Raw genomic sequence first — 72,089 nt, 5'->3', positions numbered from 1 at the left:
GCTCAGATGCTGATTTCAAATTAGCAGACCATCTCCTTTGTCTGGAACCCATGTAACCCAAACGAAATCCAAATTCAAACCCTCCCAACAATTTCTGTTTCACAGCTTCATCATCATAATCCTGAAGTGCAAGGCGCAACTTTTCCAACTTAACCGGCGTATGAGCCCTTGGGCCCAACACCCTGATTACCTCTAGATCCCCTACCCCCTGAAAACTGCTGGGACGTCCCCAAACCACCTGCACCTGACTGTTTCCCCTGTTGCCCTCCTGCAGGCTTGTTATCCCAGCATCTAGCCAAGGGTTGCCGCTTCCCACAACCGGAGCATTCATGTCTGAACTTACAATACTCTCTACTACAGGACCCTTTGTTAAATTCCCAGCATGTGCCAACTCCAGACTGTGTGTTTGAGCTACTCCCCACCCCTCCCCGGGTGGGCTTGCCCTGAAAGGGCCGGTAAATTAAGGGGAGACCACTGGCTGTAAAACTCGTCTTACCCCCCCGATGCAGATCCCATAGTATGCTGCCATAAATCAGTGTCCAACTCCCCCCACTTGGCCTCCGGATCCCAAGCCATCCTGGCCCTGAAATCCTCATCATATTGGGACCAAGCAAACCCCCCCCCCCAGTAAGCTGCGCCTTACGTATAACGTCCATGTATTTAAAAAGAGACACGCTGCGCTCTGGAAATTTTTCACAATAAACACTCGCATAAATAAGGAATGCAGCCGTCCAATTCTCAATGGTTAACGGAACTCTAGGTCGTTTCGCAAGCTCAAACTCTTCTTCTTTTGACCCCTCTTTGGACCGGACTTCCCGGTGTAGCAGTTTAAGAATTTCAACATATTCTCCCTTCCAGATTCTCTCTTTTGTAACCGACATTAAATGGGCACCCAAAGGCTTCGTGACCCCCATATAAGGCAATTTTTTAATTTTCAATTCCTTGCTAGCCAATGGCTCTTGTACCCCACTCGAAGCCTCAGTGCTAGTACTACTCTCCACTTTACCTGTAATCTCTAAAACATCGTCAGTGCCCACAGCAGTGTCTTTAAGGTAACGTCCCTTCAGCAACCGCCCTTCACCCACCCCAACAGCCCCTTCCCCTCCTGTGCCCACAGACACCATAATAGGTTTGGCCTGTGTAGCTAACTGCTCACCTGGTAACAAAGAGACCACTCTCGCAGGCTCTGCCCGTGGTGCCGATACCAATGTATCCTGTCTTCGAGGCGCCCTGACTGACGGGCCGTGTTCTCTTCTCTCCTTCACTTGTCTTTGCACCGCCAGAGCCTGAAAAACACTACTAGACACATGAGAGGGCTCCACCCCTCCATTTCCCGTAACTCTCCTTCTTCGGGACTATCTTCATCATAGTCCAGGACCACTGAATCAAGTTCAGCAGGAAACACCACACTACGGGTCTTACCTAACCCAGCATCAGCAATATTACATTTTAATTGTTGTGAAGGACCTCCAGGAGGGGGAGAAGACTGTACACGCCTGTAACTCCCCTTGCGCTGACTCTGTGGCTCCATAGCCGACGGTAAGGTGGACCACCTAGACCTGCTATTCGTTGGGGCCAGCGGGGTCACGCCGGACCCTCGTGTGCTGACCGCGGCGGGTTCCCTCGGTGGAACAGAGAGGGCCGCGCTAGGCATTCTCCTCACTTCACCTCGGCGAAATTGGACTGGACCACGCCCTGCCAAGTCTGGACCGCCGCACCTATCCCTGTCCTGAAAAGAAAAAGTTTGGACTGGTGTGCTAGGATCCCTAACTACAACACCTGACGCAGACCCTATCCCCTGCAAATTAGAACCAACAACCATCCCTTGAAACCTATCCAAAGAATGCCCTCTAATACTACTCCTCAAAGGCACCTCCCTAACCGGAGAGTCGCCTATCACTTCTTCATCCTCACTGCAATCCAAATTATCAACCGCCACCGCTGAAGAAGAAACCCGAAGAGGAGCCCCTGGACCCCACACGTGACCCTCATCATCCTTCTGTAATCCACGCTGCGCCAAACCTGCAGCACCAAAATGTTCCCACCCAGGAGAACCAAACATCAAATAGGGGCCTCCTGTGCCCCCCGACCAATAGGGAACAGCATCCATAGGCCCCTGTACAGGCCAACCACTTACTTGCCTCAAACCCCTGCCATGCTTGGACGTTGTGCCAGGAAAACCAACACCCCCTACACTCCTTACAACAGGATGCGACACACCTGCAGAATTACCCACTACTGCCCCTTCAAGCCCCAAACTCCCTGTACCAGCCACATGACCTGCAACATTGACATCACAAGAAAAGGCTCCATAACCCCCCTGAGACACACCCCTACCCCCCCTCTGAAAACAGTCATACATATCCGAAGAACCAAAAGACCCAGCAGCCCCAGGCCGAGAAACCCCCAAATCCAAAACAACGCCAGAAACTGAACCCCCTTCCCCATTTGAGCCCACTACCCCTCTCCCCTGGAACCCCCCCCCCCACCGACAATGCAGCACCCACAGATGAACCAGGCGTAGAAAAAAGCAAGGGACTCCCTACATTATCCTCCATCTCATTAACAACCATACCTGTATTAGCACCAGATAAGACCTGACCCACCTGATGTTCCAAACCCCCAAAACCCTCTAGACCACCTGATGAAAACCTGCATGTAGTATTCCTTTCAACAATAGGCATCCTTGGCACCAAATGCCTTGAAGGGGTTAATAATGTCCTATCCTCTCTGCCAACTAAACCTTGTGTCTCTACGACAACATGGCCTGGAGGGGTTAATATCTGCCCCACCGACTCCCTCATAGGCTGCCATGACCCCCGAGATTCAACAAACTGAAGGGAGCCTCTCCTCGCACCACGCACTGCTTGCCCCTTCACAGGCTCCGATTTTTTCTCACCAACCGGGTCAGAGGCGGAGCGCTTCGCACTCGCTCTCCGCCCCCCCCCCCTCTTGCCTGCCACCTTCCCAGCAGCTGGTGCTGCCGAGCCGAAGCCCTGCATTAGAGGAGCCCCGCCCGCCTGCATAACAGGCGCGCTCGTCAATGCGCCTCCCGCCTCACTCCCAAGCCCAGCGGGAGCACCAGACACCGCCGGAGCTCCCCCCACCTCAAACGCCCCTCGCGCTGAATCAGAAGGGGCCGTTCGCGCCTCATTCGCAAACCCAAAAGGAGCGCCAGACGCCGCCGGAGCTCCCCCCGCCCCAACCGCCACTCGTGCCTGAACCGAAGGGGCCGGTTTCCTCGTACGAGACCGGCCCCTCTCACTTACCTGTCCGGAGCGTCTCTTCTTCGGAGAGGAGCACGCCATAACTGCGGCAGAAACACCAGCGGAGGCCTGGCGCTGAGGGCGCGCCGGCCCCCCTCCCACCAACAAATCCATGCGACCTGCTTCTGACAGAAGCCTCATCGCTTCTAAGACTCGATAATCCTCCATTTATGCTATGACACAAAAGGTGGAAAAATTAACACTAAAATGGAGGGCTACCTACAAATCTAATTTAAACACCTCAAAAAACGCTAACTATACTCCTAGCCACCAGGTCACCAAACCTAAAATGGTGGCTAGGAGGAGGGAACACAGGAGTTTATAATTGGGCTGGCAAAAACCTACTAGACCAGCCCAATTCTAGAAACTTCTAACTTTTACTTAACCCCTCGCAGCCCTCCCAAAATGCCCGGGGGAGGAGACCTCCCTTCGGTCAGCTCCCTCCCCCAAGCCCACCCTCTCTTCTTGCGTCTGTGTCTCCGAAGTGCGCCCCTGGTGCCCATGACATCAGCCGGGGGTTTAAGTAGGGGTGGTGGGCCGCAGGATCAAAAAGCTTTAAAGAGAGCTCCCGACAGAGCAGAAAAAGTTAAGGGTTAGAACCCACAAAAGGTCGCCTTCAGGGCTAGCTTTCACCCACCGAGTCACAAAGGTCACCTTCCGGGCTAGCTTTTGCCCACCGAACCAGCAGGCGGGAGAACAAACAGATCCAGGCGGACAGGCACATGGGAAACTGAAGCAGGGGCAAGACCGTTATTCCACATAGGCCAGCCGCTCGGTTAGATTGGTCCCAGAGGCCACCAAAATACATTAGTATTAATTAACTAGTGAACTGAATTTAGGCTATATGTGGCTGCGTTGTTTTCTGCATGCTAAGGTTTGCCACATAATCCGTCATCTCATACAATGTTTTCAGATTTTAACAGAAAAGAAATGTTATTTAAAATCAAACGGGGTCAAAAGTTACTAACAAGCACTGGAAAATTAGTCTGCCTTGAAATAAATGTTGTATGGCAATAAGAAGCATTCCAAGTAAATATCACGGGAATTACTATGTATTTGTGTGGAAGCAAAGGACTGTAGATTTGTATTGGTATAGGGTTAAAGGTCAGTTGACAGCCAGACCTAAACAGCCACACTTAGGTTAATGACTGCCCTCTTCCCATCTGTGCTGCCAGAGAAAAAGAACATAAATTGTCTAGTTATCCAAGACACTTTAAAAGCATTCAAATGTCATTTGTGTGCCCCTGAAAGTTCAAGCTTAGACAATTAGATAAAAAGAATGATTACAGCTGTGTGGAGAGCAAACACTTCTTTTGTGTGGAACCACACAACGTCTTCACAATCAGACATGTACTCCTGGCTCCCAACATGTGGGTGGAATCAAAGCTGCTCTCTAGTAATGCTCACATAACAATACAAATGCAATGATACGTTGCTACTCAATGAAAGTCCCAACGCAAAGTATGAATGGTCATCTTTCATTTTCTTATTGATATTTTGGATGTTAAACTGATACTAATAAGGTGAAACCTTTGCCCAGACAGTGTTAACATCTGTAATAAACGTTGGCAAAGCCAATAGGCCCTACCTTTGGAACTTATTGACTTTGCCAATGGTTTTTAGCCACTCTGCATAGCATCCCAGATGTATTTTCGAATTGCTAAGCTAGTGTAGTTCTCTCCCCTTGCACTTCATGCTGCTCTGTGTCACCTGAGTGCTTCTCACTGCACTGGGGAGGAACACAGTGAGGACAGGAAGCCAAAGTGACACAGGGGAATGTCGCTGGGAGTAGCCAAAGCAACATGGGAGGGTGGGAGGGATTGGAAACAACACAGAGGGCACGGATGGGGGCAGCAATACAGAGGGTGCGGGAGGGGGCAATAGGGAGAAGCACATGGGCGAGTACAACAGGCGGGTGTGCTGAGAAGCACTCGGGCTACACAGAGCAGCAAAGAATGCAATGGGAAAGAAGTACACAAGGTCAACAGTTCATAAACACATGCACTGTCATGAAGTGCTTAACCAATAATAACAAAGTTCTGCTTGAAAAGCAAGCGTGGAAGCAGAGTTGTCAGCCAATCAGAGCAACATTAAAAGGCAATGCTCCGTGGGAGGAACAACCACAAGATTGACGAACTGAAACATAAATATGAAGCTAGCAAATGAGACTGACAGGAAAGCCAACCAATGGTAAGCAATGTATGAGCTCTAAGCCCCCCAATGTATTTGGTAAGTCATAATATGCCTTGCAACAAGCAGCACATGTGCTGTCTAGTAGGCCTGACATAAAAAGCAGTGCTTGAAAAGCAAGCAGTGACAGTAGAGGTGCTAGCCAATCAAAGGGATCGCCAAGAGGCATTGCTTCATGGGATGGACCAAGACAAAAATGACAAACCAGGATACAAATAAAGAAGCAGGCATATGAGAGTGACAAAGAAAACCGACCAGTGGTAATCAGTTGGCAGTCTCCAAGCCCCACTGTCTTCTTGGTAAGCCACAAAAGGCTTATCAACATGAAGTTCACAGGAGGCTTGACCTAAAAAGAATACTTTAAAAAAAGTTTGATGCATTGCATGAGCAGGACAGGGGAAAGCAACGAGAAGTGAGCAGGTGTGGTAAAGCAGCAGGAAGTGGGCTGAAGGGGCAATCAACGGGAAGTGGGTGCGACAGAGAAGCAACAGAGAACAGGTAGTAGAGGGGAAGCAATAGCGAGTGGGAGGGAAAAGTAGCACACATGGGAGAAAAACACATCATAGAGTGAGCAGAATACAAGGGAGAGCACAACATGGACTGTGGGGGAGCAGGTATTTAACAAAGGCAAATCACGGGAGAGAGAAAGATGGAACACACATGCACTCTCGTGAAGTGAATAATGAAAAAGATGTTAGCTAAAAGTGAGAAGTGATGGGATAAAATTCAGCCAGTCAAATGGATGATCAAGAGGCTATGCTGCAGGAAAAGAAAAACACAAGATGAACAAGACAAGCCATCAAATAAGCAAGCAAATTGGAGTGACAATAAAGCTAACAAATAGTAAGCAATGGGTGGAGTCTAAGCCCGTTGTAAGTTCTTGGTAAACCCACAATAGGTATTTCGCAAAGAGACAGCTTGCACTATCAGGCAGTCAAGTTCTAAGAATCCTACCACAGTGAAAATATTTAATACAACTATTTTCCTATACAAGGCTTCCCTGAAAAAAGGATGTGTAATGATCCAGTGTACATTTGATATGTACAATAGTGCAAAGCAAGTAATCCATAGAAAGAAGAAGGGTGCACGAAAACGTGAATAGAATGAGGTAAGAGAGATTTAGTTTTAGTTTAGTCGTGCACTGCGTGGTTTAAATCAAAGCTTATTCCGGTGTCCTGTGCTCCTGGGAATCACTCCCTACTCAAGGGTGTTTACTTAAATCAAAACTGGTTGCAGTGCCAATATTCTTGGTCTGTCTCCCGGGCACTAGGATATATGCTGTGTTTCCAGCTGAATTTCCATAAATAAAGATGCTTTGCTACTTTGCTTGGTAGTTGCTTATAGTTATTTATTCATATAATCATGATGTTATATTCACATCCTTTTTCCAAATTGATTAGTTTCAATATTCTATTACTTTCACAAAACATGCAAATCAATGATTTTTATGTTGACCCAATGCATTTCGGCGAGGCTTCATCAGGGGTTTAAATCTGTGAAAGTAACAATAGAGGTTTTTAGTGCCAAACCGCGTAAAGTTTGCCTTCACCTTCTAAACGCTGTGAAGCGCGTTAAATTAATGCTGTTAGTAAAACTTAAATCGCTGCTACACTGGCTGGTGAACATATTTCAACTAAAATTTTCGTGGTCCGTGCTATTGAAGTGCTATTACGAAACATTGCTTCTCTTATCGTTTGCTGCATTTGGTGGCTGCTTTTACGTGATACTACTCGCAACGATTTTATATTCTCCGTTGCTTCTTTGGAATATGAAAAGTTTAAAAATGTTTAGAAAACGCTTACCAGAGTCGCGTCTATCGCTTGCCTTTCTTCCGCGTCTGTTTCACTTACGCGCTGTGTTCTTCCGCTATATACGTGATTGCGTGCTTGCGCATGTATCCCTATTAAAGAGATAGTCGCTTGTGTTTGTTCTACTTGACTGATGAAGTTCTTCTAGTTAAAAAGTGGTGTTATCATGTAACTACATTGGTAGCTGTCTCTTTTTTATATTTGCACGCTATGTTCTACCGCTATTATGCGTAATTATGTTCTCACGCGTGTATCCCTATTAAAGAGATAGCCGCTTGTGTTATCCTATGTAACTGATAACTGATAAACTTCTTCTATTTAACTACACTGATGGCTGTAATACAGTGTAAAGAAGTATACATACTGTGGTTCTGGTTATCTATCCTTTGTGTGTGGGAAACATCCTTTACAACGCAACTTTTACCACGCAGTGCCTTTACGACGCAACTTTTACAACGCAAACCATTACAACGCATTGCGCTGGGGGGAGCTCTATGATAGGGAATAGATTTAATTTACTATCCAACACCTTCCCTACTATCCACGGGGACTGGAGTTGGAATAGTAAATTAAACTATTCACTATCCAGCGCCCCAAATCACTATGCGTTGTAAAGGTATTCATTGTAAATACCGCGTTGTAAAGGCATGCGATGTAAAAGCATGCGTTGTAATGTCATACATCTTTTTTGTGTTGTGTACTTAGTGTGTTTAATTGTTGAAAGACGAAGGTAAGAGAGATTTACTCAGTTCAGTTCAGTTTGAAAGCTTTATTCGATCGTTCGATAAACAATCATAAAAGCACACATATAGTTACAAACATCAACAATAAAATGGTTAAGAACAATTTATATAAAATACAAGATTTAGTACAATTGCACAAGGTGAAGGGATAAGATCAGCATAACAATAATCAGTATAGGAGGGATACACTCGCAATTAAGACATGAATTCCATGCTTTTCCTAGCTGACATTGATTTTAGAATAAATGTTGCGGTATAAAAACAGACATCCGGATCATCAAGAGCAAATAAAAATCTCATAGCAGTTGTAGCAGTAGACACAGAGTGTTTCAGAAAAAGGGGTTTAAGATAAGCAATACGGAGATGTAAATACAAGGGGCAGATTAACAGAAAGTGCAGGGTGCTCTGTTTAGTGGTGCCGTCACATGGACAGGGTGTTGTCGTATGTTTTTTCATCAGGGGGAAAGCCACCAAGTTATGAACAATGCCCAATCTCAACCGAGTAAGGACATACTGGTGGGATTGCTTAGTGACTACTTTAAGATATTTGGAAAAGCCATAACCTGCCATATTATTAGTATTGTAAAATACATGGGTGGTAAACTGGCAGCTGGCTTCTCTACGTAATTTAGTTTTTTCCCCCAAAAAGACAAGTTTGAGCTCCTGTTAGAAATGTTAGTGGCACTAGCTGGGTCCGCAAAGACATCCAAACCATGCACATCTTTATATGAAGTCAAGACATATTTAAGCCATGGGATCTTGTTAAATTTATCCAGGCCAAGGCAATCTTTTATTATTCTCCTTGTAAAACCAGTTTCATCCTTGGCCCAAATTGACCTCCACGCCATGAGGGGTCTCAATCCCGTTAAGTCAGACAAATATTCCAACCCCACCTCTTTGTGGGCCAGCTCGTTTGAGGCCGACGTTGGAAGGCAAAGGAGTCTCTTAAGAAATACATTTTCAACAACTTGCAGATCCCCTTTTTGGCAATATCCCCAGACGCCCGAGCCATAGAGTGCCATTGAGGCACATCTATGTCGGTAAACATTTAGCATATCTAGTGGGCGCCGACTACCTAGTTTAGATGCGAATCTAAACACCCCTGAGGCCGCCTTGCCCATCTTTGCCTTAATATTGAGGATCTCAGGTATCCAAGTGCCACTGCTAGTAAATGTGATTCCAAGGTAGCAGAATTTATCCACAACTTCTAGTGTGTGGTCCCTAAAGTTGAAAGGTCTCAGCTTTTTCACCTTTCTCCCGCAAGCCATAATGAAGGTTTTGGAGTTATTCATTTTAAGTTTCCTCTCTTAAACAGTTCATTAATCTTTGCAGACCTACAGGTGTTCTAGAAAGTAGAACAGTGTTGTCTGCATATAGCAGTACCAGGATCGCTAGGCCCTCAACTTGGGGAGCATCAGCTTGGACCTTCTTCAGCTCAGAGTCCATGATTTACTCATTTGGGTGGAGCCAGAGCCTACCCAGTGTATATTTTAAAGTATTTATTAAAAATAGGTTTCTTAGGCAGCTCCATTGGCATGTCAAACCTAAAAATTAAACCATCTTTAATTAGTTCTTACGTGCACTTTCCTCCAGTCATGTAGATGCAACACATCCATCTCACACTAGCATCTTTATTTATGAATGTTTTCCATCATGTAGTCACTAAAAATAACGTTCTCCAAACAGCACTGCATTGTAGCCTTTAAAGCACACTTAGGGCTCTGAATAAGGCCTCAATTAAAAAAGTCATCATTAGCTCTCTCTGAAAGCTTCTTTGTGCCCTCAGTGTTCAGTTGAGTATCTGGTAGACCAGAAGTTGAATACCTTTTCACCATCTTCCTACAGTGTGTCCAAGAAGAGAACTAAGGCTCAAACTCCAAATCACCAAATTTAAGGAAGTAACTTCACCACATTTCCTGTCTACCACTGGGCAGCCTGGACAGAAACTTGAAGTGTGGTGGGAAAGGGAAGTGATCAGATTGCCTCCTCTTTCCCCAGATAGCACCACAGAGATAAGATGGGCCATGGCAGATTGGCAAACAGTCCATTGGGGCTTGGTGTAAGGCAGAGGTCTTCAAACTTTTGTAGGTTGAGCCTCCCCCTACCCAGCTGAATTTCTTTAGAGGTTGGGCCCTCCCACCACCTGACAAACATTTCTGGAATCTGGAACACTACACAATCGACCGGCACACGCATATCACTGGCCATATCCGGTAAATAATGTTTAACACAATAAGAGTGTTTAGTAAACTGCAGGTTTGTGAGTGGGTGTGGTGAAATGACAGAGGCTTATTAAACAGCTTAACAGCTCAAAACACAATTTTCCAAGATAAAATGTGCGCAAATTGTTTTGACTAGGATTCTTTGTTTTACACATGACATAGATAAGAATAACACCACCAACATAAATGTGTCAGGTGTGCCAGTTTTCAGCCACAGAGACTGTCAATCTGTGGATGGATGTTTGCTACTGCCATCCGCAGGTTTTGCCCCACATCCAGTCTTGAACAGTACTTAGTCTTAAATACCGCAAATGCTGAGAACCCAATCTCACATAAATAGGACGAGCTGAAAGGCAAGGGAGTTTTGATAGCAGTTTCTCTCAAAGCTGAATACTCTGCAGACATTTTCAGCCAAAACAGTGACTGTAATGGAGACAGTGTTATCAGATTTTTCGAGCACTCCCTAGCTCAGAGTTGGTACACAAGAAACAATTTTTCTCTAGAAACCTTTAACAAATGCTTTAGGCAACATTATAATGGGATAATTGCTCACCAACCAGTTATGGATCGTGGGGGTTTAGAACACTTCGGGCTTACGTTTAAAAAAAAAAATAGAACTGATAATAAATTAATGATGTTGCCTGTTTTACTTCAGAGCAATGTTGTCGGACAGACTTTGTGGTGGCAGGGACATGTTAAGGATTTTGGGTGCTCTGGGCCAATACTATTTTGGGGGCCCCTGTTCAGAACAGCTTCGAGACTAAATGACTCACTTTCAGCTCTGCCATACCCTCTTTAGCCAGGCTACTAACGATGCACAGGCACTATGGTCGAAATTCTAAAAGTGTTTACATCTAATATTCAGAGATAGTGATGTGTGTTTTTACTGTTGTAACAAAGCAGCAGCCCACTAATTTTATAGCAAATAATATCTGTGATATCCTCCAATTTCTCATACGTGGGGACCCGTTTTGATCTAAATTAAACTTTTTTATGGTTGTTGCATGAAACAAAAACATTTCTCTGCAAATAGTGATAGACTCTCTCACATCAATCACATAAAAAAAATGAAACAAAACAGTATTTAGAAGAATCTGTTTAGGAATTATTCCAGGCCATCAGGGCAAAAACTGAGCTGTCTCTATCAAGGGGTCCCCTGAAAGGCTGGATTGCAGTGCATGTAAATGTGTTCTTTTGTAATTTAGGACGAAAACCTTGATGGGGCACGACATTCCCATACTTTTGTACAGGGATGCAACTAGACCTGAACTTCAGGTGGGGGCTAACACTCTCAGCCAGGGCTGGCCCTAGCACTGGTCGCACACAGTGCAACGGTCTGTTTTGGCGCCCCCTCCGTAATTTCCTCCTTCTCCATGAATTTTGTCACTACCACTCACCAACAATGCACCTCATCTCTCTTTAGCACCTTTCTGGCAAACATCTCATTTTTTTATAGCACTACTCATTGTTTACTCACTCAGTTATTTGATCTGCGTGGTGCACGTTTTTTTAAGCAGGCACATTAAACCTCTGTGCTGGGTGGGTGGCAGGAGTACCCATTTGAGTGCAGGGTGAGCCATGCAACAGTGTGAGAGTCGGGTAAAAGGAGTGACTGCAGGGTGAGTGAGGTGACCATATGAATTTGGGTGCGGATGTAAGTGAAGAGTGGGACGAATGAATGTATGGTTAGTGATGGTCCTATTTGAGTGAGATTGCAGATTGAGCAGTAAGAGGGACAGATGAGTGAAGTGTAACACGAGTGCAGGGTGAGTAGTGTGCTTGTGTGACTGCAGGGTGAGGTACAAGGTGAACAGCGCAAGTGCATTGTGAGTGCAGAGTGATCACTGTGAGTACAGGGTAAGCGGGTGAATGGTGTGAGTTCAAAGTGATCAGTGTGAGTGCATCGTTGCGTGCCTGTGTAAATTTAAAAGAAACTTTGTCTCCTTTCTGCTAAGAGCTAATCCTCCCAGGACGGGGTTAAACTCGTAGAGCTGAAATGCTTCAGATGCAGTGGGACTGGAGGCAGGATGTCTCCTCTGCTAAAACTGAAAGAAAGGAATAGGCAGTCATTTCAGCTGCAGTGGGAGGTAAGGAGTCTTGTCTGCTATGAAATCGAACGAAGGAACTGGACTGTACGTTTGCTTTCGGTTTTAGCAGAGGGGACTCTGCCTCCCACTGCAGCTGAAGCTTTTTAGCTCTATGAATTAACCCATTCCTGGGAAGGTTAACTGTTTGCTCTTTACATGACAAAAGCATGGGCACGTCATGCCTTGTCTATTTCCCCTCCCTCCCCCTCCAACCCTCTGTTACCGGAGTTCTCCAATAAAAATTCCCATTTGAAATGGGTGAAGACTTGTGACGCGGGACAGTAAAAGACCAACAAAGGCAAGATCTTAGTGTAGAGTGCGTGCCTCCCCCCCCCCCAAGATGGTGTCCCACAGATTGAAGAACTCTGGTGTAAGGTTTGCAATTAAATGTAGTTAATCTTGCAGAGCTGGCACTGCCGTGTGGGGTTGTAAGAGAAGTTAAACATAGCAGTGAGGGGAAGGAGGCATTTATAATGGGGCACATTGGGCAAGCCTGACTGGGCAATATGGATAACCTCTGCAGGATTGAGTGGGAATGCTTGCAAAGTTATCAGTATTGTCTGCTAAAAGATTGAAAGGTTGTTTGGACACCAGGAGAAGTTTGCAACTTAGGTGGCAGAATGTTTGGTATTTGCAACTTTGTCAGGACAGTCGGGGAGATTACTATATAGATAGGGAAGTATGAGTAAGGGAGTACTAGCGAGCCACTGCAAGAAATGTCATTGCTGACGTGCACTGCTATGAAGGTATGTACTACTGGAGAGCAGTGCAGAGAAGCTTGTAGAGTTCATGACAGAGTATGAAAGCTAGCAAAATTTGATTGAAAGTGAGGTAGTTTTCAGTCTTGGAGATGTGGCCTGGGAAGCATAGAGAAGTGAGGGAGTGCGGGAAAGCTTACAGTAATGGGGGCTCTAGGGATAACCTTGAAGTAAGGGCCATTGTGGGAGAAACATTAACTATCCTGGGTAGAAGTGGTCCTATGACAATTTTTAGAGGGGTGTATTGACCATCCCCATCGCCTGGCTTAAGTGCTTTGATTGTACTTTAAAAGCTGGTGATACATATTTTGAGGTATCTGTATTTTTGTAAAGTAAGCACTTGCTTATATAAATGTATTCACTAAAAAAACAAAGGTTACAGGGACGTTATAGTTAGGCACAGAATCCACTTGTACAAAACCAGTGAAATTCAACAGTTATAGTTACCTGGGATAACTATAACTTACACCCTCCGCAATGCACTGCTTATGACCTCACATATTACATCACTCATGACATGGTCAGTGATTCACTGATGACATCAATAATAATATCTTAAATTACATCACTGATGATTTCACTGATGACATCATCCACAAAACCATTCACACACCCACTCATACTCCCAACCAACCTCACATACACAGACATACAAACCTACACAGTCACATACCTATTCACAGACCCATAGTACCACCCACACACCCTCTCACTCACCATACAGCCATTCAAGTGGCAGTCAATAGGAATTAGTCATGATTTAAAAAGGGTCTAGATCAGTACTTTAAATACCATGAGGGTTTATGAAAATATTAAAGTGTAGTACAGAAGGCAAAAATATATCTCAGTGCATAATATTTCAGTCCCAACCATGTAGCCAAGACATCACTCAAAATAGATACAGAATGAGCAATATAGTCTAAGTTCCAGAATATGCAGCAAATCATTAGAAAATTGGGCAGCATCCCTAGCTCAAGAAAGAGACCGAACAATCTTCTTGTTAACATCTAAAAACATGTTCTTTTATAGACACATTCACCATACAAAGCAAGGGAGTTCACACAGGTGAGCATATGTAACAATCCAACCTTGAATCACAATACAGCATTGTAAAAATGTCATATAATACCCCCATCCTAGCACTCTCCCCAAACTGAATAATAAGTCCACTTCTGACCTAATGTCATCGGATGTGTTACCACAAATCTAGTTACATAACCAGTTGTAGCATCATCAGTAAATAAAACTACAGTGAGTGAACAGGAAGAGGCCTTGGACAGCAAATATCTAACTGAGGGGCTTCCTTTGAGGCTCTGAAGGATCAGCAAGTACCGGTGCACAGTATGCTGAGTGCATTGTCTGTGAGAAGTGAAAACATGAAGTAATCATGGCTCCTGAATCTAAGATGGAGTCAAGGCCTAGTACGGCCAATGTCAAGGAAATTTTGATGCCAATTTGCAAATCAGTGGAGATTTTTGCTGCAAGAAAAAAATGCTTCTTGGACCTGGTGGGGGACCCCAGCACCAGGGCTAGGTGGTTAGGGTATTCCTATGCTGCCCCCTTCACTTTATTTTTACATTTTGTTTGGGATACAGTTGAGGCCGAAAATGGCTGCCAACGCTTCCTGGTTGAAGTGTTGGCCTCCAATCAAATCTCTGCACAAGGAGGAGTTGCCCCCTTTTTCTCAGCCCCTGCATGATGGATCGACCCGAAATTTTCCATGACCCACCAACACACTTTTTTTTAACATTTGGAGAAGATTCATTAACTGACACCAAAGATACAGTCACGTAAAAAAATGCTATTTCTATGTAAACTAGGTCCTATCTACAACTACCTTCTGGCGACCGCCAGTAGGTAATATATATATATATTTAAGTTGGATTTTTGATTTGCTAATAACTTTTGCGCCGTTTGACGAATCTTCAAAAAAAATCAAAAATAGTTTGCCACTCACTTCAGTTGCTGTGTGAAAAGTTTTAGGGTGATTCGTCAAGCGAGGGCAGGGAAAAATGGGGGTCCAAAACATGTTTCCTCTTGCAATTTCCCATAGGGATTTTAGACATGACGAAAGCATGAATGGCTGGATGGATTTACAACACATTTGTCAGAAAGCTAGATCTTGGCCCAGAAAGAGTGCATTTTGATTTGGTGTAAATCTGTTCAATGGTTTTGGAGTTATTAAATACAAAACAGATGTATGTATAGCTAGGGACGCGGATCCAATACAGATCCACAGCGGTGGATTGATGCGCCATGGCAATCCCGTGACTGGCTGGCCACAACCTGAAAGGAAAGTTTCGGCTCCATTTTGTATTTGGTCCCAGGGGGACACAAATAAATGATGAAATTCAATGAAGGGGTCGGGTCTGAGGTAACCTGATCCCATGGGTCTGATAGAGGAGTCTGTAAATTGCCCAAAATATTTTTGGGGGGCCCACATAGATCCGCAGATCCACTGCGGTGCTCAGCGCAGCTCCTGTGTAAATCAATGATGTGCAGAGCCCTATCACCTTCTTCCTGCGTTGTCTGGTTTGCTGTCGTGCCCCTGCCCCCCTCCTGCCCTTTATGGTCTATTATGCTGCAACTGTCCCTCCTGTCTGTCCGGTATGGTCAGCTTGCTGCCCTTGCCTCGTTCCCCTCTGCTCTCTGTTTTCCATGTGCATGACACTGTCCCCTCCCTATTGCTTTCCATGCTCAATTGTGCTGCACTGCCATCCCGCTTGTTCTGTGTGGTGTATTGTGCTGCTTCAACCCCTGACGCCTGCCCTGTAAGGTCAGTTTGATGTCCCTGCCCATCTCCCTTCTACCCTCTCTTCTCCAAGCCCATGTCCTTACCCCATTCCTCCTGCCCTCTGTGACCCAATGTACCTTACTTGTCAACATTATGAACTTGGTAAGAGGGAGATTTTGAAAAAAAAACGGGGAATTGATTTTCCCCATTGATTTATGTTGAAAAAGGTGATTTTAGGCAGGAGATATATAAAATGAAGCTCTTTAGGGCATAACAACATCGGGAGTCTCCTGCCTGAATTGGGTCTGTTGTCATGTATGATTGTACTGCCATTGCTTTTTCCTTTTTGCCTTCAATGGTCTTTTATATTGCCACAGCCACTCTTGCCTGTACTGTAAGAGGACTTTATTCCCAACCAGCAGTCTGCCAGGAGGCGCGTTTGAAGAATGATGGAGAAAGGAGGCGTGTCCTCCAAATACCTCTCAGCAATCCCGCTTTGTGGGACTTACTGGAGGTAACAGGACTGCTTGTGGAGCCCCATCGACCTTTTGGAGCCAAGGGACTTTAATCATCATCCAACCGGTAGTGCACCAGGAGGCATGTTTGCAGAGTGGTGGGAAAGGGGGTATGGCCTCTGTCGACTTGCCGGAAGTTTCTGTTGTCTTTTTTTCATTTTTATAAGCGAGGAGGGGCTATTTTCGGCCCAGGGGACCCCATCCTCCGGGGCCCGGCCCTTTCTTGTTTTTTTGTAGTAAATAATGTATAGGGAGTGGGGCGAGGCCCCCCCCCGGCCGTTTTTAGCCGAGGGGACCCCAGCCCCCGGGGCTCGTTATTTTTATATATATATTTTTAAATTATGGGGGGATGCGCTGGCCCCCCTCCTGGGCTGTTTACAGCCCAGGGGACCCCATCCCCTGAGGCCTGCCACTTTTTTAGGTCTCGGACTAGCGTCCCACGCAGTGGGCGGAGTCCGAGAGTTTATGTCTTCTACAGTGGGTCTTTAACCCGCCTCTCTATTCCATTGGCTAGCTCCGTAAATGGAGGCTAGCCATTGGAAGAGAGATGTGGCAATCATTCTGGGAGCAGATTCGTGGGCGTTTCTGTGTTTTTTGTAAGCCCCGCCCTTTTTGTTTCGTCATTCAGAGGTGGGCCATTGTGGGTGTTTCCTTTTTTTTTTTTTTACACGGATGTTTTTTCGTCAGTCTGTGCCAGCTCGGTCCCGGGCCTGGTCCAATCCGAAGCCTTTCCTTTACATGTCATTTTTTTGTGACTCGGCTCTTTGACTGTTGAACCCTGCAGGCCCCTGACCCTTGTTGTTTAATTCCGCCCCCTCCCGTTGTCTGTGTTTATTTTCTTCCCATGTATGGGGACTGTAATGACCTCGGAGAGGCCTCACTCGTTCGCAGCATAATTGCGGTGCCATCGCCTGCACGTGGAGAGATGGCGCCGGGCAGCCTTCCCAGCGCTTTCCAAGCTGTGTGTGAGCAAATGCTCGAAGAACAATACACGTTCAGGTTTGGGTGGGGGCCTGTGCGCAGAGACTGCCAGTTACGCTCCCTTATTTCTCTCTCGTTCTGCGGAGTCTGAGCCGCAGTGTATTATCCCCCCCCCTCTTTCTCTCTCCTTCCCCCCGGCGCACTCCAGGTCTCTCCCGTGGTCTGCGCCTGCCTCTCCCTGCACCCCTATTGTTTGGTGCCGTTCGTGGGTGTATAACAATACAGGAAAAGCCGACCACCCCTCTGCCTGTGGCTATGTAGTGAGTGGCAGGAATGAGGGGTGCATTGCATGCTTGCGACCCTGCCGAACCCCCTCCCCGCACCCCCACTCGTGCGTTCGGTTGCACCTGGGGTCCGCGGGTGCCTTGAAGTGTCTGGTGTGGGCTTAGGACGACGGAACGATTGGCGCAGGATGGCAGTACCAGTAAATGCCCCACTCTGTCACTGCGTGCAGAGGCCTCTGGGGCTGGGGAAGGGAACGAGGGCGTCGGTGCCTCAGTCTATCCCTCTGGCTGTGTTTAGCTACAGTGTGTAGGCGGTGCCCGAGAGCTCCCTAAGTGTCCCCCGTATTGCTGTGTGCAGGGTCCTCTCGGAGCGGCTGACATGAATTCCCAGCAGCAGCGGATGGCTGTTATCGGGACGGACAAGGAGTTGAGTGGCCTGCTGGATTCAGTGCTCAGCTCCCAGCATTCTTAGTCCTCTGAAATTGTCGCCGTCGCAGGGTTATTAACTGTAACTCCCTTTTCTAGCATTTCATAAATCCGACACAGATGTGTGCCACATTTCCCAGAGTCCATTGGATTTGTAGGGTAATTTATTTGTTTTTCATGTACAAAGTGCCTGATTTATTGTCCAGCGATCAGTCAGCAGCAGTTACAGCAGATTAACAGCGAGGGGTGGGGCTGTAACAGCAGGGAGATGGCTGACAGGGCTGGAGGAAGTGACGGCCTTCCTTAATGGAAAGAGAAAGAGCCGCGGGGAGGGCAGAGCAGCACCGTCCCGGTATCTCACAGCAGAGCCGAGTCCCCGGGACAGAACAGCAGTCAGTCCTGGGACATGAGAATCACCATCCCCCGGAGTGCTACCCTCCCGCGCCAGACTCTGGGGAAACTTTCTGCAAACTTTAGAAGGTTTCATAACCCGGAGAGCAGGCGCAGAGTTTTTCCACTCCGCAATTCAGCAAGAACTCTGCCAACTGCAGTGGAGTGGAGTTTACCAGCGCCCATGCCTAGTAGTAACGCTGAGTCTCACCACACGTGTTTTCCATGCACTGGAAATGAACCCTCCATTACCCCATCACAAATGTTAGTCGCTCACATTGGCAGTGCTGTTTCACGAGCTCCAGACATTTTCAGCGTCACCTCAATTAGAATACACATGCCATGAGCACAGATCGAAAGAAACCATTCCAGGCAGCAAGCGACTGTGACATACAAACAGCTGTCTATATATGCTATGCCTCAGTCTCTGGCGAAAACAAGGCTGCAATCTTGAAACCTACATTATGGATTCGTTAGTATTTATTATAACTGTGAAAGTATTGCAAACATGTACCAAGAATTGGGAGAGGCACCTGTAATGTCTTGTAAACTTTGCCAGATGGCCTGGCGTCGAGATCGTCTGGATCAAACATTGCCCACGAGGGGTTAAACGGCAAACCTTGCTGCCCTTTGTGTCTTATTATATAAAAGTTTTTATAGTGGCCCAGTCACTGCTGTTATTTCACTATGTCGACGGACACATTGAATGCCCAGGGCTGCGTTCAATATCTTTTATTGTAAGGAGCAGGAACCCATCATTAGGGCGCTTCAAAGCCTGGTACGAGCAAACACTGAAGCTGTGGTAGAGGGTGCCCAACATAGATCCAGGAGAGCCTATCTCTTGCAGATATTCGACATAAGCTCGTGATAAATTTGCATATATCTGTGATCTGCAAAAAAAGCTTGGAGTTTACCACCGGTAAGGGTCCTGGGTGCTTAGACATCCGCTTGGTCGCAGCATCCTTTTATGCTAATGACATAAGTACCATTTGGCCCTGTAATGAAAGAACCCGGATGCAAGCCTACTTTGCCCTGTGTGCAGTGTGTATTTTAAATGTTACTAATGTAATGGACTTTACTTTTGTGCTGGCCTTCCTTTCACATGGTGTTGTGGGAACCTGCACACTAGTGACCGCTAGCCTCCAGGATTTTTACACTGCTTGGGAGGAAGCTCCCGTCAGCAACGCATCCGAGCAAAGAAATGCCTCAGTGGGATGCCTCTTCTGTGGACTGAGCACACTTTGTGAGCAATCCTTTCACTTTCGCGCAGCACTGTACGTTGCTTGCTCGAGTGTAGTCAATTTATATATTTTTTCAATATTTATTTGCATTTGGTCAACTCGCACCTTAGTGTGAACTTTAAATGATAATCTGAGTACCTAAAATAGACCAGCAGAATGTAGCCGAAAGCTTGTGGGTCTGGAGGGAGAGAACTTTAGATGAACGATAGATTTCACTGGGAAAAAAGGGCATTAAAGTGAAGGGGCAAGAATGCAAGAAAGGAAAAACTTACAATTTGCCCCAAAATGCGTGTGTGTGGACTCTTGGTTGCTAATGATGGGCTCAGATGTTAGCTAATATTGTGCTTGACACGTGACTGACTTGTCTTAGACTCTGCTGCCTTTTTGAGGCACTTTGTGTAATAGTCTCCCAATGGTCTTGCAGACCATACACATCTGATAATCCCTGTTCACAATGGGTTTAAATACTGACAGGGTCGCTCTGCCTTTCATCCTTAAAATGTTGATGAAATAAGTGTCTGATTTTGGGTATTAATAACATATTTCATCAGCAGCAAGAGCGATCTCCTCGTGTGAACACATCCTCTCTCCAAAGACTCTCGTTATGCTACAGAGCAGCCCTCCTCGGCTCTACATAAACAATCTTACATATTCCGGTCTAGCTTCATTTACCTCCGGCTCCTCCTTTCATTTTACCCATGAAGAAGAAGGAACTCTAGGAACGGATGAAGGGCTCTTTCTCTCGGTAATCCCACAAAATGCCTCCCCCACTGTAACCCGCGCTATACCTCCCCTCAGAGTGTGGGACATTTAAGGGTTACACATCAGGTTCTTAAAACACCTAAAAACACTAGGAGACCTCATCGGATTAATGATCCTGCTGCAGAGATTTCAGTGTACCCTGAGGTCACACGTTGAGTCTGCTGGGGCCTCCTGCGTGTGTTTGCGTTTGTTCAGGTGAATCCGTCGATTCGTGTATAATAACATCTGTTATTATGTGCACAATCTCGGAGCACTTTGTGGTATCGGCTTCATAAGAGGTCCTCACTCCGACTTGGCTCTGTTCTTTCACTGTTTATTACCAAGAATTACTGTGTTTTGGTTCATCAAAGATGCAGCAGCTTCTGTTTATAATCGCATCCCCGGTCCATAATATGCGCATTGTCTTTCCAAAATAGATTTGCCGTCTAACGAGGTTCTTTTATTCACTATTTTCTTTTGTTTTCGCAGTTCAACGCACGGACTCACTTCCTCTCACTTCTTTATTGTCCCGTCTCTGTCCTTCACTTTCCCCATTTCGCTTTTCATTTCTTTCTTCACAAACTCCTCCTTTCTGTTCCCAATGATAGCTCTCCCGTTTGTTCGTTGTGCTATTCCGCTCTGCTCTCTGCTGGTCTTCACTGTGCTTTCCTGTTCTGCTCTGCTCCCTTCTGCCGTGCTCTGTTGTGTACTATTCTGTTCTGCCCTGTTCTATTTTCCAATGTTCTGTTCAGTTATATGCTGCCCTGTTCTATTATGCACTGTTCTGTGCTGCCCTGCTCTATTTTGCATTGTTCTGTGCTGCCCTGTTCTGCCCACTTCTCTGCTGGCTTTTTCTTTTGGGCGCTGTTCCGTTCTGTTCTATCCAGTTTTGCGCTGCCCTGTTCTGGCCACTTCTGTGCTGCGTTTTTGTGTTCGGCACTGTTCCTTCCTACTCAGATGTTCTGCCCACTTCTAACTAGTAAGATGAAGAAACTGGGGGGAGGTCTCTCAAATGGCCATAGCCAATCTAATAAAGGGCTAAACATATTTACTTAGCATAGTGTGCCACACTACTGGTATGTTGTTGCTTCTATCATAGCATCCACATATATGATACAACAAGTAACATCATACCTACAACAAGCCAGGACTGTTGGCTTTGTCAATGGCTGTTAGTTGCATATTATTACTGAGGACAATTAAAGTTGTGCTGCTTCTCTGTTCTTGTTTTATTTTAATAGCATCATAGTCTTTCAGGCCACGTAATATCTAATACTAGATTGGCATCTAGTCTCCTTGGGACTCACAAACTTATTCTCAACCATTTCCCTATACCATCCTGGATAACTTAATAAGATCACATACCCACACGCATTGAGGGACCAGCTCCTCTGTAGCTCGACCTGTGCCTGCACGCCTTGTCCGACCCTTCAGCCAATCACGGGTGCGGAAGGCGGGGCAGAGCCAGGAACATCCAGGGAGGCGAGCGGTTAGCGCTCTAGCTCTCCCCTACTCGAGGGCTATAAAGCAACTCGTCGGTATAAACGCGCAGTGTTGACGCGCAGTGTGGCGCCTACTCCTGCGCCTAAGACGAGCCAAAGACCAGCCCGTCTGCGCCCGTCCGCGACAGGACGGGACCAGGGGCAGGGGGCTATGGCGGATTGTATCCTTCCCATAGAGAGAGTCCACGGCACTATTCTTACTTATACAAGCCAGACCCTAATGGATATGGGTAGGTACTTAACCACACTGTGTACCCATAGGGTAGAGAATGGTCTGGAGGGGCCTTTTTCTTGTTTGGGCTGTCAAATGCAATTTACCACCAGCGCTGGAACTGCACCTTGTCACTTAAGGCGTACATTGTCAGTCCCTACTGCTGATACGGCAATGTTGACTGCCAGCTCTCTTAACGACCCGTTTTTAAACTGTAAGAGCCTTTTGTGCAATGTCCGCTCCTTAGTTTCCCATGCAACTCAGGTCTGGGATCTCATAACAACTGAGAGCCCACATCTTTGTTTTTTAACTGAGACTTGGCTCAAGCCCCATACAGTTCCGGCCATAACAATGGGAGTACCGATAGGGTACAAAATAGTAAGGATGGACCGTCCTATTAAAACTGGAGGAGGGTTAGCTATTGTTTTTAAACAGGAGATGGAGATTGTAGTTACTGAGACAGTGTGCACTCCTGAGATGGAGCTCCTGATCTTCACTATTAACCCTACTTCCAGGGAAACCAGGAAAGGAGCATTAGTTTATCGACCCCCTGGCCCATGTGGGACTTTTTCCATTAAACTAGTTGAAACTTTGGCACCCCATGTGCAGGTCAACTCAGAGTTCATCCTGGTAGGAGATTTTAATGTCCACAGCGAAGTTGCTACTTGTGTAGAGGCACAGACGCTTCTGACGGATCTGGCCACACTTGGACTCAATAAAATGAACCAGGGGCCCACACACTTAGCAGGCCACACATTAGATCTAGTGCTCTGCAACTCCACAGCTATAAATTGTTTGACTCCCATTCAAGTGGATTGGACTGACCACTCCATTATTGAGTTTTACACCCGGTCCAATTATAAAGCTAAGGGCATCCAGAGGACTATGGCAGATGTCAGGAGACCGTGGAATAAATTAACCCCAGAGGGTTTTAGGGGCAATTATATTGAACCCAATTGGGAAGAATGTGGGGATAATGCAACCATCGCATTATGTAAACTTAATGAAGCTGTGACAGCAACCATAAATAATGTCGTTCCCTTTAGAACATATAAACCTCGGCCTGCCTCAAAACAAGAAGTTTGGTTCACTGATGATCTTAGACAACTAAAACTAACTACGAGGAAGCTAGAAAAACGATGGAGGGTCACACGCAAGGCAGAGGACAGAGAGAACTATAGGATGTTCTTAAAAAGGTACCATAAAGCAATTCGGTCTGCTCGGAAACAGCACATAGCAGCCCAATTATCAGCAGCTGGTACTAATGTGAAAGTCCTCTATCAAATCCTACAAACTTTTATCAAGCCTATTGCCTGTGAAACCGAGGGGATTGAATCCCAGGAACTCTGTGACAATATCTCACAGTTTTTCGTTAGAAAAATAGAAGGCATTTACGCTAAAATACTAACCTCCAAATCCATTCCTAACAATATAGGGTCAGCTGACTATATGGTTCAGCCACACATTAGGACAGCAGAAAACAAGACTAGTAAGCTTGTCGAATTCCCACCTATCTCAATGGAGGAGATAACTGCTCTTATCCTTCAAACAAAGAGCGGGTGCCCTACAGATACCATCCCGGCACGTATTATGCCACTACTGATTGACGATCTGGGTGCTGGAATTCGGCAGGTAGTTAATCTATCCTTGGGTACAGGAGAAGTGCCCCTGGACTGGAAGCATGCCCTGGTGAGGCCTCTGCGGAAAAATAATTCTATCCCCTGGACTGATTTGTCAAACTTGAGACCGATCTCTCTCCTCCCTTTTTTAGGGAAGCTCACTGAGAAGTTTGTGAACCGGCACTTGTCAAGACACATCGAAAGTGCGGGGGGGCTAGATCCATCTCAGTCTGGGTTTAGGCCTAGGCATAGCACTGAGACCGCCTTGCTGTCCGTCGCTGACGATCTTCATATGCTACAGGATAGGGGTTATTCCGCTATCCTGGTGCTTTTAGATCTGTCAGCGGTGTTTGACACAGTCTCACACGACATCATGACCTCCAGACTAGTTGACATCGGTCTGGGAGGCAAGGCGCTGGCCTGGCTAAGGAGCTTTTTCACCAAACGCACTCAGAGAGTCATTTTGGGCCCATATCAGTCAGAGGAGGTGGAGATCTCTAAGGGGGTGCCACAGGGCTCTTGTTTGAGCCCTACGTTATTTAACATCTACGTGGCGCCCCTAGCTAACATCATGAGATCCCACGGGTTTATTCCCGTATCGTATGCGGACGATACCCAACTCCTCTTTCCCTTTAAAACCATGACTCCTGAAGTGCGTGACTCCTTTGCCCGGGGGATGAAAGAAGTGGCTTATTGGATGGCAGCAAACTTCCTACAGTGTAACGTCTCTAAGACTGAGGTGATGCTCTTTGGGGAAGCCAAACGCTTGTGGACTCCTGACTGGTGGCCTCAAGATCTACGCCCAGTCCCTGAGCCCAAAGTGGTGGTGAAAGATCTGGGAGTAAAACTGGATCAGGAGCTTGCCCTGAAACAACATGCCAATCAAGTGGTCAGCTCCTGTTTCCATACCATCGGGCTTCTCCGGAAGGTATTCCCCCTGTTACCTGATACCACCAGGAAAACACTAGTACAGTCGCTCGTGTTGAGCAGGCTGGACTATTGTAATGGTTTGCTGCTAGCTGCCAATGAGGGGATCATTGTTAGACTACAAGTTGTGCAAAATACTGCTGCACGCTTAGTTCTCAATGTCCCGGCACGTACTCCCTCAAAGCCATTACTAGCTAAACTTCATTGGCTCTCAGTGAAACAGAGGGTGTTGTTTAAAACTTGTTGCATCATTCACAAGTGCCTGATTGGTAAAGGTCCAGATTACTTAACCAAAAAATTCATCCCTTACGTTCCCTCTAGATCCCTGAGATCTGAGGATCAAGAATTGTTATGTGTCCCCAGGTTCAGGAAGACAAGACAAGGGGGAAGGGCTTTATCAGTAGCTGGCCCAAAGTTATGGAATGAATTCCTAAGGAAATTAGACTATGCAGGGAACATTTTCCCTTTAGAAAAAAAGCTAAAAACATTCCTCTTTAATTACTAGATGTCTGGTTAGGTAATGAAGATATATGACTGGGCCTTTTTTGCTCTCAGATGCTGCCAATGGCGCGGAGATACTCCTCCGGGAGTCGATTCCTAGCGCGGTACAAGTTTGCAAATAAATAAATAATAAATAAATAAACTTAGCACCGGACCATTCTTCTCATACGCCAGTTTGAGCTATTGACATTGCAAATAACAATGCCTTTTATTTTTGTTTTGGATTTTAAAACATAAATAAAAGGCATTGCAGTTTACAATGCCAATAGCTTAAACTCGCGTAAATCCGAGACCTATGCATTGCAAATGCTTGTTTTTTAAAGGGGAGAAGGGTACGCGGTCCGCATCCCTGGGTCCCGGCCTCTAGTCAATTTTGCTTGTACGAAGAGGAGCAGCTTTTACTATGGCTTGGCGGGAGCTGTGCTCCTGCCTAGCCATAGCAAAATGCAATGTCCTGGATGTTGGCACTCTGGGACATTGCAGGAGCCGGCCCTGGGGGGTGGCGGTCCCCAGGCCCATCTATGGCTCCAGGAGGGAGGCCTCTCAGCCCCCCTTCTTTGTTTCTGTTTGCCCCGGGAGGTGGTGGGACCCGGGGTAGCGGGGGCGGGCCACTAACCCGTGTACTCAATGTAAAAAAAGCCACGGGAGGTGGCGGTCCCCGGGGCTACAGGGGGTCCGCTTGGTCCCCCTATCTTTTTAATTTAAATCCCTTGGGGAGGTGATGGCCACCAGGGCTGCTTGTGGGGGTCCGAGCGGCACCCGCATTAGTTACACTAAAGCCCTGGAGAGGTGGTGGTGCCCGGGGCTGGGGGTCCGAGAGGTCTTGGGGTGTTTCGACCTTGCCCCCTTTCTTTTTTTGTACTGGTTGAAGGGTTGGCAGTCAATCAAATTTCGGTAGAGTTTTAGTAGGATTTTGGGTGCCCAGATATCTATATTTTTTAAACTTAAATATCTCTGAAACTACTGAACGTACTTACACCAAATCACAAAAAGTGCGCTTTCTGGGCCAACATCTAGCTTTCTGCCAAATTTGGTATAATTCCATTCAGCGGTTCGGGCTGTAGACATAATCCCAATAGACGGATCACCCCAAACCTTTAACACAGCAGCTGAACCCCAAAGGGGAAGTTTTTTTTTTATGTCATGAAGATTCGTCAAGTGGTGCCAAAGTTATTGGCAAAGCAAAAAACGCTTTTCCTATGGAAACTTTGAATCTAACTATAACTACTTACTGGCGACCAGTAGGTAATATATATATATATATATATATATATATATATATATATATATATATATATATATATTTATATATATATACGTTAGAAGTGCTCTCTGGAATACTGTGGCATTCTCCTTTCACTCTCCTGTGAAATATAGTGAAATACTGTGGCATTCTCCTTTCATTCATGGACACACAAGAAAGGGCCTCTGGCTGTTAAAAGTATTAAACACCTTAAAATAAACAGTGAGAGTAAGGAACAGTCAACAGAGCTCTAGGGGCCATATGTATTAACAACCTGATTTGCGATTCTCAAATAGCGATTTTTTAGAAATCGCTATTTGAGAATTGCAAATAGAGATGTATGTACAAAATCGCAATTTTTTTGCGATTTCTTAGTATTCCTTAACTGCGATTAGCAAATTGCGAATTGCAATTAAGGAATACTTTCCCATTCATTTCTATGGGCCAAGAGGCCCTTACTAATGAATGGGAAGTTATTCTCAATTTGTGATTCGCAATTTGAGAATCGCAAATTGAGAATAATTTCAAGGGTCCAGGGGTGTCCAAAGGACACCCTGTTGCACCCCTGAAATAAGCATGGGTGCACATGTGGCGCACATACATGCCCTAAGGGCATGTATGTGCTTCACATTGAACTTTGAAAAATGCAAAAAAGTGCATTTTTCAAGGAATTCGCCAATTACCACCAACTTGAAGTTGGTGGTAATTTGCGATTCCTTAAGGCCAATTTGCATTTTTTTTATGCTTCTTACATTGCATTTAAGGAATCGCAAAATTTGTGATTCCCTAAATGCAATCGCAAAATAAGGAACCGCAAATTTTGCGATTCCTTATTTTGCATGCAGATTTCTTTGATACTTAACATTTAGCACTAATGCGTTCGCAAACGCCGAAATTCTGCGAATTTTGGCGTTTGCGAACGCATTAGTGTTTGATACATATGGCCCTAAATGTTAATAAAATTAGCATCATTTTATGAAACAATGTTGACTGTTATAAGACAGTTTGTGCTTGAACACAGTAAATGATGCATGGCTAAATAAATAAAGTCTTCATTGCTAATTCTGCATGGAGGCTAAGTGGAGGGCGGTGCTGCTGCACCCTTCCCTGCACCCCTGCTTCCAACGCTGCTATTAATTGCAGAGAATGTTATAGCGTTGGGGCAGTGCTTAATTTGAGCATGGGGTGGCACTCTGCTTTTGGGGACTGGCCACTGGCGGACTTCGAGAGCAACAGCTGCAGCATGTGCATCACTTGTTCATCAAAGAGGGCGGCAAACTCTAAGTCCAGGATGTGCGAGGGAAGAGGGGTGGACAGGACGTTATTTTTTTGTCTCTAAACACATTTAACTTCTGCTCTTTGCTTGTACGGGTAAAGGGTGCATTTTGCATTGTGCCAAGGAGTATTAATTTTAGTCCAAGAGCAGTGAGGTGCTCCCATTAGCACCTAAAAATCTTTCTTTGCCCTCTCACCCACCTTGTTGTGTACCCTTGTTTGCTCACAAGACAATAAGGCAGAAAGACAGGAACAACATTTTATTTTGCATTCCACAACTGTGAACTTTGACACTACGACATAGGACACAAAAACTTTTTTTGTTTGTCTTTTTTCAACCAGCAGCATGTCGCATTGTAGTTTCGCTTTTAAAAGCTTAATTATGAGCTCTAAACCCCAACATGCAAAGTGCTGTTGGCTAAAATGGCAGAACTGGCTTAAGGTATTACACACGACATAGAGCCACTTGTCACCTATATTAAACAAGCATTTACAATGCAATGGTCTCGGCATTGTTAAAGTTAGAGCTATTGGCATTGCTCATGACATTATTTTTATTTATGTTTTTGTTTTTAAAACATATTGATCCTATGCATGAACTGTGTATCAGCAGAGGTAGACCACGAGGAAGCCATGCACAACATGGCCTCATCTTCTTCATCCTTCTTAGTACCCCTCCCATATAATTCACAAAATATACCAGCGTCCTACTACTCTCCCACACTAGCACTGAAAATACGTTCGTTTCGTTTCATAAACTTTATTCGATTCACACAAGAATCATAAAAGTCACAAAAATACATTTCAAAACATACTTTAAAATTCATTTAGAAGCAGTTTTTAAATTTGTACAATAAATTACTAAGATACATTGATTATTAGACAAAGTTATAACCCATAGCTATTCGATCAGATTTAATTAATCATGAATACTTCATATCAGTGTTGTATTAAAAGTAAAAACAACAGTATACCTGGGCAACAAAACTAGTTCTGGGAGCCAAAATTAACTATACCGTTTTCTGATCATGAGTGACACACGTATAAAACTTAGCATTGCACAACAAACATCAGATGTAGACAAAGCTAACAAATGGTCATAACCCTCTTTATAATGGCAAGGTTGTTTTTCCTTAAGGATCGGCTTGATAAACCTCATTCTCGGATCCTTATATAAAGAACAGAAAAGAACAACATGCATCGTGCTTTGGCTATCTTTGTTGTTACAGGGACAGGGGGGCAGTCTCTCACACCAGCTCCCCTGTCTAGGAAACGCAAAAAGAAAATGCAAAATTTGTAACCTAAACCTTGTCAAATAGAATCGCCATTGCACATGATTTATAAAGGTTAAATAAAACTGATGATGTAAAGTAACCTTAAATTCGTGAGGGCTAACCAAAGAGTGCACAAATGAGGATTTCCAATAACTTGATTTGATAACGGATTTGATATCTCCCTGAATGTTTTCGGGGCTATCAAAAATGTCACCCAGGCCTATTTTATGAAGTGTTTCATTTACATAAGATAACCATGGGATCTTATTCATGTGTGTCAATTTTAGACAATCCCGAAGGATGTCTCTAGACAATTGTAGATCCTCTGATAGCCATATTTTGCCCCATAATAGTAGGGGGGAGAGGCGAATAGTGTCACTCACATAACTCAAACCTATCTCATCATGGGCAAATCTATTTGAGGAACTTAGTGGAATGGCCAATACACGTTTTAAAAATTTATTCTCCATAATTTGTATTGTATCTGGGCTTTCGGTTCCCCAGACCCCTGCCCCATAGATAGCTACTGACAAGCATTTTGCTTTATACAGGGTTTTTAAATGATTGACAGGTTTTTGACCTAACTTCCCACAGAAACGAAACAGTCCTTCAATAGAGCGACTAGCACTCTGAACTCGAGTCTTAATTAGCGGGGCCCAACTTAATTTGTTATTAAAAAGGTTTCCCAGATAGTTAAAGTTTTCAACCTTTTCAATAGTACAGTTGTTAACTACAAACTTTCTGGTTTTGGTGCCCTTTGGGCCACAGACCATAGCAAAAGATTTGGTAAAATTTACCTTCAGGTCTAGGTCCAACATAAAAGTATGGAAGGCATCAAGACAATGCTGCATACTATTTCCTGTGAGAGTCATTAATACCGTGTCATCGGCATAAGAAAGCATCGGTATGCTCCTGCCATTAACCTTTGGGAAATCGTGGCAGTGGTCCAACAAGTATTTTTCCAGCCCATTAGTGTAAACTAGGAACAGGAAGGGGGCTAATATACATCCTTGACGGACGCCCTCAGTCGAGGGGATAGACTTTGTTTTCTCTCCCCCTGGCCCGAACCTTATGGCTACAGTGGTTGCTTCATGGAGTCTACGGAGCAGGTGAACCAGAGGTTCCTCAAAACCCATATCCTCCATCATCTTCCACAGCTTGCTTCGGCAGACAGTATCGAATGCACTTGAGAGATCCATGAAGGCAAGATGAATGGAAGAATTCATTGCCTTCATGTGTTTCCCTATAATCAATGCCAGGTTCAGGCACTGTTCGACAGTACCTTTGCCTTTCCTGAACCCATATTGGGAGTTTACAATAAGGCCCACCGAATCTGCCCATGTTTCCAATCTGGCTAAGATAACCCTACCCAATATCTTACAAGATGCATCAATTAATGAGATTGGGCGATAGCATCGGGGATCAGATCTATTGCCTTTCTTAAAAATTGGCACCACTACTGCCTCCTTCCATGATGATGGAATACGACTAATGACAACTGCTCTAAATACATTTAATAAAAGAGGGGCCCAAATCTTAACATTGTGCTTAAAAAAGTCCAATGGCACTAAATCAGGGCCGGGAGCTTTTAATGATATACCTTTCGACAAAGCATCTTCCACTTCTTGCAAGGTGAGTGATAAGCTCAGGGACAAAGATGATTGCGAAACCACTAGTTCCCTAGAGTCTCCCAATGACAGTTCATTAAGTGAAGTTCCATGCGGATTAAAAATAGCCCCAAAATGTGATTCCCATGTTTCACAAGCAATCTGCATCACAATATTATCCTTACCATTACTTATGAAAAGAGGGCGATTAATTACTTCCCAAAATAGCCTACTGTCCTTCAAATCAGAGGCCTTTTCTAAGTCTTCCCAAGCCAGATTTTTTAGGTCCAGCTTCCTTATTCTCATTGCTTCTTTATAGGCCATTCTAGATGCCCTAACCAATTCTATATCCCTGGGTTTTTGGTTTAATGCCACTTTAAGGGATCTATGTGTTGCTGAGCATGCAGCATCAAACCATCTGGGCCCTGGCCTTTTATTTTTCCCAATTGGTTTTGTAAGGCGTACGGCTACATGCCCACATAATAATTCAAAATTCCCTATAACCTTTTCAGGGTTAGCTGTCGGTGATAGACATGCATCATATTCTGAGCTATGTTTGGTCATAATCTCTGCCTCAAGACCTGCTGCGTCTATTTTACCCCATTTAAGAGTGATACCTTGATTCCTGTTACATTTTATGGGTTGATCCCAAACAGGATGTTTGAGTTTAACAGGACAGAGGAGGGATAGGGTCAATGGGTTGTGGTCACTGGCAGCATTAGCAATTACTTCCAGTTTATCGACATAGTGGAAATACCCACTGGAGATAATCACAAAATCAATAAAACTCATCGTGCCTCTACTTCCCTGAAATGTCGGTATCGGGGCCAAGTCTGGACCAACCCAGGGTTCCACTATAGATAAGTCATTCAAAATGATGATATTATTTAAAGCGTCCCCCTGGGGTGTGTGTTTAAAGTGTGTCAAAGGAAGGTCGTGAGAATCTCTCAAACCACACACCTTCGAGTCCCCACGGGTGCATAATGAGCAGTTAAAATCTCCCACCCAGATGACAAAAAGTAGGGGTTGCTCGTGACGTGCCCTGGTCATGGCCTCCTCCAACTTCAACATTACAGTTGTCTCGTTATGATCAAAGATGTTATAGTACCAATTAATCAATAACAACGGTTCAGGAAACAGATTGACCAACATCAGCACTTGGAACCATGGGGTGTCAACTATCTTGGTAATTACAAGTTTACACTGAAAATACATATAGTTAAGAGGAGTTAATTCATTGGGTCATTGGGTCATAATATGCTACAAGACTATGCTGCCACAAAATATATATACATTTTAGTAAGAGTAGTTCATCTTTTAAAATGTGAGATTTGTGATAAAACAAGAGCAATGTGCATACAGCAGAGACATGCCATCATGATACAACAACATCCTGTGGTGTTAGCATTTCAGTTTGCCTGAAGCATTATTTCTGAGAGGATGGAGTTTTCAGAACTCCCAAGGGAATCTAAGAAACATGAATAGGCATCTGGAGGAAAAACACACATAGAAGCATGAAAGTACATAAAAGAATAGGGACATTGATCTTTAAGATTTTTTCACTCCGTAAGGTTGGGGTTTCAACATCTTGGGTTTTATCATGGACTTCCAAAATAACTCTGAATAGTTCCTTAGAAGGATCCGCACAAATGATAATATGCTACTGGGAAACACAGCAGAAAAGATGATGGGAAGAACGCTTGCAATTTGTCTAACCACTGGCAATCACTCAGGATAGCATCCCAACCCATTGTGCTCTTCCTCACCATGCTACCTCAGTTTGGATCCAGTCATATGCAAATCTGTCTTGACCCAGCTCCTCATGGGAACAGTCCACTGGAAGGGGCAGCAGAGACGGGAGTGAGGTGGTGGGAGGGATAGGCAAGCAACGAACAGAATGTAGACACTGCAAAACGATGCACTCTTATGGAGTGCTACCCTAGAAAGTAAAAAAACACAAGTGTGCAGCCTTTAGAAGGACATTGGCAGAAGGAAGCATTACTTGGTCCAAGCGCCACAGCAAAGACGAAGACATAAAGCTGAGCAGGTAGCTGGAGGCAGGAGGAGGCGCTGACCAACAGGAAGAAATGAATCAAGAGGAAGGTGGGAGCCAAACAATAGTAATCAAGGTACGTAATCGGTGGGCTCTAAGCCCCTCTTAAGATTTTTCTTTTAGTTAAAAGAAATTTTGCAAGCACAGCGCAAACTAAACCTAAAAACACAAGCCATGCTGGTGGGGGGAAAAAAGTGGCAAGTTGACATTCCTACCCAGGCAGCAGCTGTTATGCACAGCTTCTTTTACAAATGAATGCCAGCCCTCTAATCCAAAATGTATTATCTCCTGACAAAACCGGTACTCACATGCCTGTACTCAACACAGGAGGCAAATACAAACTGCACAGACCCGTTTATTCAGATCCCAATCATATGCAGGTGAAAAACATGCAGAACCCTTTACAAAGTGAAGGCCAGTTAGCACCTCCGCCTGAATGAGACTAAAAACAATGCCTATTTACTAGGAATCACTTTGAAACTACCACATGTCCTCACATAGCCCAGTTTGAGAGGACAGTAGTCAGTTACTCTCTTAAAGAAGAGTATAATTGAGGGCGTGGGGGGAGGGAAGGCAGGGGTGAGTCAACATCAGAATACCACTCTCCTGATATAGGGAGAGTAAATCAAAAAGCCATAAAGACCAAACAGGGAAACCAAACCGAACAAAGAATCGCGATCTCTAGAATAACGCAGGTCTTTCCCTCTCAGCAACTACTCTCACACTCATTAATCCTGTGAAATGTAATAGTGCCGACGTTACCAACGCACTCGACTTGAGAGTTATGCTAACAGTCGGATTCAGGGGTTATGTCTGTTTACTCTCACTTGTGAGGTCCATGGCCAAAAAACTCTCACTGCTTCGTGCTACTTTGCTCCAATAATAAGAAGCAGAGAGTAAAATACTGGTAAAATCGTACCTCGCACTAAGAAGTACCACAAATATTTTCTTCATATTAGGGCTGGTCCACTGAAGTCTGTTTTAGACCCGCAAAATTTACTTTCTTAGAATGATCTAATATTAACACCCACCTTTTGACTCTAAATTGGCAATGCCGGATTAGGCAAATACTTCATGTACTTTCAAACATAACGTTTGATAGGCTCTATTTGTTCCATTCTAAAAACTTCCTGAAACACAAAATTATCAAACACCTACAAATGATCGGACAAACGTGTGGCAAATTTCTGACGGTCTGTATGTTCAACCACGCGATAAAGTTTGCAAAGAGGTTTCATCAGCTGGGGATTTCCACTAGAAATCGGCTTCTAATCAGAAAGCTCCACGCACACCAGCACAGAGAAAACAAAACAGTAGTTAGTACACAGTTGAGAAGGAAGCAGTAATGCTACTTAAAAAGTGTTTTATTATTTGCCCTCAGAACTGCTTAAGAACACAAAAAACAAACAAACTGAAGCCCCCGAAGCACGCTTACCGCTGGTGCTGCTCTGGGGGCTGAGGATCTTCATGGCGGCGGGGAAAGTGAAAGCGCGGTGGGAGCGAAGACGCCGTCGCCGTGAGCAAGCACATCTCACGCGCGCGACCAGCTCTTGTCGCTCCCTCTCCCATTCAAGATGCTGGGCGCGTGGCCAGCTCTTGTCTCCCTTTGTCGGCTGAAACGGTTGCAATAGTTCTCTGCCGAGAACGCGCTTCGTGCGTCTCTAGGCCGAGACCTAAAAAGTTAACAAAGTCATCTAATCCATTTGAAAAACTGTTCATTTCATGCCTAAACTCAAAATAAAGTTTGCATATGTTGTGTTCACGCACACACATCATCCATTAAAAGAAGCATTGGCAATTTGGATAGATTTTTATTCTGTGTAGTGCCAGGTTTTATACCAAGTGTCACAACACAATAAAAGTACAACATGGACAGCAGTGCAACCTTCCCCAACACAAAGAATAAGGAAAGTGCAAGTGGCAGTTATAGAAGAAATATCACACAATCTGTCAAACATGCAGGACAAGTACAATTCAGGTATCTTAACATACTAAAGAGGGAGCAGGAGAAGGTAAAGGACTGCTGTACGTTCTCCGTAAACAGATATAAACATACAAGAAATTCAAAACTCGAACCTTCTTTGAAATTTCCATACATTCATGTAGTATATTGAAGTTGTATGTGGGTAAGCTAAAAATGTTTTTACCGGTGACTCCCTAACACATAATTGACAAGCATTGGCAAAGTCAATAGATCTCGCCTTTGGGACCTCTTGCCTTTGCCAGTGGTTCAAGCTGTGTTGTACAGAATCACCAATACTGTGTAGCATGGTTTTTAAAAAAGAAATAAAAACTTCAGCCATCTGCATGTCATTTTGTAGGTGCACACACCAAGAATACCTGCGCCTAAAAAATTACATGAGTGCCTTTTTTAGGTCTCGGCCTGACGTGAGGTCCTACGAGGGGTTTTTCATCTCGCGGCTCCGCCTCCAATTTTCATTGGTGCGTGTCGTTTTGCGTCATGGCTGATGCAAACACAGTGTAATGCTTGCACCGGAGGCAATCATTACACTGAGGGTTGCCACCCTGTCTCCTTTTGGCCCCTCCCACCAGGATTGGATTGTTTACTTGCGGAGGGACACGGCCTCCTTCAATTAGTCTGTAAGCACTATTTACATGTTAGCATGTCGGGAAAAACACAAGCGAGTCAAACTTCTTTCCATGTCAGCTTTTGGCTTGTGGAAAAGCGAGTGCGCCTAGCTCGGAAGTACCTATGTGTCAACTTCTCTGATGCGGATATGAAAATAAAAATTTGGATTTATTAATTCGGGGAAGAGGTTTGACCTGCGACGTAACCCAGAGCAGAAAATGAGCTTGCGAAATGCATTGACGTCTGTGAGTTGGCTTACCCATCCCATGGTGGGTGGGCCCTTTACTGGCAAACGGGACATTCCTGCGAGGCTGAGCTACCGCCATGGCGACTTGACGAAAGAGGTAAGTGATTGAGGAGGGCTCTACGAGGAGCGTGCAGCCTGGAAGCTCTAAGCAGGGTCTGTGAAACGTTCACAGAAAGGTTTGCGAGGAGAGACCCCGCACGGATCTGAGCTGTTCGGAGGAAGGAAAGCAGTACACAACCACAACAATTTTATTGTATGATTAATTAAAATCCTCTACAAAAGCGGAAGAAAATGCAAGTTAGAAAAGGTTAAAATACAATACACAACATCTAAAAAAGGGGTTAGAATGCAAAGCTACTATAAAGTAACTGTACATAAGTAACTTTGTACAAAAAAGGTCCGTTTAGAAACAACACAAAAAGAATTTGACATGTGGGAGTATGCAAAACTACGGAGGGCATCCTGTTGCCAGTAAAAGTTAGTATAGACAGTAATAGTATTAAAAGTGCGATGCTAAGCAGTTGTAAGTGCCAGTGGTCTTTGAAACATAATTTATTTAACTATCACTTCTCTGGCCGATCATAAGAACATTCCAGCAGCTGCATAAAACTTCCTAATTAGTGCCAGCTCCATCGGGACTATGGTAGTGTAAATGTGCATTAAGGCCTCCTTACATGCTCTTACGCCGTAATGTACGGACACGGTTCTTAAATACAAGCACCTTGGGGACAGCAAAGATGGGCAACAGCAAATGACATGTTCCGCGGATTCTGTGTGGTGTTGGCACAGACTACAACCGGACCCACTTAACTACCAGTTTTTCCAGTGGGCTCTCTAGTCTTGTATTGGCAAAGTTAAGAGCCTTACCCTCATGACATTTTGTAGGGCTTGCCTTCCAAGACCTGCTTTTAAATAGGGTTGGCATACAGTAGTTTCATGTGAATTTATAAGTCCTTCTGCACCCAGAACAGGTCTAATCCATTCAAGGTCTTGTTGCCTTGAGATGTTCTTGCCACACTTTTTTAGCAGGTTCTTTAGACTACACTTTGTTAATGATATGCCTGTTGAGAGTTCGATTTATAGTCCCAGTGTTTTTTTGGCCATCAAGAAATACCTTGCCCAGCGACTATTGTTATCTGTAAAGACCACCTGTAGCCCTGCCCTGATTGTGCCCGGACATGCATTAATCACGTTATGTTGAAATTTGACTGTCTTTTTTGCATTCAATGTCCATTGCTGTGATGTTGAACTCTAGTCGGATCAGTGAGTGTCTAGTCGTGTATGGGACCTTGAAGACTTTTCTATATGCCATTGTGTATAGGCCCTCCAATTTTTTGGTCAACAAACTAGGGAAGACAATGTGGCCATAGCTGAGTGTAGACATTAGCTTGACTTGCATTACTCGTCGGATCCCTTCCGTTGAGTTGCTTACAAGCTTGTGGTGTAATTTGCAGTGCTTTAACCTGCAGTATTGGTCTGCAGGTATCTTTGTACTCCCAGGTAGGTGTACTTATTGGTCATGGTTATCCTTAGAGGGCCCAGTTGCCATACCAGTGTTAGTTTTTTTAACTTGTGGCCAAAGATCAACACTTATGTCTTAGATGCATTAGCTATAAGTTTGTTTTCCATGTTGTAATTATGTAGCGTCTCTAATGCCCTTTTCATGCCTATTCTTGTGTGATCCAATAAGACAAGATCGTCCCCATACTGCATAATTGGCAGTCTGAGGTGGCCCAATTTTGGAGGAAAGATGTTAAATTTTAACAGTGCTACGCCCAGGTCTACGGTGTATTGGTTAAACAGGGTGGGGGCGATCACGCAACCCTGTTTTAGCCCCCTGTTCATGAAGATCTTGGCAGTTGCACATGAGCTAGTGAGCTTAACTCGCACCCAGGTGCCAGTGTAGAGTGATAAGATGGCCGCAAGGAGTTTCCTCGGTATACCCCACTTAGTCAATTTTTTCCACAGTATATTTCGATCAACCCTATCAAAGGCGACACTGTAGTCCACAAAACATGCATCTAATGGAAGGCAGGGGGCCCCAGTTGCCTTGGTTGCCAGATATGATAGTGCGATGGCATTGTCCATGGTCGACGAGTTCGGCCGAAAGCCAGTCTATTGCGGGATTACATGATTTTTCGTGATCTATGACTCTAGCTCTTTCAAGAGCATTTTAGCAAATGCCTTTCCTTCCACGTCCAGTTGTGTAATCAATCTATAATTTCCCGGTCAGAGGCATCCCCCTGTTTGTGAATGGGTTGTAGGATGGAGCCTTTCCATGAATCCAGAACTGCAGAAATGTTATGGCAATGATTGAATAAGCCCTGAATGTGGGGAGCCCAGTGTTCACGATCTTCCCTGAAAATATATCCAGGCAGCCCATTGGGCCCTGGTGCCCCATCCTTCCTGATACCCTGAAGGATAGTTAGTATTTCCCTTTCTGTTTGGTAAGGATCCGCCATATTGCTTTCTTCATATTGGTTGTCTTCTACTTTGACAATGCTTGACATGGATGTTTTCTGATCAACGTATAGGCTGGTAGCATGAGCAGCCCATTTGTTAGCAGGTACAGCATTATGGGTATGGTGGCCGCCATTTAGACCATTGGCATGTCTCCAGAATTCATTACTTTTGTTGGGTGCTAGTAATGCATAGATATTTCTCAATTTTTCCTCTGTGCTAGTTTGTTTCAATTGCCAGGCAATTTTTTTATGCGTTTTTGTTGCTGTTTTCAATAGTCTTTCCATCCGAGTGGACTTTTCCCTCCTGTGCTTTGACTCTGCCAAGCGGCATCTCTTTTTTGCTTCCAATGAAGATTTTGTTGTCAGTGCAGTTAAATTGCCCCTGTGAAGTATATTTGTTATTATAAATAGGCTGCTTTCCTAAAGCCAAGGCATCAGATAACAAAGTCATAATTTCAGCCAAGCTGCTCTGTGGCCCAGTTATGCATATATTCTGCTTCCATTTATTATACTTTGCCCGGCTTATGGGGCCCCATTTGATACATTTAATTGGAGCTGTTTCATTATGTAGAATGAGCATATTGCCTGCAGTTAGATGTTCCTCATGCATCATGCTGCTAGTGTTGACAAGAACAGAGATTGGTTGGTGATCACTTCCGGGAGTGTGCAGTACCTTATACTCTTCACATCTCCTTAACATGTTCTTACTCAGGAAGATGTAATCAAGCATGGAGATGTTTTTAAATGTAGGTTGTGGAGTCGTTTTCAGCTGCCCTACGTTATTCGCAGACCCCAGATTAAATTCATTAATACAGGCTTCCATAAGATTACGACTGCGGTCCTCTTGATTTTGTTCAGGGCCATATAGGTATCTTATGTTAAAATCCCCAGTGATGATGCATTCATGTCCTGGGTTCTCGTGGAGATATTCTCTAATTAGCCTAATGATCCTTCTGATGTTTATATTTGTATCCTTTTTATTTGGATTGACATAAAGGTTAATTACTCCAAGTATAAACGGAGTGCCCTCTACTCCGAACCCATTTATAGTTATAATCTGGACATCTGGTGCGTACATGGGCCATTCCTCGATTTGTAGTTGCAGATTTAATTTTGCGAATATCGAGACCCCGCCACTTGGTCTTCCGAAGATGTTTTTTTTGTTGGCCATTGTTTGGATCGCCTGATAGCCTTTGATGCAATTGGCTGTTTCCATCCAAGTTTCCTGCAAACATAAAATGTCTCCTGTCTTCAGTGATTCCATAGCTTCTTTATTGGTCAGGATCGACTTAAACCCTGCCACGTTCCAGCTTATTAGCCTGAACTTGATGTTTATTGTTGCCATTTTAGTACCTCTATGTTTGTTTGTTTTAAGCCTCCCTAATAGACCACGTTGTTGCAGTCTGTGTGAATTTGGTGATTTCCTTATACTAGGAATTTCCCCAATCCTTGGAGTGCAATGCGGAAGTAAGCCATGCCCAATCTTCTTGTTTGTCGACCTGGGGAATGCTCACCTCCTTGCAGTGTCTGATAGTGGTGCCCTTATGTAGCTCAATTTTGATATCGTTGTTAAATATTTGGCTTGAATTTGACTTGGTGCCCTTTAATGTACTACGCTGTGGGAGAGGCACCTCTTGGTTTTGTAGCTCGTGAAGTAACACTTGTGGGTACTTTTCAATTGAACAATTGTCTATCCGGATACCCCTATCCTTAAGTGTGTCTGTTTCTGCTGTAATGTTTTGGATGTCTGACTTATTGATCCACTTTGTAAGGGTCGATTCCTTGTTCCCTGTCCAAGCGTATTTTTTTTAAGTGCACCGCTACGAGTTGGGCAGATGTTAGATAGGCCAGTGAGTGTATACTTGTCAGAAGATACAGAATGTTTGAACAATTTAGAATATCACCTGGGCCCCTTGTCTCAAATTCAGGGGTAAAAATCAACATGTACTCCACGTCTGCCAGAAGATCTAGAGCTGCGACATTTTCCATACCCTCGTAACTCGGTGGTGGTACCTACATCATTTCACAGGATCACCCCCTGTTGGGTCTATCTAAGGCTATAGTACAGCATCGGTGCTATATTGGACCATCATTAACACCAGAAACTGTCACATTGGTAACAGTAAAGCTTTCATTTATTTTGCCCGGGTTTGGGGCGGGCAATGTCATAGTACTTGGCGGCCAGAAACGGAATAGGCAAAGACATAGGTTTGGTCTACACGCAAATAGGCACTTTCTGTCAGCTGTGGCGGGAGTTGCCTTTCCCAAGAGAGTGCAGTTTGCCCAATAGTGCTGAATGGGAGGGGATGGAGCACTATACGGACAACTACCAGCCTACATTTTGAAGTCATAGTTAAGAGGGTGCAGGTACATTACTAATAAGTTTTCTCCATGTCCCCTGAGCATAGGGTTTGCATGCTACCAGTTGCATCAGTTATGCACATTTTCCTTGGGAGTTGTCAGTTACCATTGGGACTGCATTTTATGGTCAGGCGGTTGGCAGGCCTTTTAGATATGGGTTTGTAGCACAGGCATGTCCAAGTCAGGGGAGAGGTCAGAAGTCAGCCCTGGGTTTCATGTTCACAGGCCTGTTGAGCGGCAGAACTGATAGGACTTGTGTTTGACCTCCTGGTCACAGGTTGAGATCCTGGTAGGTCTACTCAGCATTTCATCCTTCTGAAGTCGATAAATCGAGTAGCATGGAGTTGAGTAACAATAAACATATGTGAATTCGCCCAAAACACAGCCGGCAGCCATGCAGGTTGTGGGAGTTGTCATCCAACAAGTGCTATGGTCCAAAGATTGAGGAAACTCTGGGTTAAAGCACAAAGGCGATACAAAGTATTATAAAACATTTCCCAAGAATACTAGCAGAAGTTGGGGGGGCAAGGCGTCACCTAGGGTGGTGACTGGCTAGTTTCGATGGACATGCTCCAACAAGCGCTATACACAGAGGTGTGAGTTGAGCATCAAACTGGGGACCGGTGAAATATGGTGGTCTGAAGTAACCCCCCGGCAGCTGTAGCAGGGGGCGCGTTCAGGGGAAGTCATGGAGACATCGCGCAGGAGGGTGGACAGCGCCATGCATATATTCACTGAGAACAGGGGTTTGGTTTGATCTGTATGGGTTACTGCACGCCAAGTCCACATGGTGTTTAGATGCAGAAGGGATACACCTGTTCAAAGGGGGAATGGACCTATCCTTGCTTGATCTGGGGGAGGCTTTGCAATCAGCAGGGGGTAGGTAACTAGGTCTATCGTGGTGGGGGGCCCTGGGGTGACGGTGGCCACACCCAGTGCAGTGGCGGAGTTACAGGGCGATCCAGAGGCTGTAAGGGTCAGTAAGGGTACCCTCTGCAGGAGCACAGTAAGGGTACGAAAACCAAAAATCCCCAGGGAGGTCCTCAAGTTGGACCCTGGAGGAGCGACGGTGCCCCGCTAGTTCTTCGGGCGATTGTGGACCTGAGCAACCGGGGGTTGCCTGCAACTCTCCGCCCCCCTGAGCTGGGAGGGGCGTGAGTAAGGGGTGGACTGGCGGTCCGCCGGTGGGAGGGGCTATACCCTCCCCCAAATCAACAAACACCGGTTGGCCAGGGCCATCGGGTAGGTTGGCTCATCAGGTGGGCAGGTGGCGAGAGACTGCCTGCCCTGGGATCGCCCGTAAGATAACCCACCATGTTGGCATATTTGTTATGCAAATAAACCTGCAGCAATTTTCTCCCCTAAAAATGTGTTGTGTCTGATTATTTCTCTGAAGTATTGCTGTGGGAGGGATGGGGAGTGTTGCCGATATTGGCACTATGCAGGGCTGCCCCGGGCCCACGCAGGGGGCCCTCCTAAGAGGGCGGCCCCACTGTGTGCCACAGGATGGCACACGACGAGTCAGCCTCCCAGTGTTTGGGATCCTCGAGGGTCCCCTAGGCCGACGTCACTTCCGGACAGGAGAGGGCGGGGGGAGAGGTACTTATACCTCTCCTGCCCACTGTGCACTCTCTTTCTCTTGCTGCCCTGACGCTGTTTCCCTCTCCACCGCGTACCCGGCGTACAGGCAGGGGGGGTGTGTTTCACTAACTTATTATTTTGTGTTGCAGGCGGAGTTACAGGGCGATCTAGAGGCTGTAAGGTACAGTAAGGGTACCCTCTGCAGGAGCACAGTAAGGCTGCGAAAGCCAAAAATCCCCAGGCAGGTCCTCACGTTGGACCCTGGAGGAGCAACGGCGCCCCGTTAGTCCTTCGGGCTGTTGTGGACCCAGCAACCGGTGGTTGCATGCAACTCTCCACCCCCCCTGAGCTGGGAAGGGCATGAGTAAGGGGTTACCTGCTGTCCGCCGGTGGGAGGGGCTATACTCTCCCCCAAATCGACAAACACCGGTTGGAGAGGGCCACCGGGTAGGTTGGCTCATCAAGTGGGCAGGTGGCATGGGGCTGCTTTCCCTGGGATCGCCCGTAAGATAACCCACCATTTTGGCATATTTGTTATGCAAATAAACCTGCAGCAATTTTCTCCACTAAAAATGTGTTGTGTCTAATTATTTCTCTTAAGTATTGCTGTGGGAGGGATGGGGAGTGTTGCCGATATTGGCACTACGACTGAGAGCCATGTTGCCTGCAGCTCCCTGGGGGCTGCCCTCTCTTACAGAGTTGCTAGAATCCAGCCCTACGGGTTAAAACTTTTCCAGACCCAGCCCTGCAAGAGCGACAGGAAAATATTTTCGTTCAATTAACAACTCTTCCGGAAAGGTATGTGGTTGGTCGGGGCCCGGTTTTCAATATTTTGCCTCTGACCTATGGAAAATACCGGCTGGAAAGAAAGCAGGGGAGAGGAGGGTTGGTGAAGGGGTGTTCCTACCAAATACGCTGTCTATTCTGTACATGTTTTATAGTTTTCAAGGTCATCAGGTCAATTATTAAACAAGCATTTACAATGCAATGGTCTCGGCATTATTAAAGGTAGAGCTATTGGCATTGCTCATGACTTTTTTTTTTAAATCATAAATAAATGGCTTAATCGTTAAATAAATGGCATTGTCATTTACAATGCCAATAGTGTAATTGCTCGCAAATGCAGGACCTATTGCATTTACACCCACACAGAGCCACACTGTGTGTGGCGCTCGACTTGTATTTTGCTGTTTCCGTCATTGCATCCAAATATGTGATACACATCATAAATACAAAGTGTGCCGCCCGACTTGTATTTTGCTGTTTCCGTCATTGCATCCAAATATGTGATACAAGTCACATCATAAGTACAAAGTGTGGCGCCCGACTTGTATTTTGCTGTTTCCGTCATTGCATCCAAATATGTGATACAAGTCACATCATAAGTACAAAGTGTGGCGCCCGATTTGTATTTTGCTGTTTCCGTCATTGCATCCAAATATGTGATACAAGTCACATCATAAGTAAAAGTCAGGACTATTGGCTTTGTCAGTGGTTCTTAGTTGCACAAGATAAATAAACAGCAACTATGGCTTGTATATAATATTGAAAAAGCTTTGTGCTCGGAGGAGTCAGAATGCCACCTAGGACCATGAGCCAAAACTGTTACATCGCCGACCATCATAGATTAGAATTGGGCCTTACAAGCCATCACATTTGGCGGATTTATTAGACTCTGGCAAACAAAAAGCATAGTAACGGAAGGCGATATCATCTACTGCGATGTAATGCCACTAACCATCTGGGACACAGCAATCGCGTGGTAACGGCATGCGATGTAATTGCGTGCTATGTAATTGTTTTTCCGATGTTAAAACTACGTTGTAATACCATGCGTTGTTACGGTTTGTGATGTATCGTCACACATCCGTGTGCCGCTCGACTTGTATTTTGCTGTTTCCGTCATTGCATCCAAATATATGATACAAGTCACATCATAAATACAAAGTGCGCCGCCCGACTTGTATTTTGCTGTTTCCGTCATTGCATCCAAATATATGATACAAGTCACATCATAAATAAAAAGTGTGCCGCCCGACTTGTATTTTGCTGTTTCCGTCATTGCATCCAAATATGTGATACAAGTCACATCATAAGTACAAAGTGTGTCGCCCGACTTGTATTTTGCTGTTTCCGTCATTGCATCCAAATATGTGATACAAGTCACATCATAAGTACAAAGTGTGGCGCCCGACTTGTATTTTGCTGTTTCCGTCATTGCATCCAAATATGTGATACAAAGAGAAAGCAAAGAGTAAGCCAGCCTCTGGGGATCAGAGTTTAAGCAAGGTGGGGAGGAAAAAGATAAATAAACGAGAGAAAGAAATTGGGAAGGTAGAAAGAAAGGAAGAAGGAGCACGTATGAGAAATGGAGAGAGACGAAGGAAGAGACAGTAAAATAGAAAGAGACAGTAAAATAGAAAGAGTAAAAGGGATGGGGAAGAGTGTACATGTTTTTTGCCAGTCATGAGCCGATGTTTGTCGTTTGCTCTTCTTTCGTTACGAACGTGGTGGAAACGGTCTGCAGTGATTTTGTTTTAGACGTTTGAGCGTGTTTTACTTCAGAATGAACATTGTCATGTGACCTCAGAGTGCTGATTTTGAAGCATGTGCAATCCGGAGATAAGAGTGGAAGACGGAGCGAGGAGACACGGAACGGGTAAGAGACAGAAAGGGAAACAAAAACAGAAACAATTGGGGATAAAGTTTGAGAAATAGCGAGAAAATGAGAGAAAGGGCATAATTTTTTAAACCAGGATGAGAAGTGCAAGGCAAGCGTGTCCAAGGCTTCTGTAGGAGGGGGTCCACATGGCTGGAGGGTTCCTGTGCTTGTTATGAGCGGGCCCAAGAGCGCTAGTTCGTGCCCCAGTTTGCATTGTGGGCCAGGGACTGATGTGTACGAAGGAGGGGTCAGCTCAGTCACCGGTTAGTCAGGCATGCGTCGGTCAAAGGAAGGGTCTCCCGTCCGGATGATGCGAAGCGTCCCTCCCTCCCTGTGTGTCACGCCCCTCCAGATCCCTGTGCAAACACCCTTTGCTTCCTGTCCCTGCCTGCTCACGCCACCAGTGACTGGGGACTCCTGACGCCACGGAGCCTTCATCCTCCAACCAGCGATGAAGAAACACTGACTAAGCTTCAGCGGCCGGCCTTCAATGCAAGGACAACTAGACTAACTAAAACATTGCTGTTGCATGGGGCGGGGGTGGCAGTTGTGGGCGGGCGGAATACATGAGGTAGGAGACGGTGCAATACAGGAGGACAAAATGACGGGCGTTTCTCCGAGCCATTTGTGAATGACCTCGGAGACACATGGTGGTGTGGAGCGCTCCTCTCTTGCCTTATGATCTCGAAAGGCAAGAGAGGAGCGCTCCACACCACCATGTTTCTCCGAGATCATTCACAAATGGCTCGGAGAAACGCCCATAATTTTTGGGATTGAGGGGCGTGTTTAGGTCAGACTGGGACCTCGGCGAGAGGGAGGGTGTAACACCCACCACTAGAAAAGGGGCAGGGCTTAAAAAAAAGAGAGAAACGCCCCCGAATCTGCTCAAGTCGGGCTAGAACCGAGTGACGCCCCTCTCCTCCAATGGCTGGCCAGCATTTACGAGGCCAGCCAATGGAGAAGAGGGGCGGGTTCAAGCCCCCATACTACACAACATAAAATCTTCGGCTCCGCCCACTGCTTATGCAGTGCGACGGTAGCCTCGACCTAAAAAACAGTATTCCCAAACTGCATTTTAATAATCTACCCCTATAGTCTAGTTTTAAATGAGATCTCGTTTCCGCGCAGGCACTGTGTGCAGTTGAAACGACCTATCTGCGCTGTACTCTCTGATAACTCTTTCATGAAATCTGACAACAAATGTAAAGAGAGCAACACTCCGCATACTGTCATCAATATAGTCTGAATGTGGCGCATTCTTTGCACAACTTGCAAGGGGACTCATGTCCTAAATGACGCAATGAGCGAGTCGTGACTTTCCAAACACTAACACTAAATTGCCCCAAGTGAGGTTTTGTCAACAAAGCACTTGCCCGAAGGCATGATTGGCAAAAAAAACACACTGACTCATTGTATTGTTATGAGCGGGGCCATTAACATATTGACTCTGACAGGGGTTGCGCAATGGAGCGATAATACGATCTGTTTGGTCGGGACCACATGCCTCATTTCCGTGTTTCCTTTTATTGAGGTTATGGCGCATGTGTTTGCTGAATTAAACCGAGACTCTCCACAGCCCTTCTTGAACAATAAACAGCGCTGCCACTACAATTATTACATCCCTTGCCAATCGGCCAAACAAAAGCAAAAAACACAATTCAACAGTGTCCCAGATAGGCATCTTTGTGCCAGGGGTCACAGCACACAGCCTGCAGGAGGCAGTAAAGGGTGGTCTTTAGTGGTATTAGGACTCCTTTCCAGGCTGCGTTTGCCCATTTCCGAGCTGTTTCACTGGTCATCTTATTGACTTGGTAGGGATTGACGTCCACATTTGGAGCTGTCTCCGCGTCTTCTATTACTCTCATGCTCACACTTTGATCATTCGCATTGGTAACAAACAACTCTGGAGTTGACTGAAAGCGTGTTTACCTGTGTCTCGAAATTCCTGATGACTGGCACATTACAGTTAAGGCTGATGAATGATGTAATTTCCTATAACAGTTTTCAGTGCCTTTTTGCAGTCATCATAGCCATGGACTGGGGGTCAAAAGCTATGCTAAACTTCTAGCTTGGATGACTGCCTTTGACCAACACTGAGTACTTTTCTATAAGGCTCATCGTCTTGACACCCTTTGATGCCTGTTGCTGACATAATTCTTCCGATTGCCTGACTTCGGTCTGTCTGGATTTGGTGCCAACTAGGACAGCCTGGTTAGAGCCAACAGAGATGGTGCCAGTCACATGTTATATCATAATGACTGTCTCAGAGATACCGTAAGTCGATTGGTGAAGAGTGGATCAGTACTCCTTCATGACTTGGAAAAGCATGTGCCTTGTAGGTGAACCTCTTCTTTGGTTGCAGAAACCATTGCCTTCTTTGCGGTATTCATGAACCTCTTGAATTTGCTGCTGACTAGGTATGTAAGTTGATCAGGCAATATTAAATGCCAAAGGTTGCAAGGTATAGCTTTAGTGTGTGTGACTGATCCATCCATTTATTGTGTCCCTAATCAGACACCTCTGTCGATTCCTCTGAAGTGTAATCAAAAACGGTGAACAGTCGACTCTGTCTCTAATCACAGTCTGTCCTCCATCAGACACCTTCACCTGTCTATTCTTTTTCTAAGACTCCTTACTCTGTCCCTAACCAGGTGCGCCCACTCATTTACTTTAACCTAACCAGACACCTTTGTCCATCTCTTTCTGCTCTACAATCAGAGAGTCACCTTCTATTTTATCTCTAATCAGACACTTTCACCATCGGTTTGGTCTCTAATTAGACACTCCCACCACCTAACCTGTCTCTAATCAGACACCGTCACTCATTTATTCTTCCTCTAATAAAACATCTTCATATGCAATCAAACAACGTCAAATCAAAATCAAACTTTATTTCGCATTAAAAATGCATAAAAGTGCATACAATTTCATTTCTTGTGTTTTTACAATAGTTGAGTAGCCACGCAATTTCTAAAACAATAAAAATATATAAAGCCAAATTTACAACAATGAATTCCGATTCAAATATACAAAGGTTCTTTAAAACCTTCTTAAAAATCCTATACAGTATGACGCACCCAGATATCATTGACATTTGAAATAAATTCCAATATACACCCTTTTACATAAAAGGAGAGTGCGCTATATAGATGGGTTAGCTGGTGAGCCAAACACAGCCATCAATTCACAAAGCGTTAAATACATAAAAAGTAATCTATACATTTATCCATGGGCTATAAGTTAACTGCGTCTCACTAAGCTACCATTGTAGTGGCAGCCCTTCTAGTCTTTACAGCAGCCTGTAACAAGCATTAACAAGCATTGGAAATGCAATAGGTCTCGCAATAGAAAAGTTTGAGCTTTTGGTGTGATAAATGTAAATATTTTTTAATTTTTGTTTATGTTTTGCAAATTATAAAAGTATTAATTTTGTTATTTGAAATACCAATAGTTATAAATTTAGCAAATGTTACATCTATAGCATTAGTAAAGGTACTTGTTTAGTTTTCCCCTGTCTTACATGTCTTGATCTGACAAATCACAATGTTTTAAAAATGAAATGTTATAAATAATAAATAGTGACCTAATGTTCGTTGTAATTTTTAATGGTACTAGATCAAACGTTTGTAAAAAAATGTTGTAGTATTTTTATTTTATTTTTGTTGTTTACTAATTTGTAATAAAAGTTTAATATTATTTTTTTTATTTGATTTTTGTATTAAAGTGGTATAGTAGTTGTTGATTGTTGCTGTGGTGGTGTGTAGTGACGCTGGCGTTGCGCTGAGTGATGCTATTATTGTGCTTTTTGCTGCTGTGCTGTTGCTGAGTGGTGCTGTGGTGGTGTAGAGTGATGCTGGTGTGTCCCTTCTTGATGCTGGTGTGGTGCTGAGTGGTGCTGTGGTGTAGCTGAGTGGTGCTTTTGTTGTGTGAGTTTTTGCTGCGGTGGTGCTGAGTAATGCAGTGGTGGTGTTGAGTGGTGCTGTGGTGGTGCATAGTGTTGCTTTGTTTCTTTTTATTGGTGCTGTTTTTTTTGTGGTGCAGAGTGATGCTGTGGGTTTGCTGAGTGGTGTTGTGGTGGTGATGAGTGGTGGTGTGGTGATGCTGTTGTTGTGCTGAGTGTTAATTTTGTGCTGCTGAGTGATAATGTTGTGTTGCTGAGCGTTCCTCGTGTGTTGCTGATTGATGCTGGAGTTTTTTTTTGTGTGGTGCTGAGTGATGTTGTGGTGGTGCTGAGTGTTGCTGGTGTTGCGCTAAGTAATGCTGGTGTGTTGCTGAGTGATGCAGGGCTGGTGCTGAGTGTTGCTGTGGTGTTATACAGTGATACTGTTGTGGTGTTTATTGATGCAGGTGTTTTGCTGAGTGTTGCTGTGTTGGAGCTGAGTGTTACTGTTGTTGTGTTGATTTATGCTGTGTTGATGCTGAGTAATGCTTTGTTGGTTGTGAGTGGTCCTGTGGTGGTGCTGAGTGCTGATGTGGTGGTGCTGAGTGTTACTTTGGTGTTGCAGAGTTGAGCTGGTGTGTTGCTGTGATGGTGTGTATTACTGCTGTAGTGTTGATGAGTGTTATTAATGTATTGTATGTTGTGGCGTTATGCTTAGTGTGTGATGTTTTTTTGGGTTTTTTCAGATGTGATGTTGTGTGAGTGTGAGTGTGTTGCATGTTTGTTTTTTATTTGAACATGTGTGTGTATTTCTTGTTATTTTGATGTTTTTGTTATGTGTGTTAATGTATTGTGTTGTAACTTTGTTCATAAAGTTTATTTATTTTTTTAAATGGCGGACGCTATTTTTTCCTTTACGTTAGTTACGTTGTTGTGTTTAGCGTTCTAGTGTTTGGCAACTTTCAATTTGTTTTAGCTATGACGTAATTTGTAGCCAATCGCAGCGCTACGTCTTGTGACGTAGCGTTGCGTTTGACGTGCGTCAACTGGGAATTTCCCAGATCTTCGTGAACCTTCCCGTGGGAAAGCCGTGTTGTTCTTCCGGTCTTGTTCCTGCGTCGTTTGACAGGTAAGTTTAAAATGTATTACTATATACTCTATTATGTGAATGTATTATCGATTTGTTTGATATTGTTGTTGATTTTTATCACTGTTTAATAATAATTTTCGACTTTTGTGTTTCGCGACTTTTTTTGGTTTAGCGTATGTACTTAGTATATAGTTATATAGTTATGGAACTTTATAAATTGTGGATGTGCAATGTTTTAATGTATTGTAATTTAATTTATAGCAATGTATTTATTTAATGTGACTGTTATTGTGTAAATTTCAGACATTTTTTGCTTTTGCTTATGTACTTTGTGATTATAAATTGTATTTCCCTTTTTTTATGACGTGTTATGTATTATTCATTTAATGTATTAATGTATTGCCACGCTTATATTGTTCGTTATGTATTTTTCACTTTTTGGGTTATTATTTTAGTTAGCGTATGTACAGTATTGGTCTTCTATTTTTAATCACATGAGTGTTTTACTTCCGTTGTCTTTTTATTTCATTTTTCTTGGGTAAGTTGAGTATTTTATTTTGCGTATGTACAGTATTGGACTTATATTTATTATTCCATGAGTTGTTTATTAAGTAGTAAGTTCTTATTGATTCGGTGTTATTTTTTGCTTGTTATTTGGTCCTTCTTTCCATAAATTCAGTAAGTTGTTTATTAGGTAGTAAGTTCTGTCCCATTCGGAGTTATTTTTTGCTTGTTATTTGGTCCTTCTTTAGCTTTTTGTTTTCTTGTTGGTAATATTATTTAATGGAGATACTTTTATTTTTCGGATTGTTTTTTATTTGTAATGTCCTCTACTTATTGCAATGTAATTTTTTATAGAAATATTGTTTTTCTTGCTGAGCGATGGTGTGTGTGGTGTGTTGAGTGATAATGTGGTGGTGTGTAGTGATAATGTGGTGTTGCATAGTAATGGTGTAGTGGTAATTTGTGTTGCTGAGTGATGTTGTGGTGGTGCTAAGTGGCGCTGTGTTGGCTATGAGTGATGTTTGAATGGCGCATAGTGATGTTGGTGTGGCGCTGACTGATGCTGTGGTGGTGCTGAGTGGTGCTGTGTTGGTGTACAGTGGAATAGTAATTATGCTATGTAATACATAACTCCTTATTAATATATTGCAATGTTTTTATTATTGATTGTGATGTACTTCTGACCTATTGTGTCACCCTTTGAGTTTGCTTATGTAGTTATTTTATTGCTATTGCACCTTCCTTATTTTTTGTTGTACTATGTATTAAAGTGTTTTTTGACGTAATAGATTGCAATGTACTTATTTAATGTAATGTACTTTCTAGATTTGATGTATCAAAGTTGCTTTGCATTAATATATTGCAATGTAGTTATTTTATGTAATGTAGTCCCTAAATTTTTTGATACTTTTTCCATTACTGTAAATGAAATAATGTTTATTGTACTGTAGTATTTTATTCAGTGTTTTTCTTTATGTGTATTCTTGTTAATGTCTTTAAAAAAAATGTTTTTCAGTAACAGTATATTTTTTGTAGTTATTATATGTTGGTGTTTGTTTTTTCAGTGGTGTTGCAGAGTGATGTTTTTTTGGGGGAGTTCTGTGGGCGTGCAGAGTGATAATGTGTTGGTGCTGAGTGATAATGTGGTGGTGCTGATTAATGCTGTTGTAGTGTGTAGTGGTGCTTAGTGATGCTGGCGTTGTGTTGAGTGATGCTGGTGTGTCGATTGGTGATTCTGTGGTAGTGCTGTGGTGGCACTGAGTGTTGCTGTAGTGGTGCTGAGTGTTGTTTGTGGTGGTGCAGAGTGATGTTGTGTTGTTGCTGAGTGATACTGCGATGTTGCTGAGTGATGGTGTGTTGTTGCCTAGTGATAATGTGGTGTTGCTGAGTGATAATGTGTTGCCGATGAGTGGTGTTGTGTTGGGGATGAGTGCTGCTGTTGTGGTGCTGAGTGTTGCTATGGTGATGCTGAGTGATGCTGTGCTGTTGTAGAGTGGTACTGTGGTGGTGCACTTAGCCCCACCACAACACTCAGTGCAACACCAGCATCACTCAGCGCAACACTAGCATTACTCAGCAACACATTCAGCATCACTCACCGCCACCAGAGCAACACTCATCAACACACCAGCATCACTCAGTACCACTATATGATCACCTAGCATCACCACAGCATCACTCAGCACTACAACAGGAACATTCAGCACCACAACAGCATCACTGAACACCACTACAGCATCATTTGGCACCAGAACTGCATCACTCTGCACCACAACAGCACCACTTAGCATTTTTGTGTTGCGCATAGTTTTGTAGTGGTGCTGAGTGACACTGTTGTGCTGTTTGTTACTGTGATTGTTCAAAGTTGTGTTGTGTTGGTGCATAGTGTTAATGTGTTGGTGCTGAGTGATAATGTAGTGGTGCTGAGAAATGCTGTTGTGGTGTGTTGTGGTTGCTTGGTGAAGCTGGCGTTGTGTTGAGTGATGCTGGTGTGTCGATAAGTGATGCTGTGGTAGTGCTGTGGTGGTACTGAGTGGTGCTGTAGTGGTGCTGAGTGTTGTTTGTGGTGGTGCTGAGTGATGTTGTGTTGTTGCTGAGCGATACTGCGATGGTGGTGAGTGATGGTGTGTTGTTGCCTAGTGATAATGTGGTGTTGCTGAGTGATAATGTGTTGTCAGTGAGTGGTTTTGTGTTGGTGTTGAGTGCTGCTGTTGTGGTGCTGAGTGTTGCTATGGTGATGCTGAGTGATGCTGTGCTGTAGAGTGGTACTGTGGTGGTGCACTTAGCCCCACCACAACACTCAGTGCAACACCAGCATCACTCAGCGCAACACTAGCATTACTCAGCAACACATCCAGCATCACTCACCGCCACCAGAGCAACACTCATCAACACACCAGCATCACTCAGTACCACCATAGGACCGCCTAGCATCACCACAACATCACTCAGCACCACAACAGGAACACTCAACACCACAACAGCATCACTGAACACCACTGCAGCATCATTTAGCACCAGAACAGCATCACTCTGCAGCACAACAGCACAACTTAGCATTCTTGTGTTGCGCATAGTTTTGTAATGGTGCTGAGTGACGCTGTTGTGGTGTTGAGTGGTGCTGTGGCGATGCATATTGATGATGTGGTGCTGCTGGTGTGTTACTGAGTGTTGCTGGGGTGGCGCTAAGTGATGCTGGTGTGTTGCTGAGTGATGCTGGTGTGTTGCTGAGTGATGCTGGTGTTTTCCTGAGTTATGCTGGTGTGTTGCTGAGTGATGCTGATGTGGTGCTGAGTGTTGCTGATGTGGTGCTCAGTGATTTTGATGTGCTGAGTGATGCTGATGTGGTGCTGAGTGATGCTGGTGTTGCGCTTAGCGATGTTGGTGTAGGGCTGAGTGATGTTGTTGTTATTCTTAGTGGTGCTGTGTTGGCAGTGAGTGATGCTGTGGTGCTGCTGAGTGATGATGTGTTGCTGTTCAGTGTTTTTGTGTTTGTGCTGCGTAGTGTTGTTGTGGCAGTGAGTGATGCTGTGGTGCTGCTGAGTGATAATGTGGTGGTGCTGAGTAATGCTGTTGTGGTGTGGTTGTGCTTAGTGATGCTGGCGTTGTGTTGAGTGATGCTGGTGTGTTGATAAGTGATGCTGTGGTAGTGCTGTGGTGGTACTGAGTGTTGCTGTAGTGGTGCTGAGTGTTGTTTGTGGTGGTGCAAAGTGATGTTGTGTTGTTGCTGAGTGATACTGCGATGGTGCTGAGTGATGGTGTGTTGTTGCCTAGTGATAATGTGGTGTTGCTGAGTGATAATGTGTTGTCGATGAGTGGTGTTGTGTTGGTGCTGAGTGCTGCTGTTGTGGTGCTGAGTGTTGCTATGGTGCTTTTTATTACCAAAAAACAAGTTATAAAATTTAAACTGCAACCTGGCTTATTTGTAACCAAAAACATATTTATAACATTTAACGTCCAAGTCTGGGTCTGAGTAGCCAGCAAAATGGGGAAATGGCTGCGGCCTTCGTGTTGTAGCCGTTTCTTTGTAAGTCTGGGTTAGAGTAGTCAGCAAAAATGGAGCGCAGATGCGGATCCGTCCAATAAAGTCCTAGTAGTGTGTATGCCTACTGTTAAAGCAGGCACTGGGTGTTGGTGCTCTGTTTGTACGTGTTGGAAGCATGCAGTAACGGCTGTTGGTATGTGCCTTCTAGAAGCATGTACTAACAGCTGGTGTTGTGTGTGCCTGGTGGGTAAATGTGCACGAACAGCATGTATTAAGTGTGGCTGTTGTAAATGTATGCACTGATGGTTTTGCTGTGTGTTCCTGGTGCAAAATCATGCACTGTCGACTGATGTTGTTTGGTGGTAGAAGTATTCCCTTTACGCCATTATTGTGTGCATGCCTAATGTAAATGAGATCCTTCATTTTTTTATTTTAAACAATTATAACATAAGTAATTGTATGCACTGGCTGTTGGTGCTGTGTGTGTACATTGTTGAAGTTACGGGTGTTGTTGTGTGTGCCTGGAGGAACCATGTTCTAAATGCCTGTGTGTGTGTGTGTGTGCATGGTGTAAAAGCATGCAGGGTCTGTAGGTGATGTTTGTGCCTGGTGGAAGAATGTACTGACGGCTGGTGTTGTGAAGCATGTGTATGTCTGATGCTTGTGAAAATCCAATGCTTCTGGCTGTATAATGTTTATGGACGTGTGATGGATGCATGACTCTTGTTGCCTGTTGCTGAGAGTATTGTGTGGTTATTCAGTGTAATGTTTATGGGCGTGTGATGGATGCATGACTCTTGTGGATGTTTTACGTTTGTGGATGGTTGAAGGTTGTGGATGTTTGGATGTTTGGAATGGTATGGATGTATGGATTGATGTTGTGGGATGGATGGATGTATGGATAGAGTGGGATGGATGAATGGATGGATGGATTGTTGTGGGTGGATGGATGGTTGTAGTGGGGGGATGGATGGATGAAGTGGAGGGATGGATGGATGGAGTGGGGGATTAATGTATGGATGGATGGATTGATGACTGGATTGGGGGTGATGGATGGATGGAGTGGGGGTGATGGATGGATGGAGTGGATGGATGGATGGATGGATGGAGTGGTAGGATGGATGTAGTGGGTGGATGGATGTACGTATCTAGTGGGGGAATGGATGAATGGAGTGGTGGGGATGGAGTGCTGTGTGTTTATGTTATGAAATGGCCGTGCGAGTTGCGCGCTATAGAGTGAGGAAGAGAGGCTGTTTGGAAAAAAACGTATGTTTATTAACCAATTTTTTTATATAACACTTAACGTCCAAGTCTGGGTTTCAGTATATGTACGCAGACAAAGTACGTGTATGTTATGAAATGGCCGAGCGAGTTGCACGCTAGAGAGTGAGGGAGAAAGGCTGTTTGGAAACAAAACGTACGTTTATTAACAAAAAAATGTTTATAACACTTAACGTCCAAGTCTGGGTTTCAGTATATGTACGCAGAAAAGTACGTATTTGGAGAGCGAGTTGCACGCTGGAGAGGGAGGGGGTGGTCGGAGTAGCCAGCAAAATGGGAGAATGGGACTTTGGAGGAATGGCGCGCGATGGAGAGAAAGTCTGAGTGCTGTGTGTTTATGTTATGAAATGGCCGAGCGATTTGCGCGCTAGAGAGTGAGGGAGAGAGGCTGTTTGAAAAAAAAAAAGTAAACATTTTTTTATAACACTTAACGTCCAAGTCTGGGTTTCAGTATATGTACGCAGACAAAGTACGTATTTGGAGAGCGAGTTGCACGCTGGAGAGGGAGGGGGTGGTCGGAGTAGCCAGCAAAATGGGAGAATGGGACTTTGGAGGAATGGCGCGCGATGGAGAGAAAGTCTGAGTGCTGTGTGTTTATGTTATGAAATGGCCGAGCGATTTGCGAGCTAGAGAGTGAGGGAGAGAGGCTGTTTGGAGAAAAAAAACGTACGTTTATTAACAATTTTTTTTTTATAACACTTAACATCCAAGTCTGGGTTTCAGTATATGTACGCAGACAAAGTATGTATTTGGAGAGCGAGTTGCACGCTGGAGAGGGAGGGGGTGGTCGGAGTAGCCAGCAAAATGGGAGAATGGCTGAGGGCTTCGTGTTGTCGCCGTGCACAAAGTAAAGAGCCAATGAAAGGAGAGCCTGTGGGAGGGAGGGGCTGGTATGAGCGAGAGGCGCACGCAGGACAGGGAGAGGCTGTGAAGAGTGGTCTGAAAAGTGGTCAGCTGAATGCAGCGTGCAGAAAGTGAAGAGCCAATGGGAGAAAGGCTGTAGGATGCGTGTTAGCGTGCTGAAGAGAAAGGGGGGGTGATAAGCGTGAGGCGCACGCTGCATAGGGAGAGGGTGGGAGGACCTAAAGTGAAGAGCCAATGAAAATTGTTTAAAAAAGTGCATGTGGCGAGAATGCGCGTCCTTGTGTTCACGTGAACTGTATGAATTCCGTCGATGGTTAAGCTCTGGTTAAGCCCCAATATCTCTCGCCAGCAATGCGCAAGCGCATTAGCAGGCGAGACCTAAAAATGCAATAGGTCTCGCCTTTTATTAAGTTAAAGTCATTTGCTTAGCTATACAATACCATTAGCAAAGCAAATGGCTTTAACTTAATCAAAGGCGAGACCTATTGAATTTTCAATGCTTGTTCTATTTATGGATCCAAGTTGAATGGGTATACTAAAAATAAAAAAAAGTTAGCACAAAAAGAGTGTGGCCTTCTCTATCAATCTGTGCATTTTAATTATGTTATGCGTGGCAACAACTGCAAATATGCATTTTATCTTTGTTAATTAACACTGTTTTACTGTTACTAAGTGGTGGCAGAGACAGGCTGCTTCCCCATGAAGAACTGGGGCTGTAACGTGACCGTTTAAACGGAGGTTACGCTCCGTTTTATATCCTGAGTGTACACAGGCATATTGATTTTGACAGCTGCCTTATAGGGTAAAAGGTTGGGGGAAAGAAAAACGGTTGGGGCCAAGAAACCAGAGCATGGTAGGTTAAAGCAAGTGAGGGGCAACGCCGAGAGAAGGCAGCAACAGGGTCCCGTGGGTGGGGAGAACAAACATTGAGGTGAGCGTACATGCCCACTTTCCCTTTGAAAGCGCAGACCGGAATTCCTACGAGGTAATACATGTCTGGCATGTGACTGGTCTGCACATGCCCCTGGCCTGCCCATCTGATCGCACATCAGGGGGGGGGGGGGGGGAGTAATGTACACGGCTTGGAAATCTATGTGTAATCAGGCTGCGCGCGCTGACTCAGGTTTCATACTCCTGGGGTCGCTACAAATGAGTAGCGTTTGAGGCGGACGATACAGACACGCCTGTTTTAAATGGAGGCAGGTGGATTTTCGGTCGAATTGGGAAAAACTGTATATTGACTATGTTTGTAAGTTCAGGATTCTTCACCTGAGGAAATAAAAGCGTATGTACGTACGCACGTGTGCGTGTCAGAAGAATCTCTAATATACTGACAAACACATAGCTATCTCCAAACCTTATGTAGTGGTACTGGATGAATAGTTAGTTTACTGTCAGTTGTGGCTCCAAAACAAGCGAACTATGATCCCGGCTAACCCGCTTGACCAAACTGTGTGATCCTTGGAAAATCGCGGTCGCAGTAGCTTGCAATTGTAATAAAATAACTCTGCAACTTTTTTGAGTAACTGTAAGACAATTCATTGTAAGACCAACAGAGCTCAGTGGTTCGCATTTAATGTAATCACGTTTTAGTAGGACGGAAGTCTAGCACACAGAATGCCCGATTACTCACCGGTAATATCCATTACTCCGAGTCCTGGTCTCCCCGTCCCATTCCTTACAAGTGAGCAGCTAGTCTGCTCCACAGAAACCTAGTACCTGGCAGAGCTTTTTGCCCCTACCCCAGTATGGCGTCACCATCATGTGACAATAAAGGGGGAGGAGCGGCAGAGAAACTTCCTGAGAATACCAAAGAAAAAAACCCAGAAACGAAACAATCACCCCAAAACCAAAAAGAGGGAGGGGGATGGGCTCAGGAATGGGACGGGGAGACCAGGACTCGGAGTAATTGATATTACCGATGAGTAACCGGGCATTACCTCCCTGTCCCATTCCTTACACGTGAGCCCATACCCAAGCACACGGTGATTGTAAGAAAAAAACAGACCAGAAAGTTCGAGAAAAAACAGGTCCATTGTAATCAACAGAAAACAGTACATTCCACAAAACATGTACCGCAGACAGGGCACGAGCCCCAAAGGCAGCAGAGGCCGCCATCCCCAACTGAAGACGATAATGTGTAACAAAAGTATGGGGAGAAGCCCACGTGGCAGCATTGCAAATGTTCCCCAATGAGGCCCCCTTGAACAGGGCCCAGGAGGACGACACGCACCGAGTCGACCGACCCTGAACAGAAGAAGGCAGAGGACAGTGGGCATAATCGTAAGCAGAAACCACAGTGCCCCGGACCACACGAGACAAGGAGGACAAAGAAGGCCGAAGCCCCAGACCCGAGAGGCCATAGGCGACGAACAAGGAATCAACCTTACAGAAACAGCCGTACGCCCCAAGTAGATGCGGAGAGCCCTCAGCACATCCAACGAATGGAAGAGCACCTCCTCAGGAGAGGCAGGAGCCGGAAAAAACACCGGGAGAACAAAATCCTCCTGACAGCGAAAAGAAGACACCACCATAGGAAGAAAGAACTGACTCGGACTGAGAATGACCATGGCAGCGCAAAAGCGCAAGAAGGGGGGAGAAGCCATCAGCGCCCCAATCTCACCAACCCTCCGCCCAGAAGTAATGGTCACCAGTAAAATAACCTTAGTAGAATGGAATTTCAGGGCCTCGGAGTCCAAAGGCCCGAAAGGAGGACCTGTCAAAGCCCGCAGAACCAAGGGAAGATCCCAAGGAGGCACAGGAGTACGAGAGACAGGACGTCGAAGCAAGAAACTCCTCAGAAAGCGAGCCACCAACGGGGAGACAGAGGAAACAGAGGAACCCCGAAAAGCAAGAATGGCAGCCCATCGCGCCCGCAGGGAAGAAACCGCAAGCCCCAAGACAAAACCATCCCGCAAGAAGTCCAACACCCTCACGGCCTCACAGGAGGCAGAAGAGAGACCCCTCCCAAGACACCAGGTGGAGAAACTCATCCAGTGACGGGCATACGACTTCAAGGCGGAAGGACGCCGGGAAAGCTGGAGACACTGGGCAACCTCTACCGAGCACCCCAGACCCAGCAAACTCACCCTCCCAAGCGCCAAACCCCCAGCCGGAGGCATCGCAGGGAGGCAAGACCGAGAAGAGGAGCCCGCAGGGGGTAAGGAGACAGAGGAAACCTCCAACTAGGGCAAACAGAAAAGGTCAGCAGAAGGGGGAACCAAGACTGCCGAGACCACTCCGGACCCACCAGGAGAACCCCTGCCCGATCCAACTGAATCCTCCGGAGGACCCGCGGAATTAAGGCAAACGGAGGGAAGGCAAAGAGCAGACCCATCGACCACGGAATCGAGAAAGCATCGGTGGCCCACGCCAACGTAGAGGGAACGATGCTGCAAAACTGAGGAAGAAGGGCGGAATCCTCCGAGGCAAAAAGATCCAGCCAAGGAAGGCGGAACCTGAGGACAATCAGATCGAACAGATCTGGGGACAGACAGAGGGACACCGAGATGATACACATAAGAACGAACCACCTGATTGTCGGCCTGCACAGAGACTGACTGACCCCGAAGGAGAGGGGCGAACCAAAGAAGAGCCAACGAAACCACCCACAACTCCTTCCAAGCCGAGGACTCTAGGGACTCGAAACGGGACCACCGACCCGAGCCCAGGAGGCACCCAATACGGCACCCCACCCCAAAGCACAGGCATCCGTGGACAACACGACCACAGGAGGAAGGAGGACGAACCCCCGGGAAAAACACTGAGGGGACAACCACCACTGGAGATCCGCCCGAATCCCTGGAGAGACAGGGAACAGAGTCTCGTAGCGGGAAAGAAAACCAACTGGCGCCCCTGGGAGAGGAATACCATGCCCAGGTCCAAGAGGAAGAGAGCCCCCAGGAACCACAGGGACCGGGAGGGCACCAGGGAGGACTTCCTGGGGCTGAAGAAGCCAGTCAACCAGAAAGGGAGACACATGCAGCCCCCTGGAATGAAGAAAACCCACCAGAGGGGCCAAGAGCTCGGCGAAAACCCCAAAACATACCACCTGGGTGTTAGACGGGGACCTGGAGGGTCGGCCGAGCACAAGGGAGAGGCCTCCAGTGAGGACCGTCTCTAGCGATCGCACAGACAGGTAACTTCCCCCCCACAGATGGACACCACACGAAGATCAGGGTAACACCTTTTATAGGCAATTCTTGGAGTAGGGTGGTACGATACAAGGCGATCAGGACACGATGATCCTCTCAATTCTAGTCTCTAGTAAGGGAAGGGGGTAGCGGGACAGTCTTGGTACCCACAGGTACTGAGGTGTAACGGTGGTAGCTCACAATCCTCGAGCTCGGTGTTCGGACGGGTCAGACCGCGGCAGCGCCAGCAGGTCCCGAAGAGGTCGTAGGTGGCAACGGGCCGCGGCAGCGCCAGCAGGTCCCAACGAGGATGAAGGTCACGACGGGCCGCGGCAGCGCCAGCAGGTCCCACGAGGATGAGGGTTACAACGGGCCGCGGCAGCGCCAGCAGGTCCCACGAGGATGAAGGTTGCAGAGGGCCGCGGCAGCGCCAGCAGGTCCCACGAGGATGAAGGTTGCAGAGGGCCGCGGCAGCGCCAGCAGGTCCCACGAGGATGAAGGTTGCAGAGGGCCGCGGCAGCGCCAGCAGGCAGGACAATAGTTCACAAGGCAGGACTGTGGCAGCGCCAGCAGTCCGTCAAGGATGAGTTCGTCGCGGTGTCTCTCGACTCCAGGATACCACTCCTTCCTGTCCTGGGGCTGCCTCAGTTATAGGTCTGGCCCCCTTTGATGTCCGGACCCTCGCTCTTGGAGGTCGGGAGGTCTGGGATGAGGGAGTCCAGACACCCAGCAGGGGGGTGGAGCCAGCGCCCGAGGAGGCTGGGGGTGATCGGCACCTGGCGGGGGGAGAGCCATCGACACTTCTTACTCCCATTGACCTGCCAAGTGGTCCGTTCACCTCCTGGGTGGATGGTGGTGCCGGGATGTCGGGGCCTGGCCAGGCCCAGGGTCGGGGTCGGGCTGAGGCCGCGCGGCCGCGTGGTGCCGTGTCCAAGATGGCGGCTGGGCCGGGCAATGGTGCTGACGGTGGCCCGGGCCCGTGACACAGGGACATCCGGGAGCAGGCGTCCCATGGGGGACGGGTTGCGGGTTTGTTCTGTGGGTAGTACCTGGAAGGCCGGGACCCGGGCCCTGTCCTGCGGGGAGGGAGCGAGCCCTTCATGGGGCCTGTCCAACATGCGTCCCCCCCAGCTGAAGGCGGGGAGAGTCACCCATCTTCTTGGGGACTTTCCTCGTCGAGGCGGAAAAAGCGGGACAGGCCGTCCGCGTTGGCGTGGTCTTGACCAGGGCGATGCTCCACAGTGAAGTCCATCCCCTGCAGGGAGATGGACCATCGCAATAGTTTGGGGTTCTCCCCCCGCATCTGCATGAGCCATTGCAGGGGCCGATGATCTGTCTGTACCCGGAAATGGGTTCCGAAGAGGTACGGCCGGAGCTTCTTGAGGGCCCATACCACTGCGAAGGCCTCTCGCTCAATGGTGCTCCAGCGCTGTTCTCGGGGCAGTAGGCGTCTGCTGATGAAGGCCACTGGTTGGTCCACTCCTTCGGGGTTCAGTTGGGAGAGGACGGCCCCAATACCATGGTCGGAGGCATCGGTCTGCACGATGAACTCGCGGCTGTAGTCGGGGGCCTGGAGCACAGGAGCGGTGCACATGGCGGCCTTCAGCGTCTCGAAGGCCGCTTGACAGTCGGGAGTCCAGTTGACTCTTTTTGGGTGGTTCTTAGACGTGAGTTCCGTGAGGGGCCCCACAATGCTGCCATAGTCCCTCACAAACCGCCGGTAGTATCCGGTGAGCCCCAGGAAGGCTCGGACCTCGGTTTGTGTTTCGGGGGGTTGCCAGGACTGGATGGCAGCTACCTTGAGTTGGAGGGGGGCCACCAGACCGCTCCCCACTTGGTGTCCGAGGTAGGTCACGGACCCCTGGCCGATTTGGCACTTGCTGGCCTTTATGGTGAGGCCGGCCTGTTGGAGGGCCTGCAGGACCTCTCTGAGGTGGTGGAGGTGGTCTGTCCAGTGGCGGCTGTATACTGCGATGTCTTCCAGGTAGGCGGCGCTGAATTCTTCGAGGCCCGCCAATACCTGGTTCACCAGTCTTTGAAAAGTGGCTGGAGCGTTCTTCATGCCGAAGGGCATCACTCTGAAATGGTAGTGCCCGTCCGGGGTGGAGAAAGCGGAACGTTCTTGGGCCCTGGGGGTGAGGCCGATCTGCCAGTAGCCCGCTGTCAGGTCGAAGATGCTTAGGTAGCGGGCTGCCCCCATGCGGTCGACTAGTTCATCTGCTCGGGGGATAGGGTGAGCGTCGGTTCGGGTGACCGCGTTCAGACCCCGATAGTCGATGCACAATCGGAGCTCCGGTGTAGTGCCCGGGGCCGCGGCCTTGGGGACCAGGACGACCGGGCTGGCCCAGGGACTGTCCGAAGGTTCGATGACCCCGAGGGCGAGCATCTTGGAGACTTCTTCTTGGATGCATGTACGTACCCGATCCGGTACTCGGTACGCCCGGTGTCGGACAGGAGGACTGTCCCCCGTGTCCACGTCGTGCAGGCACCAGGAGGTGACTCCGGGTGCGAGGGAGAACAGGTTTGCGAACGGCAGCAGGAGGGCCCGGCAATCTTGACGCTGCTCTGGGGTCAGGGCCTCGGAGAGTCGGACCCCGTCCACTGAACCATCTCTTTCCCGGGTCCTCAGTAGGTCAGGGAGAGGCTCGGAGTCTCCTTCTGTGCCGCTGTCGGTAGCCATCAGCAGGCTGAGCTCTGAGCGCACGAAGTGGGGTTTGAGTCTGTTGGCGTGGAGGACCCGGAGGGGGTTCCGGGGGGACTCCAGGTCGATGAGATAGGTGACGGGACTCTTGCGCTCGATCACCTTGAAGGGCCCCGTCCATTTGTCCTGCAAGGCACACGGTTCGATGGGGGACATCACCCATACCTGCTGACCCGGTTCAAACTCGATGGAGGAGGCATGTTGGTCGTACCACTTCTTCATGTCCTCTTGACTGGCCTCCAGATTGGCTTTAGCGATCTCCCTGAATTTCCGGGTCTGATTGCGGAGGGTCAGGAGGTATTTGTAGACGTCTGGAGGGGTCTTTAGGGGGGCCATTTCCCATTCCTCCTTCACTAGGCTGAGAGGCCCGCGAACGGGGTGTCCGTACAGGAGTTCGAAGGGGCTGAAGCCGAGGGACTTCTGGGGGACTTCTCGGTAGGCGAAGAGGAGGCACGGTAGTAGCACGTCCCACTGGCGGCGTAGGGGTTCTTCCAGCCCCATGATCATCCCCTTGAGGGTGCGGTTGAACCGCTCGACCAGTCCATTCCCCTGGGGGTGATAGGGTGTTGTGAATCGGTAAGTGACTCCGCACTGCTGCCAGAGGGATTTCATATACTTTGAAATAAAGTTCGTACCCCTGTCGCTGACGACTTCCCGGGGGAAGCCCACTCGAGAGAAGATCCCCATTAAGGCTCGACTCACTACTGGGGCTGTTATAGTACGAAGGGGGACCGCCTCAGGTTAGCGGGTAGCGTGGTCCACCAGGACCAGGATGAAGCGATGCCCCTGTGCTGTTCGGGGGTCTAGGGGCCCCACAATGTCTATTCCCACCCTTTCGAACTGGGTGGTCACCACGGGGAATGGTTGTAGGGGTGCCTTGAGTTTGCGGCCGCTCTTCCCGCTGGCCTGGCAGGTCGGGCAGGACCGGCAGTGGTTGGAGACGTCATTTCTCATTTTGGGCCAAAAAAAGTGAGTCACCAGGCGGTGGTAGGTCTTGTCTTGCCGCAGGTGCCCAGCCAGGGGGACATCATGGGCCAGGTTCAACAGGAAGTCTCTGAAGTGGAGGGGCACCACCAGCACTCGCCCGGCCCCCAGTTCTGCGATTCTCTGCTCGCTGTACAAGAGATCATTGTCCCAATAAACCCAGTGGGCCCCGGTGGTGTCTCCTTGGCCCTGGGCGAGCGCTTGCTGTCGCAATCCCTCGAGGGAGGGGCAGGTCTTTTGCTCCTGCCGGAATTGTTCTTGGGTGGGCCCCCCTTCTTGACGCCACTGAGCCAGGTCGGGAAGCTCGGGGGGCTGTGTGGACCCCTCTGTGGTGGGGTCCGGGTGGTCGGTCTGGAGGAAGTCTTCTTCTGGAGTGATCGAGGGCGGAGGTGCTGCCCATTCGGGTTCTTCTGGTCTAGGGATGGTGCGGGTGGCCATGGACCGGGTGGTCACGCACGCCCAGTCCGGGAGACCCAGCATCCCCAGATGCTCTCTTCTTTCAACAGCGGCCCACGGGGAGCTCTCGAGATCGTTCCCCAGGAGGCAGTCCACGGGGGCATCGTCGCGGACAGTTACTTTCAGCATGCTGGACACTCCTCCCCATTCGAAGGGGACGCAGGCCATCCGACACAGGCTCTCCGAGTTATCTGCCGATCGGACGGGGCAAAGCACGTTTGGCAGGATTTGTTCTGGGGTCACCAGGTGACAACGGACGGCCGTCACACTGGCCCCGGTGTCACGCAGGGCCTCGGCCTTGCGCCCATTTATGCTCACCCATTGGCTGTACTTCCGAGTGTTGGCGGGCAGGGGAGTCCGCGGGACCATGTCTCTTCCTCCTAGGCATGCCAGGGTCATGGCGGCGGGTTCCCACTCGAACTGCTCCGACTCGTAGGCCTCAGAGTCTTCGGAGACTTGTTCTTCTCCTAGGGCGGCGGCCGCCACCTGGCGGGGCCCGGGAACCTGGTTCTTCGGGCAGGTCGGGTCACTGGCATAGTGGCCGACTCGCTGGCATCGATGACACGTCACGTTGGCTCGGAACCCCGGGCGCATCGGGGGGTTTCCCCGGCCTGCTGGGGGCGGGGTGGCGTTAGCGGGAGCGGCCGGGACGGCGTCTCTGCCCCGGCCCGGGCCTCCTCCTCCTCCTCGGGGACGATGATGACCTTGGTTGGTTCTGTTCTGCTCATTCGGCCCACTCCGGGCCACTCGGGTGCTCTCCCACCGGTCAGCCTCGGTGGCGAGCTGCCGTGGTTCAGTCAATTTACTGTCGAGGAGGTGCTGCCTGAGCTCGATGAAGCAGTTGTTGGAGAGGTGCTCCCACACAATGAGATTGAAGAGTTGTTCGTAAGTGGTTACGTTGTTACCCTTGATCCATCCCTCGAAGGCCCGACTGAAATAGTTCACGTATTCCAACCACGTTGTACCTGGGATCTGGGTGCAGTTGCGGAACCTCTGGCGGTACATTTCGGGCGTAAGCCCATATCGACTGAGGAGGGCGGCCTTCATGTGGTCATAGGACGTCATTTGATGGTCCGGAAGCTGCAGCAGGGCATCACGGCCCTCGTTGACGAATCTCCCCCATAGACCGGCTCCCCAGTCACTTCGAGCGACCCGGTGGGCAGTCATGGCGATCTCATAGGCCTTGAACCACTGCTGTATGTCGTCGTTTCGGTGATATTCTCGGACCACATCCTTGGGGATGTGGACCTTCTGCTCGGTAGTACCCGGGGAGTGCGGTGGCTCGGGCACCCCTAGGTTTTTGTTCAGTTTGCGTATTTCTATCTCCGCTAGTTTGCACTCGTGCTCGTAGGCCAGTCTTTTTTCTTCGAGATCCCTCTGTCTCTGTTTTTCCTCTCGCTCTTCTCTGAGCCGTAAGTGTTCTAGGTTTATTTTTTGTTCCGCCAGCTTCAATTCTCCGTCTAATTTGAGTCGTGCCAAGTCTAACTCGTGTAATCTATTTTTTTCCCGCTCCTGGATCTCTTCTCGGGAGGGGCCTGTTCTCCGTTCTTCCGTCAGGGTGGTGTTGACCTCCGGGGCTACGGGGTCCCGGGGGGTTGCGGTATTCGTCTCTGTCCAGGCCTCTAGGGCGTTTTTGAAGTCTTCTTTTGTGCTTAGCCCGGTGGTAGCAATGCCTAAGTCCATGCAAAATTGTTTGAGCTCTCGGTGGTTGTATTCTTCCAGCCTTTCCATCTGGAACTTCTCTGCCGATCCGCTCTCTTTGGTCGTCATTGTGGTTTTAGTCGTAGGGTGAGTTACTGTCTGTACGGTATGCGTTGGTTCGGATCGCGCCGCTGGCCACCAATGTTAGACGGGGACCTGGAGGGTCGGCCGAGCACAAGGGAGAGGCCTCCAGTGAGGACCGTCTCTAGCGATCGCACAGACAGGTAACTTCCCCCCCACAGATGGACACCACACGAAGATCAGGGTAACACCTTTTATAGGCAATTCTTGGAGTAGGGTGGTACGATACAAGGCGATCAGGACACGATGATCCTCTCAATTCTAGTCTCTAGTAAGGGAAGGGGGTAGCGGGACAGTCTTGGTACCCACAGGTACTGAGGTGTAACGGTGGTAGCTCACAATCCTCGAGCTCGGTGTTCGGACGGGTCAGACCGCGGCAGCGCCAGCAGGTCCCGAAGAGGTCGTAGGTGGCAACGGGCCGCGGCAGCGCCAGCAGGTCCCAACGAGGATGAAGGTCACGACGGGCCGCGGCAGCGCCAGCAGGTCCCACGAGGATGAGGGTTACAACGGGCCGCGGCAGCGCCAGCAGGTCCCACGAGGATGAAGGTTGCAGAGGGCCGCGGCAGCGCCAGCAGGTCCCACGAGGATGAAGGTTGCAGAGGGCCGCGGCAGCGCCAGCAGGTCCCACGAGGATGAAGGTTACAGAGGGCCGCGGCAGCGCCAGCAGGCAGGACAATAGTTCACAAGGCAGGACTGTGGCAGCGCCAGCAGTCCGTCAAGGATGAGTTCGTCGCGGTGTCTCTCGACTCCAGGATACCACTCCTTCCTGTCCTGGGGCTGCCTCAGTTATAGGTCTGGCCCCCTTTGATGTCCGGACCCTCGCTCTTGGAGGTCGGGAGGTCTGGGATGAGGGAGTCCAGACACCCAGCAGGGGGGTGGAGCCAGCGCCCGAGGAGGCTGGGGGTGATCGGCACCTGGCGGGGGGAGAGCCATCGACACTTCTTACTCCCATTGACCTGCCAAGTGGTCCGTTCACCTCCTGGTTGGATGGTGGTGCCGGGATGTCGGGGCCTGGCCAGGCCCAGGGTCAGGGTCGGGCTGAGGCCGCGCGGCCGCGTGGTGCTGTGTCCAAGATGGCGGCTGGGCCGGGCAATGGTGCTGACGGTGGCCCGGGCCCGTGACACAGGGACATCCGGGAGCAGGCGTCCCATGGGGGACGGGTTGCGGGTTTGTTCTGTGGGTAGTACCTGGAAGGCCGGGACCCGGGCCCTGTCCTGCGGGGAGGGAGCGAGCCCTTCATGGGGCCTGTCCAACACTGGGGACACTCACACAGCATTGGGAGGACTCGAACCCTGGACCGTGAGGGCGGGCATCACCAAAGGTACAAGACGCACCAACGAGCCAAAGCACCTCGGTTGCAGAAATGCAATCAACAGATCCAGGGCTGCCAGGAAGCCACCCGGAAGCACCAGAGGCAGGAAGGACAGCAGAAACACCATCCGGAATGGACGACGGAGAACAAAGAGATAGACCCGCTTCAGATTCAAAACAGGACGCCGAACCGAAGAATCCTTCCTGGAGACCAGAAAAAGGACCGAACAGCAACCCCCACAACAGCCACCACCTCCAACAGAAGCCGTACACCCGCCAGCAACGCCTTCCGACGCAGAGGAAGACGGAGCAGGGGAGCCAGAAAGAAACTTGGAGGGGGAGGAGAGGAAAACACCCACTGGCAACCCTCCGACACAGACCGAACCGCCCAGGCATCCGGAAAAAGACAACCACTGGGACAGGAAGGACTGGAGGCGACCACCAACAGGCATAGGCAGAAAGCCAACGGGAAGAGGAAGAAGTGGTGGCAGCAACACTGGCAGGGGCACAGAACCAGGCACCCTCAGGGTCCCCCGGCCACGACCCCAGCCACAAAAAGGGCCGCGAAGTACCCCGAGCAGGAGGCCCAAAGGCACGGCGGCAGGCAAACCCTCGTCCCCCAGAAGGAGGGCATACAGGAGCCACAAGCACGCGGCACCACAAGCACGTCCACGGGAACCCACAAAGGGCAACCCAAGCAGGACCGACCACTGAGAAGACCCAGCCTACCCGGAACGCAACCAGGCGGGACGCCATGCAGTAACCGAAGCAGCATAAGCAGCGCAGTGGCACACAGAGGGACAACAACCAGTGCACCCGCAACACCAGGAGGGCCAAGAGAGAGGAGGCATCCATACCATCCCGCAAAAGAAAAACCAGGGCCCGGACCAAGTCAGCAGAACAGGCCCACGCCCCGACAAAAAAGCGGGAAGCAGCAGAGGAACGCCACACCCCACCAACAGCCAGCCGAGCCCGGAAGGCAACAGCAACCTCCACACGAAGAAGCAGGCGCAAGGATGCAAAGAGGTGCATGCAGAGAGCACCGCCACACTGCCTGCAGAGCAGCAGGAAAACAAATCGCAGTACAGTACATCGCGAGAGATGACAGTGCACTGAGAGAACCATGAGAGGCCGCAGGTGAAGAGGCATCCAGCACCACGGCAGCAACGCAAGAGAGGAGGACACAAAGCAGCCACAGAGGACAGGACCCAAGAAAAAGAGACCCGCCTAGAAAAGCATGAAGCCCTGAGACCCCGTCCCCCTACGGGAAATGGGGGGGGGGACGCTGAAAAAGCGTCCGGCTGCCCAAAAACTTCCCCAGGGAGCTGAACACCCAGCAGGAAACAGAGCCGAAAAACCCCACCCGCTAAGCAGGGCGCATTGGGAACGGCAGCGAGAGGAACGGCCGCTAGAGCAGGCCGAGGAGGTCCAAAAACTACCCCAGGGAGCTGAGCACCCAGCAGGAAACACAGCCGAAAAACCCCGCCCGCTAAGCAGGGCGCATCGGGAACGGCAACGAGAGGAACGGCCGCTAGAGCAGGCCGAGGAGGTCCAAAAACCTCCTCAGGGAGCTGAGCACCCAGCAGGAAACACAGCCAAAAAACCCCGCCCGCTAAGCAGGCCGAGGAGGCACAAAAACACAAGACGCTGCAACCAGGATTTAAAGGAAACCCAAACGGATTTCAAGCGCAACGCCTCAATACGTAAAAGCAACAAATGAGGCCAAAACAGGTGGGACACAGATAGAACCATTACACACTACATGTGAACGACACAACTGCTCTCTGCATGCGAAGCACTGTGCCGTACAGTAACTGCCCGTGCTCACACCAGAATCGAACCCATGAACATGGGAACAAGCACCACTAGATCACGTAACAGATCACTCCAGTGCCCAAAAGCAAGCAGCAGCCAAAAAAAGGAGGCACAGCCGGCCGCTAGAGCGGACCGAGCAAGCGAGAGGCCCCCCCCCACAAACATACATGAAGGCGGAGCCACAAAGAGCAGGGATCGAACCTCCGGTAGTCACACAAGCAATAAAAAGGAAAAAAGGCGGCCGCTAAAGCAGGCCGCCACAATAACAACAAAAAAGAGATAAACTTACCCCCAAACAGCTCCTGCTAGGACATCAGTAGACTGCGAACGCAGAAAAAAAAGAACAGGAAGTTTCTCTGCCGCTCCTCCCCCTTTATTGTGGAGAAGTGTGGCTCACTCGTTAGAGGAGGCAGACCTGGAAGCAGAGGTCAGCCCGGGACCAGGGTTCAATGCCCGGCTCGGCGGGGTCTTGAGTCCTAAAAAAATGTCCATGGACTCGACAATTCTCGCTCCGGTGCCTACTCGATTCACGGGTTCACACTCTGCGACTCTGGGCAATAGCTTGCTTAATCTCCACAATGGCCCCTCGCGGCGGGATGCCTGGCTTTCACCTTGCGGATACCCTGCCGGGGTTATCTCACAGGGGAATACCAGGACGGGTTCCCTAAGCAAGCGCTTAGAAACCGCTCAGTGATTTGCGCTATATAAATTCCTGTACATTTACATTTACATTTATTGTCACATGATGGTGACGCCATACTGGGGGAGGGGCAAAAAGCTCTGCTAGGTACTAGGTTTCTGTGGAGCAGACTAGCTGCTCACTTGTAAGGAATGGGACGGGGAGACAGGACGAGGAGGTAATGAAATAAACAACATTATGTAAGCTGTGTGCGTTTTTTAAATGAACTCGGCAAAGCATCTGAATACGCCAAGTGTATGTTTCATTACAGCAATCTGACTCGCTGTAACATTGGCGCGCATTTCGATACACTCAAGCTAGTAACTCGGCCTGAAGCAAATTTAGCACCTTCATTATTAATGGAGGATGTGGCATAAGGGTTGCTGACTTTGGCAATGGCTGAAGCAGGTTCGAGTCTGATTTGGCTCAATCAACATCCATTGATTCTGGGCAAATCACTTAATCTCCCCATGCCCACCAAAAATGAACGTGTCCTTGTGTAACGTTACTGGTGCTCAGGTGAAGCCAGGGCTTTAAGTGGGGCGGGTCTTGCCGGTGCTCAGCACCGGCAGTTCTAAAATGTAGGTGCCGAGATGGGTCCCTATCGGGCTGTCAAGTTTCACCCTCACCCTCCGTGAACAGATACATCTTAACTCTGCGGCAGTGTCACTGCTCACTGCCTTTAACATAACTTCTAAGAGACTCGTTATAGTTCTTTCACCGTCTCATAATTTGAAAATGGAAGCATTTTCAATATTATATATGCAACGAAGCCATAGTTTCTGCTTATTTATCTTATGCAGCTAACAACCATTGGCAAAGCCAGTAGTGTTGGCTTGTTGTAGGATAGTGTTACTTGCTGTAGTATATATATCTGGATGCAAGGACAGAAACAGCCATGCCCTTAATTACACCGGCCACGCCCCAGAGACCCTCCTCAGTTTTTTCACCCAACTTAAAGCACTGTGTAAAGCTCTCCAACACTTTCGGGTCGAGTTCAAGCTATATAAAACTGAGAAAAAAAATAATAATTGTGCATATACACTGCTTGCTGACAAGGCCTGGCTTCTAAGTGCTGTAGTAGCAGATGCCGCATGTGAGATGCGGCTATTTACACAAATCATTTGTACTGCGGAAGTGAAAGGTTGAGCTAGCCGTGGCAGAGCCCGAGGCCTGTAATATAAACGCACAGCACTGCAGCATGTGCACTAACCCTCTGAACGTCCTTACTCCATGTCAGTATGTTAGTATGGGGGCTAAAAAAAAAAACAACGTCAGATTGTGTCACCTCCTCGCTGGGAGACAACGGCGCACCCTCAATGCAGTTTTATCAATTAGAAGTAGTATTATCAGAAAACTAGAACAAAACTTGTATAAGAATTATTTCGATATACTTTTTTCATTATTAGAAGTCTCGTATGTCCGGTGAAACACGTAGAGAGCAGCATAAGCAGAGCTGGCACTGGGTCAGAACTGCCCACGCGCCCTTCCGGCGAGTGGGGCGCGTGAGCCGGGGCTCAGGCGGAGCGCGAGCGCCTGCACCTGTCTTCAGTGCTGCCGGAGTGGAGGAGTTCACCCCTAGGCGGTGCTGTGTGCACAGGCACGCCGCCGCCCAAACCTGATCCTGCACGGTGTCCCGAGGCACCAGCGTCCTTTTAATTACATTGTCCTATAGCGCTGAACTACCCACAGGGTTTAGAAACGACTCCAATCGGCTTTGATTAAGTTAAAGCCATTTGCTTTGCTAATGGTATTGTATAGCAAAGCAAATGGCTAAAGGCGAGACCTATTGCATTTTTAATGCTTGTGTTTGGTTGATCTGTTTTTTACCCCTTATATCCCTCCCTGACTTATATACTGTAAAGCCCTCTGACACCCCCCCGGTGGTCATGTTCGATCTATAGAAAACTTTTTAAATAAAATAAGATAAAGGAAATCTACCAAAGCAGTATCATCTAGAAGATAGACACTCCAAAGGAAGCAGCATCACCTTCAATCACAGTGTGATAGCTCAGGAGGATAAGTGCTTGATGGCAGGGACATGCAACCAAACCCTCTCCCCCCTCCCATCACCCCAGAACCCACTTCTAAGTCGTTACTACACCAACACATACACCCAACATTTCATTTTAGACGCAGTAAAAGGGAGATATAAAAAAAATGGTAGATTGTCTTTCTCCCATTGACTTCTATTGAAGCAGAGACAATTTGAGGCTGGAGACAGCCAAAATAAAGCCATTTTTTTGCTTTTAAATTTGTACAAAGAAAGCAATGACTGAAAGAGGGAAGAAATGGGGGTAAAAAAGGGAAACAGCGATAGAAAGGGGGAATAATTAAAGAAACTGAGCTGGACAGAGAAGCATGTCGAGAAAGTGAGAAAAAGAGAGTGGGAGACAAACAGAAAGAGGGAGGTAGATAAACAGAGGTAGAAAGTGAGCCAGCGCAAAAACAAAAAGAAAGTAAGAGAAAGAAACGCACAGAGAGACACTAGGCGACAGGTAGAGAAAAACAGAAAGGGTGAGCGAGAGAAAGAGCAAAAGACAAGTGGGGTAAACAAAGAGAGGAATGAGCAAGAAAGGGAAACAGAGATAAAGAGAAAACGAAAGAGAACATGAATTGAACGAGGGAAAGAGAGAGTGATACATAGCGAAATAGAGAAAGAATCAGAGTGAGTGAGAAAGGGA

The sequence above is a fragment of the Lissotriton helveticus genome, chromosome 1_1 (assembly GCF_964261635.1).
Source record: "Lissotriton helveticus chromosome 1_1, aLisHel1.1, whole genome shotgun sequence".
NCBI classification, from domain to species: domain Eukaryota; kingdom Metazoa; phylum Chordata; class Amphibia; order Caudata; family Salamandridae; genus Lissotriton; species Lissotriton helveticus.
The sequence above is the reverse complement of the archived record's forward strand: the minus strand, read 5'-3'. Positions refer to the sequence as shown.